The 72,089-nt window shown below is 41.0% G+C and overlaps 1 protein-coding gene across 1 annotated transcript; it reads left to right on the forward strand.

Moving 5' to 3' along the window:
- The first annotated feature begins 27,957 nt into the window (after positions 1-27,957).
- On the forward strand, positions 27,958-58,177 carry EDAR (ectodysplasin A receptor). Its single transcript, XM_063304351.1, has 11 exons — positions 27,958-28,022; positions 29,711-29,833; positions 31,419-31,600; positions 32,937-33,022; positions 47,893-47,979; positions 50,720-50,845; positions 51,126-51,200; positions 51,486-51,558; positions 52,297-52,456; positions 55,624-55,684; positions 57,461-58,177. Exons 1-11 carry the CDS (start codon positions 27,972-27,974, stop codon positions 57,778-57,780), a joined length of 1,344 nt encoding a protein of 447 aa, XP_063160421.1. The 5' UTR covers positions 27,958-27,971; the 3' UTR covers positions 57,781-58,177.
- The last annotated feature ends 13,912 nt before the right edge of the window (positions 58,178-72,089 follow it).

The raw sequence follows: 72,089 nt of genomic DNA on the forward strand, positions 1-72,089 counted from the left end.
AGAGGATGAAAGGGCAAGGGTGGGGGGTATTCATTTAGGCTAATAATGAGGGTGAAGCTCACAGGCATAGTAATTTGGCAGCTGTTCTGCTTCCTGTAACAGTTCAACTTCATCTCTCTCTCACACACTCTTTTTAATCCAGGGGCTTCTCAAGGAAAACGCTTCTTGTTGTTAAACTGCTGGTGGTTCATTTTATGTAGGAACCATGCAATTAATCTTGTTTGTATTTAAAAAGACAGGTTGCCTCAATAAGGTTTCTTGACCTATAATTAAGGAGTATCAAAACTGTTTCAAAGATGTAGTGTTGAATGTTGTAGGACAGGTGAGCTACTTTTTCAACGATCACCAAGGAAAAAGGATTTCACTTATGCTTCACTTGAGAAAATGCCTTATATTCTTTGCTACATTGTTCTCTTTGTTTAAAGGATAGATGTGTCTAAAGCTCTAGCCTTTGTTACACATTCTGGTATTTTATATTAATTCTCTGGGGCCAGTTTTTGTACCATTTTTTATTTCTTCTCAGTTTACTCATGGCTGCCATTTTAAAGTGCAACTTCATGTTTGCTTGGAATGCTTCATCACACACTGACACATTTGAATCATATGTGAATGTTGAATAACTCAATGGAAAAATTAAACATATCCCAATTTTGAATATGCTAAACAAAAGTCTCATATACATCCAAAACTCAATATGTGAGTCTTAAGGCTGAGTTTCAGGGAAAGTAACCCTATCAACTTTCTGACAAGTGTTTGAATATAAGAGATATGGGCAGACATCTCTGAATGGTCTTGCCTTAGTTCAGTAATGAAAACATTTTTCAACAGCCCCTTATTCTTAGTTTCCTCTATTTTCCAGGAAAAGTTATTCTGATATATTTTCATATTTGGTAAGGAAATATGCAGAGAAATAAACCTCATCAGTGCTGAAGAGGAGAACCTGCAATCAGGGCAAAGAGAAATTAAGATTAAAACATATTTTAGCAGGACTTATTCTTTACTCCAAGGTGTTGTCAACACAACTTCCTTGGGTATTTTGACCATAACATCTGAAGGATAGAAATGGACAAGTTACTTTGCTATCTCAAAGTTTCTTTCTGAATAGGGAAGAAGGAAAGACTATCTTATTTCTCTTTCCAATGGATGGTTTTCGAAGTCCTAACTCTGTTCACTTTAAGTATCTTCTGTGACTTCTCTATGGATTCTGACCTATAGTTCAAAATCCAAAGCTTTACATAAACACAACTTTCATAGGAAGCCTTCAGTTATTTTATTTCCATTTAAATGAACACCTATTTTTCACTATTGTAGTTTAAAGGATTAGTATTTACAAGGCAGTAGGGTAACTGATCTGTTTAAAAAGAAACTGAAAGTACTCATCATTGTACCCATAAAGAGGTTTCAAACAAATGTATCCATTGTTCTAAACTGAGTATCAAATTTATTTATTTATCAAATTTCTCTGCCGCCCATCTCGTACACAACGACTCCATGAGTTATAATTCCATGAGTTCATATACACATTATTTTTAAACCCAAATGCTTTTTACCACTTGATAGAGCAAATTCTCCTTTCTTTTGCTGCTTCATGAAGTTATTAAGTTGGTATTATTAATATCATGCTTGTGTCATGTTCCCGTTTCGATGTTTATGGTTCCTCGTAATGGTTCACATGTCATAGCTGCAGTTGCGTGCCTGCCTGGCCACGCTGGTGAATTTCCGTTGTGCTGACTTGTGATCTTCTGGAATGTATGTTTGGGTTATCTCTGCTGTTTCAAGGTTACTTTCTCAGGCCGATTCTAACGGTTGCTAGCATCGGGTGGGTGGTTGCTATGCTAGCCTGAGGGGAGGGTTCGCAACGGGAGCAAGGCTTTTTAAGTTTGTATTTGGCGCGCTTTTGCTCATTCTCAGCTTTCTTCGTACTTTGCATACTATTCATTCAATAAATTGGTTTTCTCTAGTAATTACTGATGAGACTCATTTTATTGGAATAGGCAATCATTACAGCTTGATTATAAGTAACAGTAGATGAAAAATGATTCTGTAACCACAAACCATAACACAGCTTCCGCTGGCAGTATCAGTCCAAGTTTTAAAAAAATCTCAAAAACATCAGTAACCTCATGGTGGATGTGAAATGAATAATCTGAGGTGATTTGATTGATAATATTTGTCAGTTCAAAGAACTGCAGAAAGATGTTGATTCTTCTGTAAATCATTGGAGTCAGCACTGAGCCAGCTGCTTCTGAATTCAGAATATATCAGTGCTTTGGAAATGTAAGAGATCCAGAACATGTTTTAATTCCTTTGTATCATGGGCTAGAGCTGGGGGGATAAAATGATTTCCTTTACCCTTTAGATTTTGCACTTCGGGTACAAGTCACAGAACAAGTCATTCTGATGTATTTCAACAGATTTCAGTGAGGTTATTCAGCTCTTACTGCTATTCATTGGGTTGATCCATGAAGTTGCTTTGTTTTCATTTGTTCAAATCCTAGCTTGTTTTGCCATTTTTAAGCAACATGTTGTATTTTTCTTGTTCTCTGTGAGAGAGCTTGTTGATACTGAATGTTGGGACTAGGGATAGACTGAAGATTCTCTTACTATGTCACTCTTCTGTCAGATTGTAGATAACAAAGCTAGTCTCAGAGCTGGTGTTGTAGTCTTCTAGATAACATGGCAGAGGACCTGGTTATCCCTCAGGACTTGGGCTAGAAAGGGCGGCACATTTTTTTGGGATGGTTGATTTATCAGAATGTGTTCCCCCCCAAAAAAATTCCTTTTGTATTTTTTGCATTGTATTATATCATTTTATATTTGTTTATATTGTACCCTGTCCAGAGTCGTGGTGGACTTGGTCAGCCTATAAATTGAATAAATGAATAAATAAATATTTGGGGCTGGATGACTTCAGAATCCAATTTGAGGCAGATTTGTTTCGAGTAGCTCAAGAATTTATACCAGCCATGAGAACTATGGGTCTATCCCAATTAGTTTCAGTTCCAGAAAATGATGCAGATAATATACTCAATTTGATCTATTGTTATCAACTATTCTGTGATAAGGATGTCCCAGGTTTCCTCACTCTCACAGATTGACTACAGTTAATCAGAGTAGTGGCCACATCTTATGTCTTTAGTGGTGGTGGACCTATTACAATGGCCCTCCCCAAAAAAGTATGGATCCTCTTGGAAGGGTTTGAAATAAGGAAATTTCTAGGGCAGTCAACACATTCACTTCTAAGCACCTCTATGATCTGCTTGAAAGACTTGATCTCCTAGTATAGGGGCAGAAATGGATGAACATATTAACACAGCATTTGGAGATACAACTTGTTCAAAAGGAATGGAAGCAATAGAAAAAGAAAAGTTAATGTACCCCCATCTGCACATGTAACAAATTTGGTGGCATAGCTGAGAACACCTGGGTTAAATTAAGTAAAAAAAGGAACAAAAGCAGGACTGTTATTTGGTATACATTATGGACCACCCAACCAAATAGAAAGTGTGGGTGATGCTTTCTAAAATTTCATTTAAGATCTTTCAAGGTGACCTGAAATAGGGGACTTTTATTATCACAACATCTGTTGGCAGACAGGCTATGCAAAACATGGCCCTTCCATGAAATTCTTGATGGCTCTTGTTGAGAATGTTCTCCTTCATTAGATGGAAGGAGATCAATTATCCTTGACTTTTGATTGATTGATTGATTGATTGATTGATTATGTGCCATCAGGTGGGTGTCAACTCCTAGCAACCGCATAGATTTTCTCCATGGCAATATTCTTGACTTAATATCAAACAGTAAGAGAGTGCATGAACTTTGGGAAAAGGGACTATGATTTTAAGACAAACTAGAGGGGAGTGCATACCATGGAGTTAAAAACAGCAGATGGCAATAAACTCAGGACAATGATAAGTAGATTTCCATTATAGAGGACACTAATCGGAAAAGGTGCCCAACATGGGTGAAATGTCCTTAGAAAGGAGTTACTAAAAGCACAATTGCAATTGCAAACAATTTTAATGAGGAAAGAAAATGGTGGAAAGCCCAACAAGCCAAGGTAGCCCAGAACTGTGCAGAGGTGTTAGGAAAATTAAAGTAAGGTTGAATTGTGGAGCCAATTAGCCAAAAGCAGACAGGATGTTTAAAAGAAATATTTAAAATATAAAGAGAAAAGAAATAGTATACCAGCTGCTCAGCAAAAATCCCAAAATGGAAATAAATAATACAGAAAAGGTAGAACTATTCAAAATCTATTTTGGCTCTGTCTTTTTTGGGAAAATATATGTATTCAGCTGGGTAATTATAAAGAGGCGTTTAAGAAGCAGACTTCCAGCTTCTGCTTGATAGATATTCAGGGCCTTTCCATGTAACCTCTGGGTCTGATCCTCAAATCCATGGTGGCAGTTTTAAACCACCATACAAATGTGCCAGCTGCTGTTGTCTGGATGGAGATAGAGTCACCCAGTGCTTCCTCCAGCGGGTGTCCTGCCTCCTCCCTTCCGTCAGCATGAGACACAGAAAGAGAAAAATAATGAAATTCTAAAGTAGGAATAGCAAACCCAGTCCATACCTAATGAGAAGGCACTTGATCTGCAACTGCAAAAAGAATGCTGAAAAAAAAACACCCTTGTTTTTTTCTTTTTCTCTGATGTGAAAGAAAGCCAATAGCTTTCCAGGCCTTGCTTGTCGAAGGACTGGAAGGCAGATGCACCAGGAAGATCTACAAATGGTTGGAAAATTATACTCAAAGAATTCTGAATGATTCCTCATCAAAATGTAGAGTGGTGTCAAATATGGTGCCATAGGATTTGGTTTGGGGACCAGTGTCCTTCAATATTTTTATTAATGATTTGATTAATACTGGAAGGAATGCTTATCAAATTTACAAATTTCCCACACAAAAGTGTGTGGGAAAGCGAATACTCTACAAGACAGAAACAATTCTCAGAATGAACTTGATAGCTTGGAGAAGTGGGATGTAAATGTTCGCTTTCTTATTAAAATTATTTATATCCCACCTTTCAGGGCAATAGTCTTCTCAAAGTGGCTTACAAGCAATAGAAAATTACTTTTAAAAACCACAATAAAAATTACTTAAAACAACTAGGCTCTGTTTTACAGGGCAGTTGATGGTAATCACCTGTAAGGAAAGAAGGGAGTTCAGTGGAACAGGTATTTGTGGTGGTTGTATCATTATTTCCCCTTCCCATTTTATTTTCTAAAACAACATCATGAAATCAATAAAGGCAAATGCCAAGTGTTTCACCTCAGTGTTTCTTCACTCTTTCATCTGCACAAGGCACCTAAACCAAGGTGGGGTGCAAATGCATGATCATGATCACTGTGGTGACTTTTTTGACCCACCCCTCCCATGGCCACCCCTGGTACTTGTGCAAAAGATTTAGCATTGGAATTGGTGATAAGCTGAACACAGGTCAGCAGTGCAGTGTGGTTGTCCAGAAAGGTTGTAATTTTAGACTGCATCAATAGAAGTTTTCAAGTCATGGAAATTCATAGTTCCACTATATTGTCCACTGAGCATGTCCCACAATGACTACATCTCCATTTCTGAGCACCACATTTTAAAGACATTGCAGACAAACTGAGACAGATGCAATGGAAGGCAATGAGACTAAGCAAAGAACTGGAAAAAATGTCCTCTGAGGAGAGATTGAAGGAACTGGCTTCCACATGGAAGAAGGCCGTGGCTTCTTTTTTATCATCTCAGAATGCAGGATAGTAATTAAGTTACGCAAACAAAGATTCTAGATGAACATTAGGAAAGAAGAATTCATTAATGGAATCAGTTTCTGAGCTCCCTTTTGCGTTCCTTATCTAGGCCTGGGGGGAATTTTGCTCAGAAAAAAGCTGCCGAGGATGCTTTTATTTGGGTTCCTACAATGACCAGGGTGTTGGACTTCATGACCTACAGTAAATGGCCCTTTCCAACTTCCTGATCTTATGACTTCCTGCAGTATCCCTAACTCAGCAACTCTGCTGGCATTGTGGGAAGCTGTAACAGAAGAAGGAACACTACAGTCTATTTCATCAAGTGTTCCTTTCAGCCTGAAGCCAGCCTTGGCATTAATGTTGTCCTGAATCAACTAAGTTATATAAGCAGTTAAAATCAACATCAAACTCATCCATACAATATACCTCCCTATGTAACAGGAAGTAAGGAAATGAGTACTTCTATATTAGCTAAAGTTTAATTGAAACAGACAAATACTGGTCTCAGCAGTTTTCCAAAAGATGTTACATATGGAAAAAATTATATTGGAATCTGTAAGATGTGAACCCATAATATTTATGAAGCCATATTTATTTTTAAAAGAAAAAGAAAAATGAATACATCAGCCTTTGCCATTCCATACAGTTTTATGTGTTTCCATTACTTTGAACTTGTTTTAGAATGATTACTTCCTATAAAATATCAAATCAGCAGACAACCAGCATGTTCCTTGCTAATGCACTTTTCAAATACTATGCATTACTTATCTCAGTTTTTGTTTTTTTTGTTTTTTACAAAAGAAGGCATTCATAGATGGAAAGTTTGGAACTGATTGGCAAACTTTGTTTTGATTATGAGACAATGCAAATTTCATATTTTAACATTGTGGTAAGCTCTGTTTTTGAGAAATGCTAGAATTCTAGCCAAAGTTTGAGATCCAAATGACAGAGAAATTTACACTTAGGGCAAATTCAGTCATATAATAAGGCAATTATCTGAGAGTGTTTTATACATTATTGGGTTGTATGGTAAATAAAGACGTATGATTCTCTAAACTTGGAACTGGCACAGGGTGTTCTTTTTTCCCAAGTGTTGCTTCCTACAAATATTGTTTCATAAAAAATGAAAGTGTGATTTACAGGTAGCCTCATTTAGTAGCCACAATTGGGACCAGCAACTTGGTTGTTAAGCAAAGCAGTCGCTAAGTGAAACCACAACTGTGCTTGTGATCTTACTTCAGCTTTCCTTTGCTTTACAGACCTGCTAAGGTTGTAAATGCGAGGATTGGTAGCAAAGTTACTTTTTTATCACTGTTGTAACTGTGAACAGTTGCTAAATGAGGCAGTTGCTAAATGAGGACTGCCTATATTTATATTTCCTATGATATCCAGGAGCATATAATATTACCTTGTATAGACTGGGTGGTCAAATAGAAGCTAAGCCATAGTTTGTTGATCAAGCCACAGTTACTTGGGTTTACATTACATATTAAGCTAGGGGTGGGCAGTTTGCAGACTCAATTTTGTAACCTCCTCCTTCCCCAAATTTTCCTGGATTACATAGCTAAAAGATGGTGATTGAAAAATGGCAGCTAAAATTTGGTGGATACCTTTGTTAATGGGATTTTTCATCTTTTGTTCATGAAGTAAAGCCTAAAAAGGTGTGCTAAGCATCTGCAAAATTTAATGTACTTTTTCTGTGTGATCTTCCAGCCTTCCAAAAAAAAAAAAGGCTAAAAATGTTAACCCTTCCTACTCTGCTCATGGCCACATTCCTTGTGATTCTTGGAAGCCAAACGGCAAAACACAAGTGCAGCCCATAATTGAAAAAAGTTGTTTATTCTTGTGTTAACCATAAATCATAGGTAGAATGAGTAGAAGCTACAGTAGCTGTGTTTACACCACATACTAAGCCAAAACCAACTAGACCATAGTGTGAGAATGCAGCTTGAATAATCAATCAAACCATTGGTCAAGGTAAAACAAATCTGACTGGGATTTACACCACACACTAAACCAAAATGTGGCCTGCTTAGTGGGTTGTGTGAACCCACTAACATTGTTTATAAACCATGATCTGTGGTTTAGTATGTAGAATTCTTCCATAAAGTTAAGTTTTCTTGAGACTTAGCATCAAAATCCAGTCTGTGTTCCAGTAGGGTCTAAATATATCTAGCTGCTTGCAAGTCAGGAAATGAAAAACTCTTTTTACTCTTTGATGATCAAAGTAAGTGCCAAGATCTTAATGGAAATAAATAATAGCTTGCCAATAAAGCCCATAAAGGTTGATATAAAGTTAAATTCTCATTCCACATACATATAGATGATGAAATAAAGGCCAAATGATATTTTTGAAAGTCTGGTAAATTAAAATCTCCTTTGTTAAAAGATAATCTCATTTTAGCCAATGAACTTCTTGGTGGTCTATCTTCCCATTTACATTTCCTCAGTAGTCTATTGCTCTCAATAAAATAACTATTTTGAACTAACATTAGAATGCTTCTTAAAATATAAATCAATTGGGGATAATATTCATTTTAATAACAATACCACCAACTTAATGGAATTTTAATCCATCTATTAATATCCATTACAATCTTATCTGAGAGAGGTTAATTTCCACATTTTTCAGATGCTTTTGTTCTATATAATCCTAAATATTCAATATCCTGTACAAATCCCAACATCTTACATTGATCTATTGATTGATCAGATCCCAAAGGAAGTAAATTAGATTTTTCCCAATTAATCTTATAACCTGAATATTTACTAAATTGTTAAACAACCCATATTATGTTATGCAAAGAAACAGAATAATTATCTAATATTGCCAAAATATCATTCATCTATAATTTATACTCAGAATACAGCAGGATAATACAAATAATATCACAAGATTGCCTAGCACTAAAAATCATCTACCACAGATGAGCAACCAAAACTGGATCCAAACATTCAGGGCAGGTTTTATAGACCATTAATACAGTTCAAGGCAAGGATGGCAACATGGTGCCGCAGGAGTCAGGATGCTGAGAAGGTTCCTCCACCCCTACCCCAAGGGGCACCTTGCTCCCAATCATTGCAAGCAGAGCCGCAACTAGGGTCTGTGTCACCCGGGGCAAACATGGATTCTGCACCCATTTTGGCACCCCCCCCAGCACTCATTTTGGCGTCTCCCCAGCGTGGCGCCCGGGGCACATGCCCCGCTTGCCCCCCCCCCCCCCGGTTGAGGCCCTGATTGCAAGTTCAGCATCTGAATGGTTTTGAATTTCAGGGTCTTGTGCAAGATTTCACAAGATTTTTAGCGATCATGCAAGTGTTTGGTAAACTGAAGTGAGATCTCACCAGATCTCACTGAAATCCCTTTTGGAATTTAGGAAGACCAGCTCCAAGAATTTTCCAGAGATTGGAGTGAGATGGCCCCCTTACTGGTAGTACTTGCTTATGTGTGAGATTGTTGTTGTAGTACATGAAGCTGTTCATTCTTAAGAGTTACTGTACATTGTTTTAACCTTTGCTAGGAAGCAGAGTGTTTGCTGCTTAGATTTAGTAGTGATTGAAGAGGCCCATGAGTAAATACATAGATACATACATACATACATACTTGCAAGATTTTGCTTCTTCTTTTTTTCCAGATGAGTGTCTGGGATGTTTCAGTTCTGGAAGTTCAACATGAACATGTTTGTATAAGGTTTAAGATTGTGGCCACAGCAATTGTTTACATCATATGGAGGGATATGTTTATTTATTTGTATAATTTGCATATTTTTAGTTTGCCACTTAAACATCTGGTGAAGACCGAGGCATGTTATATTGAGCACATATCAAAAAATAAACATGCTACAATAATGTCAGAATCCTTGGGAACTGCACACAAAACTGATTCTGGAGAAGGGATGTTTGTTGGCACCTCTTATCCTTTCTAGGTTAAGGATTCTTTTCTTTTAAGGTTAAGGAATAAAGTCCTAGTCAGGTGATAAAAGCTCCTGTTCCATGTTTCCTAAGCGTACTCAAAAGCCACCTGATTTCAGTGAGAACCTGTTAATGTGAAACAGGTGGGTAATAAATCCTAGAAGAACCAAACATTTGAACAGGTGATAAAAAAGATAAAGGTTCAAAAGATAAAGATCTAAGGACCAAACAAAAGACAGAACTACTCAGCTGCCCCTTTTCCATTGTTTAACCAAACATACAATGCAGATCTCAAACATTTTATGGTACACACTCATTCATTTGCTCCAAGCATCAACAAATGAGTCTGAGGTTGCACAAATAATATTTGTAGTGGTTTCCCATATAAATCAACTCCAAAGTAAGTCCTATTGAATCCCCTGGGACCTACTTCTTGGTAAGCGTGCATAGTATTGCAACCTTTGACAATTCTAGGTTGGAGTTTTGAAGGCATTCCATTTTCGTGATATTTTATCTCTTTGCCAAAAAAGAAAGTTGTTCACTTTGATTTTGACTCTTGTGTCAATAGAGCCATTTTTTTTTCTTCTGTCACACATTTGCCTTATTCAACACAGAGTGGAACGATATTTGTATTATCACAGTTAATGGGCCACTGTTAAGAAAGGAATTATTCTTTCTGCTTTCTGCACTTGATTTCTGTGTGATCTCACTGTTTGTAATTATCCTTCCAATGTGAATGTATTCTGGAAATCCATACTTCATGAAAAATACTTAATGGATCTGATAAAATGGATTCTAGTCCACAAAAACTGATACTATAGCTTATTGGCGTTTAGGTAACACAAAACCCTTTGTTGTTTTCCTTCTGATAGTGAATTAAAATGTCTTTATTTTTTACTATCTACATTTTTTAGACCCCATGCCCACCCCAATCCATGCCACTCATTTGATCTTTATCAAAAAATAAGCTTCAGATGCATATTTATGACAGAAAGAGGCTAGCCCCAAACTATCAGTAATTACTGTAAGAAATTCAAGAGAAAGGAAAGCAGTTACAGTGGAATATACTAAATGCCCCATTGATACAATGATGTAAAAGCATTCCAACATTCTAGTTTGAGCTCAGCACATGTACATATAGAGTACAATGTCAAAGCATAAAAGCAAAGTTCAGGTTTCATGATGCAGATATTTTTAATAGTGCTTTGGGTATGAAAATAGAGTTATGTTGCCTTTCAGTGCAGAGAACTCTGTCCATAGGTCTGAGAGGAAGCTCGAACTGGATTTTATGACTCTATCAACTTTCCTGGCATATTCAAGCAATGTCTTCTTCAGATGCCCATTTTTCCTTCTTATTTCATATACAGTTTTTGAGGAAACCCATAATTTTGATATTTCTTAGGAGTGGCATTTTATTTATTCCACATTTAGTGACAATTTTTTTTAAAGAATACTGCATTTCAAAAAAAAAATACTGTGCTTCTCAATTGAAAGAAGATACTCAGTTGTGGAGGAAGTCAAATGTAGAAGCCAAAAAAAATTCACTTTTCATTCAATGAAGGAATCAAAAATGGACTGGATAATTATTCTCCTCTCCCCTAAAACGTGGAAGGTGCTGGGAAAATGTTTTGTCATGCAGTTATGCTACTTAAATCCAGTGGAAGCTGATTGCTTATTTGCAATATTAACTACTGATATTTTTTTAATGTATATATCATCTTATGTGCAAAATAGAATTCTCAGCAGATAACAACAAAATAACAACATGTAATATTGGAAAATGTATCACATCAATCCTTTAAAAACTACAAAAACAACTGTTCACAATAGTAATGTAATAACCCCAGAAGAACAACATCCAGGAACTTTTTAAAGCAGGCACAATGGGTATAATTACCCCAGCCCCACACAAAGCAAAATGTGGTATTTGAAATAAGATGGATCAATATTTTTTTATTCCAACTAGCAACATTAATAATTTAAAATATAATGGCAAGGGTTATTTCAATATTTCAGTTTCCATATGCTCCCGATTACTAGACTACTGACTTCAATCGACAAAAAATAATGGAGACAAAAATTTATTCGCTGTAGCATGGAGCAAGAAGACAGGGTAGAAAGTGTGCAAATGAAGTTTATGCCTGATGAACCTCTTGGAGTCTTAAAAAGGCCCTGGTAACACTTAAAAACAACAGATAAACGATGTTAATATAATAAAACCAAAGGAAGAAAAACTGTACAAGATTGTAATCTCACTGTACAGGATTGTAGCATCAATAGCTTTTAAAAGATTTATTCAACAGAGCTCGTCAACAGATTTATTCTAGAACTGAGCCGGATATGATTTAATGGGAGTTACCTGTGTAGAATCGCAGTACGATCCCCTACAGGAGAATAAATAATAACAAATTTCCTTTTTGTCCAAAGGTAGGTTATATACCACCCCGCAGGGAGAAACAAACAATGGTTTTAAGACTTTTCCTAGACGCTATAACATTACTGTATGCTAATTACAGATCCTGCAGACTTTTAAAAAAAGGTGTATTTTTTTCTCAGATATTGGTCCCCACAGCCACAGTATTCAGCAAGTTGGTAGAAATTCTGTAGCTGAACAAATTTCTCATTCAGGATCTATATGTAGGCTTCCTTGCAGATTGTGTTGCCTGAAGTAGGTACTACAGTAGTGTAAAGTTCCTAAGTTGTTGAGATGCATGTTAAGGGTCCTGCTTTGGAGCAATGCTGAAAATTATTCCGATAGCCACTGTCAAACTGCTCCTTCTATAGAGGAATCAGATCTTCCTCTGGTAAATATTCCTACATTTTTATTTGTGTAAAAGAAGCATCACACACTTTCAAAGACTCAAGTTTGAACCAGGAGAGGAAGAATACTTAATGGAGGATTGGGTTTAAGATACCTGAATTTTAGCCATTTCAGGTCCTCGGAGCTGTTATGGGACAGTCCATGAAGAGTGGGAAGAGACAGAGACCCAGAATTAGAGAGATTCTGCAAAAATTCTGGATCAGATTCCATTTTATCTTAATTATACAACATAAGGGTGATTGCCTTTTAAAAAACAAACAAACTGTAATATAAGCATTTGGGATCTGAAATCGTCCTTCACACACATAACACACATTGATAGTTTTCCAAAATTATGTCCTTCCCCATTCCATGAGTGGATTAGAAATAGAAAACAAGCTCCATTGGGATCCGTTGATGGACAGATGTGCTGAAACGGGGAATGTGGGGAAGGAAGTGGCTGTGCTGGGGCAATATTATTTGGAGGCAGGCAAGCATTATTTCATTGTTAGCATGGAATTGGACTCTGACTGTGTTAATAACCAGGAAGAAAATGTGGAGAACTAAAGTAGCAATAGCATGCTTTTTCCCAGCCCAGAATGCCCAGCAAACATCTGGTACCCGCCCTAGTGGCAGATGCTAAGGCGCCAAACAAGTTCAAAGACTCATTCCCCTATCTGAGAGTCATTGATTATTGGTTTTATTTCATCTACTCCCCCATTTTGTTGACTGAAAACCCCTGTTTAAAACTCTTCATCTCACACGTTTCATTCTTAAAGTCAATGAAACAATGTTTGTTTGCATGCTGCTCCCTCCCTTAATGCCTTGCAACAGCTGAGCCATTAAAGCAAGAGCCATTAAAGCAAGAGAAATACAATTAAAAGGAACCATAAAGCATAATTAAAACAATCCATTTTGAAGCAATGAAAACAGTAAAAATTATTATTGGAAGGCCTAGTTAAGCTTTGATCCTTCTCCTGAGGTAATAAGGAGCGACGTTGCTTGACATCACCAGTGACCATTTCTTCCACAACGTGGAGCTTGCAGAGTTACTTGCAAATGTCAAATGTATCTATGGTGGGACCCACAAACGTTACTTCATTGATCATCTGAGAAGGCAGGGGAGGATGAACAAGAGTAAATAACTTGGTTGCCTTTTCCTTTCCTCCTTTAGCTGAAATGCATACAAATTCTTGGCCAGCTATTTATTATTAGCCTATGGGATTCCTATCAGGGAAGGCATGTCCCCATAATATTCCAATAATTGCAATTTTATCTTTATTCATAGAAATGAATGGCAATTATTCCATTACGTGGGAGCAAAATAATTAAACAAAAACTGTGGTTCACTATCCCAAACATGAACATGTTCAGCGTTCAATTTCAGGGGTGTCCATGGAGTATGATTTTTTTTTAAAAAGGCAATATGGTGACTATGATGGTCCAATTGAAACTTCACCTGTTTTTTTGCATGTCAATTCCACCATTGTGGCTGCCATCTTGACTTTTTTTTTGCTATAACCGGAAGACAGCCCAGATTCACATTTAGTTCTCTGATGAGCAGTATTCCAAATCTGTTTACAACTTTCTTCACTTGGTTCTGTCCAGATGGTTGAACTGCAACTTCTGCAATTCTTACCCATTGTGGGCCCCAAATGGCAATTATAAAAGTTGTAATCTCTAGTTGGCATTGAGTTTGGAAAGCTACATTATATACAGAACTGCACTCCAAGATGGAGTGAGTCCATGCATCTGATGAAATGTGCAGTAACTCACAAAGGCACATGCCTTTTAATAAAATTTAATAGATGGATAAAGTGCTACCAGACTTCTTCTGATTTCTGATGATGTACTGTTATTTCTAACAATTGTTCCATACTTAATACCTCATTGCTGAATGCTTGGACTGAATCCATATAAAACACTGCATTTGTGGTGATACAAAAGTCCCATCCATGATGCTGGATATGCGATGGCTTCTTATCCTCCAGTTCAAGACATCACTTGATCCTGAAACTATCAAGAGATTTAACCTGCATGCAAAAACCAGCCCTATCATTATTTCTTCCCACTCTGTAAAGCAGATTATTTTTAAACTTGCCAAGAAATCTCCCTCCTTACACAGGGAAGAAGGCTAACAGTTAAACACCCAAGGACAAACATTAATTTGTTCTACCAATTCTTCCAGAGTTCTTTACAGTATATTAATGCTGTCACTGAAACTTGCTTGCTTTAAAATAATGCTCATTACTTTAAAAATATCCATATCATGGCCTTTAGCTGCATTTGTAATGTTCAGGGTAACTTGCAACAGTTTAAAAATCAATACAATCAGTAAAATAAAATCAATAGCAACAAGTGAACATGAGTAAAGGGAAAGACAGCTTCAGCAGATGAAAGAAATCTAAAAACAAAGAGACAAAGATTGGCCATGAAAGGCATGTTCACCAAGATTACAAGCGAGGGTTTCAATGATAGCAAGAGATTTTCTACTGGCTTGATAATCTGATCCCTTTTGGAGCTTCTTGTTTCCATACTTCAAGCTGTAAGGATTTTTTAAAATGATGATGATGATTTGTCCGATCAACCCTACTTCAATTATTCATGTAATGAGAATATTTCCCAATGGAAGTAAAGCCTTCACTGCCATGTGTAACAATTGCCCTGTAGAATGGGACAATTTACCATTGTTTGCCTGTAAGAAGGGCCTTTTTGGACTGACTGATAAATAGGATACATGCAATGATAAATCATAATATTTTAGGATTTTAGCTTACCAGGAATAGGAATCCTGGTTGATCCGATTTAATTTTTGCCAGTAGGAGAGGTAACCAAAGCAGGTTACTTAGTTAATGGTTTGTTTCAAGTTATATGCGAACTGCATTTCCTAACTTGCTTCTTTTCTAACAAACCAGAATCATAAGCCAAGAAGAAAAGCTGGTTTGTTAAGAGAAGAACATGCCAAAGCTTTCTTGATGCATCATTATTCTAAATAATTCTGCTTATCGCAGTGAGATGAATGTCAGCTTAGCAGTTGCTTTTAGTCAGTTTTATTTTTCCTTGTTCCTGTCTTGCTTTCAAATATGTTGGACAGAGCAGTATGTACATCTGTTTTCAGGATTTAAATAATTAATATACTAACTGGAATGAAATTATCTTTTTATTTTCGCACTTCATGAACTGCAATTCCCTGATTTAAAATATGCAGGTATTTCTGTAAATTGCATACAAAATACATACACTGCATATAATGATGCATGTGTCTTAGGGAAATTTGCTGTAAAACAGGTTAGAAGAATATATTTTAGAAAAAAAAAAAGTTGTAGAAATCAAATTAGGCAGATCCATCCATTTTTTAATAGTGTCCGTGGTATCTCTGGAACCTCATGAGGAGGATTTGGTCTGGTCCAGGACGATGTGCAAGGACTAACAGTTATGTGACGTTGTTCCACTGGCCCAGTAACATTGCAAAGCAAGCTGCTATGCTAAAAAGAATGACTTCATGAATGGTGTGCACCTGAGCAGCAACAGAGCTGGCTACATCCCATTCATTGGAAGCACCACCTAAAGGCTGGCCAATTACATTTCAGAGGAATACACATTCTTCAGTGGCCTGAGGAAGAATTTTTACAGTGTCAGGGTTGCAACAGAGAAGATGGCCTGAGGCACTGCAGAACATGAGGGGACTGGCTATATGGCTGATTGACCAGAAGAGACCTTTCTTGGAGATCTTACTGGAAGCGAACACCAGTGCACATTCCACCGTGTGATTTTATTCACATTTTGTAACATCTCCAGCAAAATAGGGGGGGTTGGATCCGGAGGGTCGAAATTTACCTTGTACCACCCCTTTTTCCATTAGTATAAAAGAGAAGGGGAAGAATAGAATGCTGTTTTTAGGGAGTGGTATTAAGACCCGAAACACCAGAAATATTCCTCCAATGCAATTTAAATGTACAAGTTTTTAATTCTTGTTTTACTAGACATCTTGGCAGCATCTTTCCAAAATTCCTGAAATATTATTCTGGAAGTACTTTGAATCAATTAATACCTTTCTGTCTTTTCACAGACTCAGTCTGATGGCTGTAAAAAAAAAAATCGACAACACATTTCTATCTTAAATTTCAAAAGCAATTTCAACTTTTGAAATTAAGACATTAATAAAAGGATTAACTTTGAATCCCAATAATTCTCACATGTTCTTTTCCTAGCCCCTGTTGTTTTCTAAACAGCAAATGAAAGCTCTGGCAACCTATATTAGTTGCACAATAAAAGTTTCCGGTCCTAATTATTCTGCACAAACTCCTCATGTCTTTTTGTATTTTCCAGGGGGTTAGGGGAGAAAATAACTGATAACACCATTCCTCTGCCTCACCCCACCCTGCCCCTGCAGAACCACTTGCACAAGAAATAACATTTGACAGGAAAAAAAATCCAGATTTATGCCTTTCTTCATTCATGTTGGACTGGAATTTTTAGCACAGTTTCTTTAAGGAAGGACATCACATGGTTATATATAACTTCTGAACATCTCAGTCACCTCCATGATCAAATACCATCTGTGACTAAGTCAGTTCGGTGTCTGTGCATGCAGAAAAGAGAAGTTTCCTTAATCCTCTGGGTGGAAAAAGACAGCTTCAAAATTAATTTATGAACTAGATTTACAGTTTCCTACTCCTTTAGAAGAATAAAAATCCCTCAGATTCTCATGCTCTGTTTTAAACACAGAGGAAACCAGTCCATCTGTCCATCATCACAATAATTCCATTATTAGTTTATCACCCAAACTTTCAATCTGCCTGGATTAATTCTGTAAATTATTCTCCTATTAATCTTCATAGCAATGCAATCTAATGTATTTCTTTGTCTCTCTTTTCCTCCAGTTATCAGTTATTTAGACATCCTCAGTGATGTGCTGCAACACAATTTTCCCTAGCCATCTCTGTTTGGCTTTCTCTATCTTTTGAACTTTCTCTATCAGACAGTGCAAAATTGAAACTATATATAAGTCCCTTAGTACTTAAAGACTAAATTTTAATTTTAAGCCCAGTCTTAGTATCTGTGCTGGAGTAACAGTCCAATAGCAAGTGAAATGCAGGGGATTTGGAGTCAGGACAAAAAGCAAGTCCTTTTTGAAGTATTTTAAAATCTGGGGGCCAGATTACCATTGTCAGTAGCAAATATTCTGGATGCTAGAATGTGTTTCAGATGGAGAACTATTTGCCCAAAGCAGCATCCAGCAGTGCCTGCAGGAGGAAGAACGATAAAAGCAGCATCATGCAGTCATGACACAAGTCTCACACTTACAAACGGTTGTAAAAAGAGAGTCAGGTTAGTCTATGGCAGTGTTTCTCAACCTTGGCAACTTTAAGATATGTGGACTTCAGTCCCCAGAATTCCCTAGCTAGCCATACTGGCTGGGGAATTCTAGGAGTTGAAGTCCACATAACTTAAAGTTTCTGCGGTTGAGAAACACTGGTCTATGGTGTTAAAAAATCAGAAGCAATCTGGTTTAGCAGTCTGAATTTTTCAGCATGTTTTCCATCTAAATTTTATTAAAAGGCATAAGCTTTAGTGAGATGCCATGAGTTTATGACTTTAATAAAATTTGTTAGACAAAAAAATCCTTCTGATTTTTTTTTACATAGAAAAGGTGTGGACCTTATGGTGCAACAGCATGCTGCTGCTTTCATCATTTTGACCAAAACACTGGATTCTATAGATGTCCAGGGCAACATCCCTACCTAGAGACTCCAGTCACAAAACTCCTGATATTTCCCCTACTCTTGGTGCTTTGATTTTCATTGCCAAAATATATCACTCAGAATAGTGGCATATACAGCCTGCAGATGGTAGCCCTGGTGCATGAAAGTGGTCTTGTGAACTTGCAGCAGCAACCCAGCTTGCTCCAGTGGGATTCAGAAGCATGATTCAGCAACTGTAAAGCTAAATTAGAGGAGAAAATGATACGTAATAGCTCATTAATAGACTTGCATCATGAATGATGCAGCCATAGTATGAAACATTTTTCATGGGAGTATCATAGAACAGGACAGATTTAGGATTAATAAATGTAGGGTCCTGAAACAGTAATTTCCCTGTTCAGATGCCCACCAAACCAGATGCAAGTAAGCAGAACAGATGGGACCCTTCTTGCCTGATTGGCCTCTCTCAGTTACTGTTGTTGCTTTGAGCCAGCCAGCACCACATCTACCTGGCCAGCTCCAAAATTAAACAACAAAGCAACCCTTTACAGGTAGTCCTCATTCAGTGACCATTTGTTCAACAACCATTCAAAGTTATCACGGTGCTGAACAAGGAGACTTATGACCATCCCTCGTAGTTGTGGCCATTGAAGCATTGCAGTCATGTGATCGTGATTTGGACGCTTGGCACCCAGCTCACAATTACAATGGTTGCATAATCACCATTTGCGACCTTCACAGCCAGCTTCCGACAAGCAAAGTCAATGGGGAAGCCGGCAGGAGGTTGCAATTGGCAGCCATGTGACCTCAGGATGCTGTGACCACGCGGGATTTGCCTAACGACGGAACTGGGACTGCCACAACTGCCGTCACAATTCGGCATGGTCACGTGATGTCGTGCTTTATGACAGATTGAAATAAATCCAAGTAGAGAAGAAAAATCCCTTTAGAGACCAAGATTCAGGCAGAAGAATATGGATTCTGCTGCTGCTTTCTTCAACCTGTATAACCAGAATGAGACAGGCCTGTGACCGTGTTTCTTTGCAATTAAAGGATGGCAAACCGAGAATAAATGGTCACCCCTGCAGCAGTTTTCCTTCATGTTCATGTAGACTGAGCACAGCATTCTCATTAAAAAGCCCTGTTCTTGCCATTTACATTGCCCTAAATTAATTCATCTGCTGTAGATTAACTATGATCAACCGCAGCACGTAAAGCATTTTAATATCTAGTAAGGGGGCAGGGTCGAATTTTTAAAATTTATACCTGATATTTCAGCAACATTTTATGTTCCCCACTTTTTATCTGGTTCTACATAATATTTGATTGATATACGCTCTTAGTTTACAGACCCCCCCACCCCCAAATTGCCACACTGAAATACCTTCAAGCAACAACCACCCATGTTGGCAATCATTAAACTGCTATAAAAATCTTGACAACCCTCCAGATGAACATCAGATCTTTCCAGAGTTCCTCCAGGGCTGGGGAGAGATTAACCCTTTCAAAATTAATATTAAGAAAAAAAAATCCAAAAAACCCACCCTGAATACCTCATTACTCCCTGCAGCTTTGCAATTAATTTAGAATCTCTACAACCTTGTGCCAATACAGCAGCTCTACTTAGCAGGGATCTTTTTGTTATCAAATTAATATCTTCTTTGACTTGCAGCCATACACCCTATGAACACTGGCCCAGGGGATTGTTTTGTGTATCTTTAGGAATCTGTCTTACATGATGCTAGAGATGTCCTTCAAGATCAGTGGGGAAGGGGAAAGTTGGATTAGGAGTATTATAATCTCTTTGTTAATTTACAGCCCCCAGTAGAAACAAGCTAGTAGAGCAATTTTGTTCTAGAGGTTGAAAGGCAGGTGGCTCCTCTGTAACACTGTCCCTGCAGCTAATGTCCCTCACCCCACCCCCACCCCCAAGAATTAGAATCTAATCATCTGGGCAGGATGCATTAAGTAGCTTCTGAGTTCATACTGAAGAATTATGTCCATAAAGCTGGCATTGTAGAGATCAGGTGATGTGTGGTTATGTGTCAGTGAGAATTTAAGGCTGTACAAGGGTCCAGGTGTGCTTGCTCCCTACATTTCTTCTTTACTAAATCAGATTGATTTTCCCCCTCCTGGTCTCTATCTCCAGTGTTTGCCAACTCTGATTTACAACCTCCTCGACAGCCAGCTTGCATGAAGTGACTTTTGCAATTAGCTGGGCACGTGATCAAGCTCAGCGCAGGGAACTGTTTCCAATGCTCCCCACATGTATGAATTCTGCCTGCAGCTTGTGTGGCTTCGGATTCCTAGAGATCCTGCTCGGGCCTGTGAGTTGGCACAGGAGCAGGATCACATGCTACAGTCCTTCCAAAGGCTGCTGCTCCTTCCCTTAACAGCGCACACCCAGCTTTTCTGCTGATTTCACAACATAACCAAAAGCAAATCTGACTTACCATCCTTGCCCTCTCCCCTTTTGGACTGCCACATGGTGCATGTTATGCGCAATTACTAGATGCCAAAGAACACCAGAAAATCTTCACAGAGAAATGGATAGTATGAATCACTACCTTTTGTAGTTGCAATATGAATTTATTAAAAGCATGAAGCATTTAGAATGACACTGAAATACCAGCCTAAAGGATTTTAAATGTCGTTATTTCCTGTAATTACCATGACAGCACATCCTTTACTCTGAAGAACATTATATGTTTGCGAGGGCACCCGCTCAGTCTTCTTACAAAGCGTCATAAGGAAAGGATGAAAGCAGTAGCGTCCGTGTGCGTGTCATCAAGATGACAGCCACAATCATGGTCAAAGTCCTGCCCCTTTCAAATGCACACAACTATAGCCACAATTTTTTTTTTGCCATCACTTTTTTATTCAGGAGGAAGAGGGATGAAACAATCAAATAATAATACTGCATAAGAAATTATACCAGTAATGGGACCCATGTTTTCCTGCAGTCCTCTTAATAACATATTTGTAGTGAAGGAAGTATCTTTAATACTGCAAGTTTTACGCTGGGGAGCATGAGTGGGAGAGTGCCTCCTGGTGGATTTGTGAAGGCCATCTGTTTGCAAAACCAGATGCAAATGTTTGATATAGCAATCTTTTTTCTTAAAATCTAAATACAAAAGGCATCCCTGAATCAGAAAGTGGTGTGCTTCAGCAGAAGCCAGCCTGCATCCCACTATATGGCACTATGCAGGGAATTCAAACAAGTTGTGTCACATAAGCATGTTTCTAACATACTGCAAGCTTAGATCTCCAAAATAGACAGCATGGCTAGATGTAATGGTACATGGGAATGACCTTGAGAGTCAGGAGGAAGAGCCGCGGCCTCGACAACAGTCTGATAAACGAAATTTCAGTCCAAAGGAGGAGGGGTGGAGAAACCGTCTCAGACAGGACACTTCCTAGTTTTCGCGAGAGTAAAAGTGAAGGAAGGGAGGGGCACTTTCAGACTTGCAAGATTGATGTGAGGTATGTGCCTTGTGAGGTAGTCTAGACAAGAAACACACCCAGGAGTACTAGCCCTAACTTTATTGTAAGGTTACATTAACAGGATCTTGCAAGTCTGAAAGTGCCCCTCCCTTCCTTCACTTTTACTCTCCCCAAAACTAGGGAGGGTCCCGTCTGAGACGGTTTCTCCACCCCTCCTCCTTTGGACTGAAATTTGTCTAAGAATCTGTTAAGTTAAAAAAACAACAACGGTACAGTATAGTGATAAACACGGATTGTGACAATCATTTTGTCATGCTTGCTTCTCATTCTGAAATCACCCAGTTTGCACTGGAAGTAGAATATCAGTTGGAGGGAAATCTGATCAGATTCAGAACTGATGCATTGATGGTTCAAGCCAATAAGGAAAATGGATCCACCGTGTGTTGTGAATTCCAACACTTTTTATAAAGCACGTGTACCTTAATGTCCCTTGTTAATACTTAACCATAGATTAAATAGCTCAGAACTATGGAGTCTTGACAACTTGTCTCAGGCTGCTGTAAATCAAATATCCTTTTCCATTTTGTAAAAAAGACAACTCTGCACTTCTATAGAAAATGGCACTCTCAACTAAGCATCTAAGTTGTAATCTCATGTATGATGAGTATTCACTGTGTTTCTGGGATCTGATAATGGCTCGACGTAGAAACTCTTGGCAATCACTTATAATACTTCCAGATAGATTTTTTTCTTGTTTACATATCTATATCTTATTTAACTATGGCCTTTCTAATTTAGCTCATCTTATCAGAAAGGTTAAGAATCTAGCTTCTAGCTATAGAGCAGATTAATACACAGGAATAGTTATCCTCAGGCTTTTTTCAAGAAGGGTCAAAAATGCAGATTAGACTGCAGTTGTAATTTGCACGCACAATATACAAAATTACAATACAACTACCCACTTTTCTTGCACTTTGTTTCTAATATATTCCAAGTTGGAAATACCATACAGGAGTCTTAAAGAATATCTTATGACCACAGAATCATAGAGATTTAACCTGTCATGTCTAAACCTCTGTTCAGTGCAGGAATCCCAATGGAGGTGATTCTCTACTAAGGATCCATCCAATGAAAAGGATGCCAAATCCCCAACTCTGGATAATTGATTCTGTTTTTGGAATCTGGGTGAGACCCTTTCAGGAATTCGAAGGAAGTCTTTGAGTATTGCCCTCTCAGTTGTCTCTTCTGAAGGCTAAATATACCCAGCTCCTTCTGCATAGAGCTTAGTTTATCTTTTTCATCTTTGTTTTATTTCCTTGAGCCTGTTCCAGTTTCTGGAAATGATCTACTGTAAAGCTACAGACTTTCCTTCATCAGACTACGCAGACTATGTGAAGTATCTTTCCTAATGGAATGGGAAAATAAATAAATAAATCTACAGTTGAGCTTGGAGCTCCCTTTACTGTAACATTGTCTGTCACTACAGCTAGTCAAGGATGAGATTTACCAAAATGGATAAAAAGTTAGTTATCTGATTGCTGTGTGCATATTTACATACATCTTCATCTTCTCCAGCCCTTAATAAATTAAGGTGCCACAATAAATTTCAACTACCACCATTCCATTTATCTTTTTTTTTAAAAAAGCACCAGGAAATTAGATGACAACAGTAGACAGTTTTTGAAAGATTATCACATATCATTCTAACTCTTCCACACTTCTTTCCCCCAAATAACCGGAGTTTCTCAACTATTACCCTTCTTTTCCTAGTAATGATAGCATTTAGGTACATGTATTGGGAGGATAATTTTTTAAAGTTTAGAAATTCCCCAAAATTACACATTAAAAAAGTAAGTACTGAGAAGAATCAAAACTTTGCTGTTGCTCCTACCTTTGATTTGGGAGTGGTGGTGGTATACTGTACATGTAATGGCCCACATGTGAATTTCTGAACTGCTTTCCATGGAGTAGCAATTGCCTGCCACCAAGGATGGTTTAAAACAGTTCTTGTGTCTCATATATATACATACATACATACATACATACACACACACACAGACATACACATACATACAGTGTGTATATACAGAGAGAGAGAGAGAGAGAGAACCAGGAACTTTCTTCTTCAATCAATCATTGTTATGTTCCTTCATTAGCTGAAAATGCTGAAAGATAGGACCGTTTTCATACAATACGTATACAGTGCTGAGAATACCAATTGCACATTTTGCCTTCTACCGCAGTTTCTAAGCTCTTCTTCCTTTCTTTTTAATGAAAAGTGAGAATCTGAAATTACAGCTCATGCAGGGGCAGTTCTTTCCTCCTTCTTTCCAGGGGGCTACGATAATAAGTCTGGAGAATGATATGAGGGAATAGAATTAGTCTGATCCTGTACTGAAGCAGTGCAAGGTATCTCTAGAAGTGCTAGCCCTGTGAGGTAGTCAAGACAAGAAGCACAACCAGGAGTACTAGTTCTATCTTTATTACTATATGTTAAACCTTTACTGTATGTTTAAAGATTACATAAACAGAATCTTGCAAGACTGAAAGTATTTCTCCCCTCCTTTGCTTTTACTCTTCAGAAAACTAGGAAAGGTCCCTTCTGAAACGTTTCCCATGCCATCCCCCCTTCTGTGGGCTGAGACATCATTTACATGCTGGGTGTCCAATCTGCGGCTCTCTCTCCTGTCTCCCAAGGTCATTCCCACATGCCATTACAAGAAGAGAGCCTTGAAGCCCCCAAAGTAGGGCCCAATGAAGGAAAGAACTGCATGGGCTTCCTAAATTGCTGGAATGAATTCAGGAATGAAACGAAATGAAGGTGACAGTGCCAAGATGAAGAGTAGGACAATGACATTGATAAAATAGGAAAGTGTGAAATGATTTGGCACTTGGGGTTTCTCTTTTGAAAAGAGCAATGCTTTCGTCTCCACGTCACTTTTCTAACAGAGCAACATCAAAATCCCTTGGGTTGTAAATGGAGTTTCATCTGAAAATGTTCTTCAGTACCATTTTTCTCAAAGTTTACATTAAAGCTTGAATGATTCCACAAATTCTGAGACTAAGATTAAATAGGTACAATGGGCTCATGTCAGTATGGGGGCTTCCATCTGTAAAGAAGACATGGAGCATGTACACTCTGCAACAAAGGTGTGGTAAACTCATGGCAAAAAGGCACTCTCACTAGAGACTCACTAAGACAGTCATTTGGAACTTGTACAAAACTTGCTGTGTCAAAGTTGGACCCTGATGCTGGTTAAGTTCTCATTTCACACCATGCCAAACAGGCTCAGTGCCCCAGGAAGAAAAGCAAAAAGTAATACTATTAGCTCCATTCATTCTGCTTGCCAAATTAACCCTGTTACTGGTTTTACACTATTTATTTATCTGTATTTATAACTTCACTTTATAAAGCCACCGACTCAGCACTGACTCTGGGTGGTGTACTTATTGTACTGATCTAAAATATCTAAAAACAAAACGAAGTAACATCAAAGTAAATATAACAGGAGGGAACAGTCGTACCTTAACCAAAACAGACACTGCATCCCAACCTATCCCAGAACTTGGGGGGGGGGGGGGATTTTCAGCAATTGTTTAAAGGGTTGCAGGGTTACAGCAGTCTGAACTTTGGATGTGAGGGAAATACTATTCCAAAGGAACCACAACAGAGAAGATGTACTTCCTAGGTCCTTCAGATGAGATTGCTTAATGGATGGGACAGGAAGACCTGTTGGATCTTACAGGGAAGGCAGAAAGGAAGGGAGAGAGGCAATCTGTCAGCTAGCCAGTCTCTATGCCATGGAGGGCTTTATAGGTAATAGCCAGCACCTTGAATTGGACCCAGAAGCTCACTGATAAGTCACTGATGAATCAAACTTTCAAAAGAGGCTGAGTTTACAGAATACACTAAGCCAGAAAAAAAATCCAATCAAGGATGACACAAAACTACCTTAAGGCAGCTGCTGGGTCTTGATTTGACTTGATTGATTGATTGCTCACATTTACGTATATGGTCGCCCATCTCACACAAGGCATATATCTTAGTTAATCAGATTCTGTGAACATGGCTAGAAAGATGTGGTAAAGGTATTTAAGAAAACATATATACCTTCTCTTTGACTGCTTGGGCCATATTAATGGTAGGAACGATGAACACATGGGTGCCTGTTTCTCTCTTATTGACAATACAGGAGGAGTGTGGTAGGATGAGACCTGAGTTGTTACTCAAGCAACATCTTGCTGCTAGAAGGAAGCTTGGAACAATCTAGCCTAAGTTATAATTAACACTGTGGTGTAGTCTTCATCAGGTCTTGCTTATCTCTGAGATAAACCAGTGGTATTGAAGTTAATAACAGTTAATTTCAGTCAGACAACTATATCTTTTATGAATGAATCCAATGGTCTGCAGAGGCAGTGTAGAATCAATCTTCATAACAATGTTTATGTACCAGCTGTCCACACCTGTGCTATAGCTAAGGAACAGATAAATGTACCCTTGTTGGGAGTGGTCTCTTGGAATGTGTCTGGTGGACTGATGCATGGTGGTTGGAATGTCAGCCAACTTCAACACTGAGCAAGCTATATAGTCATGCAGGAGACCTTTTCCCTTTCATTGTTATGAACACGTGATTCTATTCTCAAGAGAGCGAGGGGTTAGGAAAAGATGTGATCATGAAATGGTATTCCTAATACCTGTATTTAGATGATCTAAGTTTTTCTGCTCTGACTTTTGCTAGAGCAATTCTTAGAGGCACTATCTAATCAATGTTGTGAACTTTGAACTACATCAGCTTCAAGTGAAAATGTAACATGTGCTTCATTCACTTCTGGAGAAATCAGTAAGACTTTTTTTTAAAGCCTGACATTGGTTGTATTGTGTTCCAAAGAAATTATGTATAGAAAGTTCAGGTTCTTTGCCTTCCTCTCCCCATCCATACGGTAACTTGTCTGAGCTAGTCTACTTGCTAGAATGAACATATGCAGGGAGTTACTACTCAGTAGTTCAGTAGTATAATTATGACATAAACTGTATTAGTTCTAAAACTAACACCTGTCTGTGTGCGAGAGAGAGTGCCATGATTTAACTGGACACTGCATAATGTAAATCAAACTACTCTACCTTGCCTTGAGATTCAGAAAAAAAGTCTTAGACATTTGCATTCAAAATGGATTTATATGCTTTCTGCAAAGACCACACTGTTACAGCCACACCTCAAATATCAGAGATATTTAATTTGCTAAAACCCTGAAGCATGTACCTTTTATAGCATAAGCTTGTTCTTTTTTTCTCATCATGCTGAAGGGTAGGATTTTTACTCTCTTTTCCTGAACAAATTCACTGGAGAAAAAAGAACAATTAATGAATCCAATCAGTTGTCTGTCATGCTTTTGGTAAAAACAGGGTGTATTTTTGTATTTTAAATCTGGGAGTTCTTTTTGTTTAATTTGGCAGTACTTTCATACCAGAGTCTGTCTGTCTGTCTGTCTTATTTATTTAGCAATTCATACTTTGATTGAGCAGCCCATCAGAACTCCAGAAAACTCCCCTTGACCCTCTGAAGACCCATGGGATCCACTAGGTGCATGGGACAGGCCTCTCTAATAGGTCCTTCCCCCACCCCCCGCAGAAAGGGATGGTGCTTCAATCAAGCATGGTCTATCCATGACAAGGGCAGAAATTCAGTCTCCCCCTGTTGTATCTGCCCCAAAACAAAAATCAGAACTAGTGTGTGCCCTCAGGAAACTGGGTCAGAAATTTGCCACCATCCCAGCATTAATGTTAAGCAATGTACCGCAATGTACAGTAACAGGAGGATCAGTCCACAAGCAGCAAACCCATTTGACCCTTTGGGCCAGGAAGCACAAGCAACATCAGGCTCTTGATGCAAGCAGATTTTCATGGATGACAACACCTGCCCCCCTCCCCTCCCCCTGGGATTGTGGCTGGTGCCAAACCCAAAGTCTGGGTGGGCAGATCTCCAAAAGAGGAACTTTCCTCTTCCACCCAGGTTGTGGTAATGCAAGCCAGGCCTGCCATCTCAGGATAAGATGTTAAATTGGGACCCTGCTTCTCAGGATAAGGAGAGAGACTTCCCAATGCTATTGTGCTTTTAATTAAAAGTTTCCTCCTCTGGAAATAATTACTTCCTTTGTCTCTAATTGCTTCTTGTTCAGAACAATTTGGCATTAACTAATGAATTGCTTTAACTATTCTTTTCCTATAAAAATAAGGAGTTTTTATGCCAGTTTCTCACTGTGCAGTGACAATTATTTCAGAGTAATATACATAAGAAAGCATTCTAAATGTGACTTTTTCCTGGCAATAGCAGTTAATCTTCCTTTCTTTTTTTCAGATAAATTATCAAGATAATATGGTGTATCTGGGAGAATGCAGATGGACTCATATGTTCCCTTTTCTCATAGTAGGTTTTTTTTTTTAATACATAAGCTGCAGGTCTAGACATTAACTGTAGCAAATTGACAGTTAAGAAGTGTTCATTAGTGCTTTATTAATCAGAATCAAAATTATCCATGTAGCTACTTCAGAGCAATTCATTCTAAAAATACTTTTTTTATTTAAAAAAAGATCAAACGCATAAATGTCATTAATATTGTTGAATCTCAAGGGGTTAGGTTGATCTGATTGACAAAGCACATGTAATGTTTATTATTTTCACAAGATTCAAGGTTTATGTTGGATAGAGATGGAGAAAGAAGAGAGCAGAATTACCTGGTAGCTCATGTAGTTTTCATTCTTCCAGTCTGCGAAATAGGACTGGACAGGGATGGAAGAGATCTAGTTTCTGGGACCATGGTTTGTATTACTGGATAATAGACTGCTGGGACAAGATGGATTGCCTCTCACAAAGACTGCAAAAAATGTTTTTGGCAGAAGCTTGTCAAACTGGCAGGAGGGGGTATGGGAGTAGCAATACAGGAGCTAATTAAACAGCTCAATTAAACACCAAGAAGAACATAAAGTTCATGGCCTTCACTGTCTATATAAATCAAAGTTCAGAGCTTGGAAAATAAACAAGGGGCGAGCTTGAACTCATTACAGGAAAGCAAATGTAAATTAACAGACAAGATTCTCATGACTACAACACAGTGCTTGAAAGAGTCCATTTGGTCCAAAAGAACAGAAGCAATGAAAGGAACGAGGAGTTCCATGTTAAAAATATGCATATTTGCTCAGAAATTCAAGTGGATGACCTTGGTTTACTGTAGAAAACATCTGGATTAAATTAACTGGGAAAACAAGCAAAAGCAATAGTGTTATTGGTTTACTGACTACTCTCCACCCAAGGATAGGTAACCTTTTTGGACCAGCCTGGCAAATTTGAAATGCTGAGAGCATGAAGTGGGTGCTCTCTCAAAATGATTACAGTGAAGAGGCTTGCTTATGCACAGAATCACTGCCATAATATCTGACCATCCTCTCATGGATGATTGCCTTTAGTGAAGCTGAAAATATTAATAAGGCAGTAAGAATAAAGCAGTCTTAGATTTCACTAAAGAACTGATGACTGTACAAAAAACGGATGCCATGGTGATGACCCTAACTTCTGACCTGAATGCACAGAGGACTTATAAACAACCTCCCCAAGTAATGCATGGGGAATTTGGAACTGGACGCTGTAAACACTCTTATAAAACTGATTCCTTGGTAAACCACATAAAACAATTCTGCAATCGTATATATTACATTTAAAAGTCATGCCCTTTTTGCCTCTTTAACATTTTATTATGCCAAACAGATAACAAAATGTGATGGATGGCTGTGAAAGGAAATGCCTATCCTGCAGAGCAGATGCTGGTCATTTTTGCACCTAAGTCTTACAGCATCTTCAGAGCATCACCCAGCCATTGTTGAAGTGATATAAATCTTATATGCATTATTATCATTATCATCATTTTGGCACAATAATGGATGGATGCCTTTTACAAGACACTATAAGCCATTAATGTGGAAATAACCTTAGGCATTTTTTTTCAAGCAATATTGCCCTTTATATCTCATTTACAGTGATTCAGCCATCCATCACATCTGCTTTTAGGTAAATATGACAACCTGGCAATGGAAGTAACCAAGATTTATTTTCTGATACAGGTATCACTTGTGTATTCTGTTAGTGCTGAATATTCTAGTTGTGGTGAAAATGAGTATTACAATCAGACAACTGGAATGTGCCATGAGTGTCCACAGTGTGAGCCAGGAGAAGAACCTTATATGGTGAGTTTTCCACATCATTGTCATCTTCTTGAGATCCTTTCTTCTAAAGGTGCCAATATGAAAAGTGGCATCACACAAGATAACAATATTATTAAGAAATGTCTTCAAAATACTGTAAAATTGTATTTTTAAAAGCATTGCTCCTCCTGCCCTCATATAGCTACAATCAATGTATCTTCCATACAAAGCAGAAACTAAAAGCAGCAAAGAGAAATGTTCCATAAGGAGAAAGACTTGCTTGAGTATATACCTCTTTATGCAGAGATCCCAGATTCAAGTCAAGTATCTCCAGCTAAAAATGTCAGATAGGTTACTGTATGTGGGGTAAGGAATCCTCCCTCCTAGCCAGAGTAGTAAACAATATCAGACTAGGTAAGTCTGGCCTTGTATAAGGCAATTTCTGATGTTCCTATTTGTCCAAATAAAATTTCTATCTGTACTGAATCATATTCATAGGCCCAACAAAAATACATTTTTTTTTACTTGTTCAACAATGGCAGTGAACAATGTCACTTTTCATGTTGTGCAGGGTATCATTATTCTAAATTTCCTCACTGTCAGGAAAATAGCCTCCACATGACTTCTATGCAATAAGAAAATAGCTGTTGTGTAGGATTTCAGGCAAGGTTGGTGGGCCCAGCAAAGCAGGAACAGTTTTTTCCAATGCAATTTCACATAATTACTTTGCCTTCGAAATATAATTATCCTGGACAGCACTTCTTTTAATGGGCACCATATTTAGACTGGGAGAGAATGGAAGTTTGTCCTACGTAAACCTAGTGGTAGGTAAGAGGTTCTTAGAACCCATTTTTCAGAGTGAACAGCAGTAACAGAGGCTTTGCCTTTTTATTTCCTTTTTTTTAAATCTCTTGTATCTCACTGCCTTTCAGTTCTTGAATGCAACTAAGCAGGACAGATGCACAATGAAAGGGCTTTGACAGAGTGTCTTGCTGTTCACATTGAAGACTATGAGGTTTAAAGTGCCGCTTGCCTGAGCTTAGGTAGCTGTGGTGCTGAATTATTAGTGAATTTCTATGCCAGTAATGACAAGAAACCCTAAGAGTTAAAGAATATTTTTAAGGACAAAAGATAATCAACATTATAATTAAAATAAGATTAACTGTGTCTCATAAAAGCTTAGTGAAAAAGAGCAAATGTTACTATCTACCAGAAACAAGAAAGAGAACAGGCCACAAACATCTTCTGGGGGTGAGGGGCAGAGAGGAGTTCCAAAGACCATGTGCCACCACAGAGAAGGGCTGGTCTCAGGTCCTTTTCCTATAAGAAGTAGTCACAGACAAGGAAAGGCATGCCAGGTCATCCTTCAGCTGATTGAGCTCATGCTTCATATCTCCTTCAAAAGTGAATTTGGAGAACAACACAGTGAAAAGATCTGGGTCTTTCCACTCTGTTCCAGTTTGCAGTTCTTATTTAATCTTATCAGGAAGACAAAGAGGAGACCAAATTAATTTTCAATCAATCTGCCAAGGAGAGCAATGGGGGAAGGGAGGAAGCACCATCAATTCCCTCTGTTTGTAAAAGTCATTGAAAAATTGGATTCTTTGAAACACTCTTATTCTCACAGACATGTGGGTATGGCACTAGAGATGAAGACTATGGCTGCATCCCATGCCCATCAGAAAAATTTTCTAAAGGTGGATATCATATATGCCGGAGGCACAAAGATTGTGAAGGGTTCTTTCGGGCTACAGTGATGACACCTGGAGATCAAGAAAATGATGCTGAATGTGGGCCTTGTCTCCCTGGGTAAGGATTTAATTGAAGCCCTAAAAAAAATAGCAAGGGTGAATGACGTAAATGTATCTGTTTCATTCATTCTGTGCACACTCCATTTTTCTGCATTTAATTAAATGCATGATAGTTACCTGTATGTAAATAATAAAGATGGTCCCAAAGATATGTGTTAAATCAAAGAAAGTAACAAGGCTATTAAAGCAAGTGAAATATCAACCCAAATGTATACCTGCTTGTTTCTTAAAACTAGGAACCACTATTGATTTTAGGGTCTGAAACCTTTACTTCCACATGGCAAGCAATGTGAAAAGGTAGTCATGGCTTAAATCTTGTTGATTTTAAACCTAATTTACATAGCAAACTGAAGTGGGGCTTCCAAAGCCAGGCACATTTTTTGCAGGTACGAGGGTGGTCCTTGCAGTATATATGACCCACTCCTGCCAATAAAGCTCTTTTCCACCCAGTAGAAGCAGACCTGCCATAAATCCAGATGACCATTAGATGACAAAAGATAGCGTTTTCTATATCCTTTGGCTGCCTTCTCATGGCTATCCAGAGTTTTGCAGCCGTAAGTACTTTCCCGTTTCCTAATTGACCTTCTCTAACTCTGGATCCAACCCAAAATAATTAGTAGAGTAGCAATATTTCCTTTTTTCTCATTACAAACAAATGAGTTGGTGCTTAGCATTCATCATAATGTGATACAGGTTTTACTTCCTAAAAGTGATAGACCAACTGTTGAAACTAGATGGAAGGCATTGTAAAGACACACAGAACTTGTTCCCCAGTCCACATGAATGCATCGAGGTCTTGCCTTGATATAATTCCCACTAGCAAAAGAATGGAGATACAGGATAAATCTTAAATTTCTTACCACCTTAATCTTCCAGAAAATCCAAACTAGGGATTGGCAAATATATTTCTATATGTCCAGCTGTACAAAGGATATTGCCAAAGCACCTATAAACTTGTCGGTTGTTTATTTTAACTAGCGTGTTTGTCCTACCCATGTTAGACCTTTGATTTTCCTGTACCTAGGATCTGCAAGAAGTTTCTAGTGCAGAAAATCTAATTTTAGATTGAACTTTACTGCAAACGTAGTCCACAGATGTATGTTGTATTAGACTGTGATATCAGTCTTGTCATGCATCTTTCAAGCTTGATTTAACTAATCTTATGAGGCAGTGGAGAAGAGACCTTTTCTAGTCAAGCAAGGAAAATAGATAAAACTGAAACATTTATAGAGTAATTAATTACTTCAACCATAGTTAATATCAATAAACCGGTATACTGAATGCTGAACAAACCCAGTTTTATTAGTTTTGCCTTGTCTTGCCCTTTTTTGCAGTTATTACATGTTAGAAAACAGGCCTCGGAATATTTATGGGATGGTTTGTTACTCATGTACACTGGCACCTCCAAACACAAAAGAATGTAAGTTGGTTTCCATTTTATTTTATTTTTCATTAAATTTAATCTAAATTTTAGACATTTTAAAATGTTCTGATGTCATACATAGGGTTCTGTTGACTGGGTAGCTTTTCAGGTTTTTCACAATCCTCTTTCATAGGAATGCAGTTTTACATTTCCTGTTACAAAAATCAAAAGCTGCAGTGCAGAAAACATCAGGTATAACACAAAACTGCCTGCCTGCCTGCATATACACACACACATGCACACACAAACGCACACACGTCAAATCACATTCACAGCTTTAAACTGTATTTCTTTTTCCATAACTGAATTAACAAACTTGTGGACATTAAATCCATAATCATATGCGTTAGGGTCCCCTCCCTCATTTTACAGTTCCTGCAATATGAAGTAGATAGCACGCAGTCCAGAGGTAAAAGCCTGAAAAGCTGGAGTCATGTTGTGAATCCAGGATGGCGGCCGCTGCGAGAAAGACGCTGACCCCCGTTTTCTAGTCTTCGCGAGCCTCTGCAAGTCCTGCCTCTGGCTTGGCTCTCAGGTCAGCTGAGGTGGCTGTGGGGTGGATTGGTCGGTCCCCTGGCTTAATTGGGGTGGACCTGGAGACAATTGGATTCCTCCCCCCGAATGAAGCGGCGAATGGCGGGCAGCAGAGGTTTTTGGCGGCGGCGGCGGCGGCAGCATACCTGGGAGGGTGCGAACAGCCCTCCCGTGGACCCTGGAGGACCCTGGCGGAATCCTGGTGGTCCCCTGTGTTCCCCCGGTGGCCTGGAGATGAGTGGAGCCCCCCCCCGAATGAAGCGGCGTGTGGTGGGCAGCAGAGGTTTCTGGCAGCGGTGGTGGCAGCATACCTGGGTGTGGACCCTGGAGGACCCCGGCGGAATCCTGGTAGCACCCTGTGCTCCCTCGGTGGCCCCTGGACACATCTCAATGGGCCAGACGGCGCCCCACAACGGCAGCTTCGCAACAGACTGAACCTGTTGGGGCAACAGACTTGGGGGGGAAATGGGAAGGATTGGGTGGTGAAGTGGCTTTGGGAGAAATCCCTGGCTTTTAAAATCTTAGGAGATCCCGGAGTGGAGGAGGGGAAGGGAGACTGGCCATTCCCATTATATTAGGCGGCAGAGGGCTGGGGTCCCTTGGTGTGAGTGTGAGTGTGCCACTCCTCCTGTGGGTGAGAGGCTCAGGAGGAGGTTAGGATTGGTTTGATGTGGAAATCTACCCGCCCTTGAGTGAGAGTCAGGGGTGGTTAGGAGTGGCTGGTGTGTCCCACCTCTTCTAGTGAGAGAGGTTGAGGTGGGGCACTGTAAGGGTATGGATGGCAGCGGTGACCCACCAGCGCCGAGAGCAGAAGCTGTGCGCTGGGGGGGATTGCCACTGCCTAAGGTGGATGGTGTGGGAGAAGATGGATGTGTGGGAAGAGGGACCCCTGGTTAAGCCCAGGAGTTCTGGAGGTCTGGGAGTGGAGGCTACCGGATTAGGAAACTCTGGGGGCTGTGGGGCAGGCTATTCCATCGAGGTGGTGATGGGCCGGGGACATTATGATGGGACCTGGAGGGCAGGCCATCTTCGGGGAAGACGCCCCTGGTGTTTATTACCGGAGGCATGTTCCGGCCCTCCAGGGTCATACCCAGGCCCTGGACGACAGACCCTCGCAGGCCCTGGTCTTTGGCTGCTGCTCCTCAACGCCAGGTCAGTGAACAAGGCCCCCCTCATATGTGATTTAATCACAGAGGAGGGGGGAGACCTGGCGTGTATCACCGAGACCTGGCTGGGCTCGGAAGGGGGTGTAGCCCTCTCCGAGATGTGCCCATATGGGTTTCAAGTGTGGCACCAGCCGAGACACCAGGGCAGGGGAGGTGGGGTGGCAGTTGTCATCAGAGAATCTCTAGTGGCCTTCAGGGGCCCTGCCCCGCAAGTGGCCGGTTGTGAGACCCTGTTTTTCAAGCTGGGATCCCGAGAACAGTTGGGGGTTTGCTGCTGTACCAGCCTCCTTGCTGCGTAGCAACCTCCCTACCCAAGCTGCTGGAGGCCATCTCAGGGTTGGCAGTGGAGTTCCCCAGGCTTATGGTTCTGGGGGACTTCAATCTGCCATCCCTGGGACATGCCTCAGAGACAGCCCAGGAGTTCACGGCTACCATGGCAGCCATGGGCTTATCCCAGATTATCCGGAACCCGACTCGAGACAGTGGTCACACCCCAGACTTAGTTTTCTTGTTGGAGCAGTGGCAATGTGATTTGAGGGGAGAGTTAGATCTGTCCCCATTGTAATGGTCAGACCACACCCTGGTGACCCTGAGATTTTATTGTGCCACCCCATTCCACAGGGAGGCTGGACCCATTCGATTAGTCCGCCCCCAGCAACTGATGGACCCGGTAGGATTTCAGAGGGAGCTGGGGGTTATTCCCGAGGGCCTGCTGCACTGTCCAGCAGAGGTCCTGGCCACGGCCTGGAATGGGGCCGGGGCCTTGGACAGGATCGCGCCTGTGCATCCTCTCTTGCCTCACTCGACCCGTCACTCCCCATGGTTTACGGAGGAGTTGAGGGTTTTGAAGAAGGTTAAGAGACGTCTGGAGCGTCGCTGGAGGAAGACGAAGACTGAATCTGACCGAACACAAGCTAGAGCCGCTATTAAGGCCTACCCTATGGCGGTAAGAGCGGTGAAACATGAATATTTCTCCGCTCTTATTGCATCTGCAGAATGCCGTCTGACGGCCTTGTTTAAGATCACTCGATCTCTTCTGGGTCAGGTAGATCCAGGGACCCACCTACAAAGCCATTCGGAAGAGTTTTCACAGCATCTGCAGGATAAAATCACTCAGATTCATTCTAAGTCGGACTCTAAGTGTGAAGCGGAGTCTGGGGAGATGCCAGGGGAATGTACTTACCCTGTTATCTGGGAACGGTTTGATCCTGTTAGGCCTGAGGAAGTGGACAGGATTCTCCGGACTGTGAATGCAACCACATGTCAGCTTGACCCATGCCCTTCCTGGCTGATAAAATCAGCCCGGGAAGTGACTTGTGGTTGGGTCCAGGCGATGGTTAATGCATCCTTGAGGGAGGGGGTGTTTCTGACTGCTTTTAAGGAGGTGCTGGTATACCCCCTCCTCAAGAAGCCATCCTTGGACCCTACTATACTGGGCAATTTTCGCCCTGTCTCCCACCTTCCCTTTTTGGGAAAGGTGGTTGAGAAAGTGGTTGCGTTGCAGCTCCAGAGAATTTTGGAGGAAACGGATTATCTGGACCCCTTTCAGTCAGGTTTCAGGCCAGGATATGGGACGGAGACTGCATTGGTCGCACTTATGGATGATCTCTGGCGGGAGCGGGATGGAGGGAGTGCCTCCATCCTGGCTCTCTTGGACCTCTCAGTGGCTTTCGATACCGTCGACCATGGTATCCTTCTGGGGCGGCTCAGGGGGTTGGGGGTGGGCGGGGTAGTTTTGCGCTGGTTCACCTCCTTCCTCCAGGGCCATTCCCAATCAGTGGTGATAGGAGAGGAGAGATCTGGCCCTCGACCCCTCCTTTGTGGGGTGCCACAGGGTTTGGTACTCTCTCCTCTCCTATTTAACATCTACATGAAACCGCTGGGTGAGATCATCCGTCACCATGGGATGAGGTATCATCAATATGCTGATGATACCCAGTTATACATCTCCATCCCGGGTGAAGTAAGTGATGCGGTCTCCACCCTTTCCAGGTGCCTGGGGGCTGTGGGGGCCTGGATGGGGAACAACAGGCTTCAACTGAACCCTGGTAAGACAGAGTGGCTGTGGATTGATGGCTCCTCGGGTTCCAGGAAGTTGTCATCTTTGGTTCTGGATGGGGTGGCACTGCCCCATTCGGAACCAGTGCGGAACCTGGGGGTCCTCCTGGACTTGCGACTCCTGCTCAAAGAGCAGGTGGCAGTCGCAGCCAGGAGGGCCTTTGCACATCTTTGGGTGGTGCGCCAGCTACGCCAATTCCTGGACCGAGACGCCCTCTGAACAGTCACTCATGCCCTTGTCATCTCCCATATAGACTACTGCAATGCACTCTACATGGGGCTACCCTTGAAAGGTATTCGGAAGCTTCAGCTGGTCCAGAATGCGGCTGCGCGGACAGTTATTGGGGCTGTAAAATCAGCCCATGTGACACCACTCTTTTGCGAGCTGCATTGGGTACCAGTTTGCTTCCGGGTCCAATTCAAGGTGTTGGTTATCACCTTTAAAGCCCTACATGGCAAGGGACCAGGGTACCTGAGGGACCATCTTGTCCCCATAACATCGACCCGTCCCACCCGGTCAGGCAGGGAGGGCATGCTACGGACCCCATCAGCAAAGGAATTTCATCTAGCGGGGTCCAGGAGGCGAGCCTTCTCTGCAGTTTCGCCCGCCCTTTGGAACATCTTGCCCCCGAGTTGAGACAGATTTCCTCACTCTCGGACTTCCGGAAGAAACTTAAGACCTGGTTCTGCCGCCTTGCTTGGGAGGGGAGAGAGATAGCTCCACCTGGGGATGGCTGGCGCCATAGTACCCCTTAGTGATCCATCTCCACTTGGATGTCATGTTTGCTTTTATGTATATTTTAATGTAATTTTTATCTGGCTATGTTTTAATGCTATTTATTGTAAACCGACCAGAGTCCCCCATTGGGGGAGATGGGTGGTGATATAAATTTAATAAATAAATAAATAAATAGCCATCCTTTTGGGGGGTGGGTGGGTATATTAATCTCATTTTAAGAAAAAAAAAGAATCATACCTAATTTTTTAAAGTGTACCTTAATCATTGTTCTATTAAAATAAGGTATGCCAATGATACATTTGAAAGTTCTTGCATCTAATAATGTTCACTTTAATAATATTCTTTAATGGCCTATAAAAATGCTGTTGATTTGGAATGCCCAAAATCCATCTCAAAGCTGAGAGTAATTCAGGAGGAATTAGTCTTGTCTGCCTACCTGCAGCTGCATCTCACTGTTAACTCAAGCTCAGTGGTAACCAATTACCACTGAGTCCCAATACCTTTTTTCACTAGAGAATGGCCAAATACTTTTGCTCTTCCAACACTTTATGTACAGATTGGTTATTTTGATCTAACACAGAAAAATAAACTGGTATGGGATGTCATCTGGCTTGCCAGGAGTACAAGGGTAAGAATATAGTAATACGTAAGCAAATAAACAGACTGAAGGTATCTAACCTGCAATGGAACGTAGTAAAACTTTTTATTTTATGGATCTTCATTAATCCGACTTTGGATGCAATGGACAAAACCTGAATTCAAATCAGTCCAAACAATGTTCGCATTTTTTACATCGCTTATATAAATTTCTGTAATTTATGCTACAATTATGTAAATTATGTAAAATAATGCAGTGAATGATGGAAAACTGACAGACATTATGTGCACTTGGATAGAATGGGACCAAGTTTTATTGTATATAAAAAGGATTGCAAGCAGTATATCAGTTAACTATTCTCACCAGACAGGGAGGATAAGGATTTAATGACTAAAAATGTCCTGAAATAACTTGTAACAAAAGGAAAAAAAAAATTAAGTGTGTGTGGGGGAGAGAAATATATTAACTTTGTCTGAGAGAGACTAAGTAAAAACTGTCATGGAACCAGCTCCAGATTCACTGGATCATCAATTTAATTCGCCACAGTAAATGTCAGCACAAAGTCACGTTATAGATAGTGAATCCAGGCACTGCTGAAACAAGCCAGCTAAATAAAACCAGTCTATTAACATTGCATGAACACTATTTGTATTTCAAATGAGCATCCTTAAAAATTAAAGGTATACTATATTTCACAGTTAGTACTGCTTGGAAGATACTTCCTACTGTTCTAGGAAAAACTCATTCAAAATCATGGGTACTCTGTTGGGCAAATTAAAATGGATGTCATTTTCTAAAATATTCTACATAGTACAGTGTATAAAATTTTATTTAATACTACATTTTATTTAAAGCATGTACCTTACTTCGCCTCTTAAGCTGTGAGACATTTATCTCCTTCTATTAGAGAACTAAATTTCCTGTTCAATTAGTCTGGTGTGTCTGGGCTAAGAAAAATGTCATTTTCCAGAACTGCATAATAGTGGTAATTTTTTTCACTGTGGAATGGTTTGATCCATATTAATTCTTCAGTCCATATGTCCCTATGCTAACTTTTTCTTTCGTAAAGAATTGAAGCTCAATAAAATAAATAAATAATTTATATACTACTACAACAATACACTTTTTTTTTTGCTTGGCTGTGATGCAACTCAAATATTTCCATACTATTTCTCACTCCAGCACTGATATATGCTTACCAATATATATGATACGACAACAGCCAGGTTGATGTAGTAGTTAAAGCCCCAGGCTAGAAACTGGGAGGCCATGAGTTCTAGTCCCACCTTAAGCACAAAGCCAGCTGGGTGAACTTGGACCAGTCTCCCTCTCTCAGCCCTAGGAAGGAGGCAATGGCAAACCACTTCCAAAAAACATTGCCAGGAAAACTGCTGGGACTTGTCCAGGCAGTTGCCAAGAATCAGACACAACTGAATGGCAGAAAAAAAAAGATATATGAAAAGCTGCAGCTCATTGTGACTTCGTTCTCCCCACGGTGCATGTACATGTGCATATACACTATTTGAAAAACCCATGCATATGTTATAAAGTTGAGTGCATACAAAATTAAGTTACCCCATAAATAATAATAATAATAATAATAATAATAATAATAATAATAATACAACATTTAGGCACCATAAAACTCCAGGCTTGTAAGTTGCGAATCACGAGGAGTCCTGCACAAGCTTACCTCCTCAGCTTACCCACAGCAGTGAGGGCCGCTTGGTGCTGCTGCAGCATGGACTGAGTGGGAGGCCCTGGGGAGGTGCCTTTTGCACAGGAGAGCAGGCAGATGGGCCTTTCCTGGCCTTGCAGTTGCAGCCAACCTGCTCTGGATCAGGCCCAGCCAGAGACACGCCAGGTGCAACCCCAGAGCCTCCTGTGCATGAAGAAGTGCCTCCCTCCAAAAAAGATTTAATTAATACCTGCTGCGTTTTGGGCCACACACACTCCATGTTTTTCAATTAATAATAATTCAAGTTTCAGGAAGTTCAGAATACATCCAGAGAAGGAAAAAAGTGTGTGGGGGGTGAATGAAAGAGAGGGGGTTATATAAGTGCTTTTTATATAAAACTTTCCTTTTTTTCCCTTAATTTTTATTTCATTACAATATCAAATTCCACAAAAAAAGAAAAGAAACCATTTTAAATGCTCACAAAATATTGATCACAATTATCAGTGACTAGCAAGTTTACATTATAATCTGTAAGGATGTATAAATAAAGCCAACGTGGTGTAGTGGTTAAGATATCAGGCTAGAATTCAGGAGATTGTGTGTATATGATATTATTGTTCAAAGGAAGCAAATTATATCGAATTGGTCCCTTTCTCCTCTGGTCTCCCCCTTGCACTTTTTCCCAGATCCCTGTGCCTGTTTTGTTAGGGAAAAGTACCTTCATTTGTAGAAATATTCTAAAAAGACAAATTAAATATGGAGGTTTTAAATGTTTTTACAGTATTTCTCCTTAAGATCACAGAGGTATTCATTTTCCAAAGTTTCAGTTCTTGGTTACTAATTTATTTTTCTAATTTATATAGCCCATCTCACTTTTACAAGCAATTCTGGGCAGCATACAACAAATTAAAACAGCAATAAATACCTAAAAACACTATAATTGTTAACAATTAAAACATCAAAAACTATTTTAAAAAACCAAGCTAAAACAAAAAGTAGGCAAAGGGCTGTTAATAATAACAGAGCCACCTCACTAGCTCACCCGTCCCGCCGGGGTCCCCACGCCTGCTGACACAACCAAGTCTTGAGGGACTTTCAGAAGCTCAGAAGCAATGAGGCCAACCTCACCTCTGGGGGAAGAAGATTCCACAATGTGGGCAGCACCGCAGAAAAGGCCCGCAGGGTAGGGCCCACTAAATGTAGCTCCCTAGACAAAACTTACTTTTGGTTTTGTCCTTAGTTATTTTTTTTTATTTTTAAAAATCTTTCTTTCTTTCTGGTCTTGTTGCTTTGGTTCTCCAACAACCACATTACAAAATTAAAAAACAAATCCAAATTTTATTATAGCAAAAGCTTTTATAGACCAACTCTATGTCATGATCACTGTTGTGATGCTTGTGACATTGCAACGGCTCGCATGACAATGCAGGGAAATGGGTCCCAGGCAGATTAAGGGAAAAGGCAACTAGGTAACAAAAGAGAGCAACAGGTGCTGGCAACAAAGTATCAACTCTAGCTGGAGGCAGGAAGAGAAAGATACAATGTTGCAAAGAAAGACCAGACCACGAGGCGCGCCTGAGCTGTCAAAGAGATTACGAACCTGATCGCCCAGCAATGAACCGTCACCGGCCAGGGAAGCAATCAAGGAAACGCCCGGAGCACAGGAGGGGCTCCATGACCCCTCACCTACCGAAGATGGAACCGACGGGGCTCGGGGGTGCACTCAGAGTAAGAAGGGGTGGAGCGCTGACCAGCGTGGGCTATTTAAATCCTGTTCCGGCGCGCTCCACTCACTCTCAGCTTTCTTAAAGGGCACGCATACTGTTACTCAAATAAAACCAGAACCTAAGCCTACACTAGCATCTGTGTTTTTACTGGGTAGCAGGCAGAGCCTGACATAAAGCTGAGAGTCACCAAACCAAAGTCGCCAAGCTCCACCAGACGAAAATTTTCCGCTGGAGAGATCAATTGGCGAAAACGGAACTGGGGACAGCAATGGAGCCAGCACTTCGCACCAGAGGCGTGAAGGACGGCCCACAAGAGGCAGAGGCGACCTGACAGCTGCTGGAGGCAGCGCACCCGAAATGGGACACGGACTCCCTCCCTGCCCACACTGCACCCCAGTTCCAGACCTGGAGCTCCAACCCAGACGGGAGAGCCCCGACGGAAGACAAAGTCGGGGACCAACAACTCCTCACATGGGCCGGTGGAGCAGGACCCTGGATGGGAACACCCTACTCCACCTGGAGGCTCCGCTACCCCCAAACGCCCAAGCAGGAAGGCGCAAGACTACAGACCGAACAGCATCCGGCAGCACTGACGTCGGACGACCAGGGCACACCAGACAGGGTCACGGCCCTGGAAGCCAGGGTACGAGACCTGGAACACCTGCTCCAGTCCCCGACATCGGCAGACCAGGGCACGCCAGACAAGGTCACGGCCCTGGAAGCCAAGGTACGAGACCTCGAACACATGCTCCAGTCCCTGGCAATGATCGTAGGCGAGCGCTCCAAGACTGAGGCAGCACAGGGGGCAAGAGGGGATCAGGGCACCCTACCCACCCCGCCAACAACCCCGAGCGGAAGGGGCCAAACACGAGACTCTGTCGCAGGGCTTCGTGGCCCCAGGCCAGTGGGAGCCATCCCTCACCACCCACAGGTATGGGTCCCACAAATTGGGGGGTTCGCCAAAGACTTCTCCGTACAATTTGACGGGGACCCTATGAAACTCTCCTTCCTTCTCACAAATGCGAGGGACTACATGGCCCAATATGGCCATTACTTCAGCACAGAAGCAGCCAAAATCTCTGCAGTGGCCACCAAGCTCCAAGGCAGGGCTGCGGACTGGTACGTGCAGATGTCCGAGTCCAGAGCCCCAGCCTTGGCCAACTTCCACGACTTCCTAGCCGAGCTGAAGCATTACTTTGAGGACCCCCTGGCGAAAAAAAGGGCCAAGTGCACACTTCAAGCGCTGCATCAAGGAAGAAAAACGGTGGCCGACTACACACTCGAGTTCAAGGTCCTCGCAGGCAAAATCACGGAATGGTCTGAGGCCACCCTGATTGACATGTTCAAGCGTGGCCTCAACAGGGAGGTACTACAATGGGCACTCTACAGGGACGACCCAGCCTCCCTTCACGGGTGGATCTGCCTAGCTGGAAAAGCGGAGCATGCTCAGCGCACGTTCCTGCTCGCAACCGCAGATGACAAAGTCCCTCCCAGCACAAGAGGACCAGTCCCACAGTCGGGCCCAACCTGGCACGCAGACCAACAACAGAGGCTTGCCCGCGGGCAATGTACCAGGTGTGGGAAGACGGGCCACCGAGCGGCGGACTGTTTCAAGAACAGGACAATAGATCGCCTGCCCAGACCAACACCAAAGACGTCGCACAAGCCATCCAACCCCCCCCAGACGTCTGACAGGAGCGCTAGCAACCCCGGACGAGGACGCGGATGCCTACCTCGCAGGGGACGCGATCGACGCCCAAGAATAGCTGGCGGAAAACGCCCCCCCACCTGCTCTAAGCAGCGCCGCTGGGCAGGTGGTGAAGAAGGGGCGCAACAACCCCAGGGTGAGTGACGATTGCTCCATCCTGGCAGGGACAATTGAACTCTCGTACGGCCCTAGAGCCATTGCGGTCGAGGCTCTGGTGGACTCTGGATGCTCCAGAAATCTGATCCACCCAGACATTGTTGCCGCATTAAAACTGCCCTGCTCCCCCCTCCCTAAACCGCTGGCGTTCCAACAACTCGACGGCTCTACAGCAGGGGGGGGAGGGACCGGCCAACCAGAGGACCGGAAAGGTCACCCTGACAATGGGCACCCACAAGGAATCCATAGACTTTGTCGTAACCCAGGTGGGGAAACCCATAGTAGTACTGGGGATCCCCTGGCTAGCACGCCACAACCCACACATAGATTGGAGGACACGCTCCATCAAGTTCAAAGACGGGGTCTACCAGGCACCGACACCAGACAAACCATCTGCTCTGATGGTGGGGAGGGCAGAGGTCGTCGACCAAACCCATGAACCCCCCCCCCCCAGAAGGACTGCCGGAGCAATACGTGAACTTTGCAGATGTCTTCGGAGAAGAGGCGGACCAATTACCCCCCCACCGCAAGACGGACTGCACAATTGAACTGCTCCCAGATGTCCCATTACCCAAGCCCAAGATCTACCCCATGACCCAGAGAGAATTAGCGGCGCTGCGGGAATTCTTGGACAAAAACCTCTCCAGAGGCTTCATAGAACCAGCGAACCCGCCGGTTGGAGCACCCGTCCTATTTCGTGAAAAGAAGGACGGCACCCTGAGACTATGCACCGATTACCGCGGATTAAATTCCGCTTCCCTATCCAACAAATACCCCCTACCCCTCGTAAAGGACATGCTGGCACACTTGTCAAAGGGAAGGGTGTTTTCCAAACTCGACCTCCGCGAGGCGTATTACAGAATCCGCATCAGGGAGGGAGACGAGTGGAAAACGGCGTTCAACTGCCCCTTGGGCTCCTTCCAATACAAGGTACTGCCATTTGGTCTTGCGGGGGCCCCGGGGGTCTTCATGCAACTCATCAACGAGGTGCTGCATGAACATCTATTCAAGGGCGTACTGGTTTACCTGGATGATGTCCTCATCTACACGAGGGCGCAGAGGGAACATGAGAGGTTAGTGAGGCAAGTTCTCACTAAGCTCCGGAAAGCCAAACTCTACACTAAGCTGTCCAAGTGTGAATTCCACAAGTCGCGCTTGGACTACTTAGGGTACAGAGTCTCTGACAAAGGCGTAGAGATGGACCCCATGAAGGTTCAGGCAGTTTTGAGCTGGGAACGCCCACGCACCAGGCGCCAGTTTCAAAGCTTCCTTGGGTTCACGAACTTCTATAGGTCCTTCGCGAGGGGGTTCGCGGAAATTGCCCTGCCCTTAACCGATTTGCTCAAGACCAAAGGCGTTGGGGAGACGTGCAAGGTCAAAAACCCAGGGGCTGTACTTAATTGGACTCCTGCCTGTCAAACCGCGTTTGACAGGCTAAAAGCGCTGTTCACAGCAGAGCCCATTCTAGCTCACCCGGACCCCGAACGGCCTTTTGTGGTGCAGGTGGACGCCTCTGACTTCTCAATAGGTGCCATCCTGCTGCAAAAGGATTCCGCTGGAATCCTGAAGCCATGCGCCTATCTCTCGAAATTCTCAGAGACAGAGAGGCACTGGCACGTGTGGGAAAAGGAAGCATTTGCGGTTAAAGCAGCACTGGAGGCTTGGCGTCACCTTTTGGAAGGGACGACTTGCCCATTTGAGGTCTGGACAGACCACCGCAACCTCGAGGCGCTCCGTACGCCCCAGTGCCTCAGCCCCAAACAGATATGCTGGGCTCAGTTCTTCAGCCGGTTCAACTTCCAGCTGAAGTTCATACCAGGAAAAAAGAATTTCCTAGCAGACGCACTCTCCCGACTGCCCCAGGATGCGGAGCCTATCTCCGACATCGTAGGGACGGTGCTCTCCGATTCCCAACTGGGTATGGCAGCTGTCACCCGGGGACGCGCTCGGGGACAACCTGCCCCCCCTCGCAAACAACTACTGCGCAACCCACTCCTAGACGCAGGCAACCTCAAATGCCAGGTGGGTTACGGGCAGATTTTACAATGGCGTTAAAATCTGACCCCTGGCTCCTCGCCAACCCCAACAAGGTCACTATGGCACAGGACCTCGCATGGGCGGAGGGAAGGTTATATGTACCCGACTCACAACGGCAGGCGATCCTCAACAGATCGCATGACAGCAAACAGGCTGGTCACTTCGGGTTTTTGAAAACCCTACACCTAACTCGGAGACAGTTTTGGTGGCCCTCACTGAGGAAGGACGTCAAGACGTATGTGGCGTCCTGCCCAGTGTGCGCTATGGCAAAGCGACCGGCTGGCAAACCCCAGGGGTTGCTGCAACCCGTGGCTGAACCCTCCCGCCCTTGGGATGAAATATCAATGGATTTCATAGTAGACTTACCGCCCAACCAAAAGAAAACAGTCATTTGGGTTGTAAAAGACTACTTTTCAAAACAAGCCCATTTCATCCCCTGCGCCTCGATCCCATCAGCCCAACAGCTGGCAAAACTGTTCCTAGTCCACGTGTACTGCCTACAGGGCTGCCCCTCCCGCTTGGTGACCGATAGGGGCGCACAATTTACCTCGAGGTTTTGGCGGGCTTTTTTGAAGCTGTTAGGTACCCAGCAAGCCCTGTCAACCTCCTGGCATCCCCAGACGGATGGATCCACAGAGATCCTTAATGCCACACTGAAGCAATTCCTCCGCTCCTACATAAACTACCACCAGGACGACTGGGTGGACCTCCTCCCGTTTGCAGAGGTCGCATACAACAACGCGATACACCAAAGCACGGGAAAAAAACCCTTTGGGGTGGTGTCGGGTCGGGAGTTCGTCCTCATCCCTGAACTACCTCAGCCTCCGTCTCCAGCAGGAGCCGCCTGTGATTGGGGTGAGAAACTCGCAGATTCCTGGCCGGTCATCAAGGACGTGCTGAAAGACGCACAAACCGCGTACAATTTGCAAGCGGACAAACACCGGCGCCAGCAACCAACGTTTCAGGTGGGGGACATGGTCTCTCTATCCACCAGATTCATAAAATCGCCACAACCATCAAAGAAGCTGGCCCCCAAGTTTATTGGACCATTCCAGGTGACACAAATCGTGAACCCAGTCACGGTGCGCTTGGACCTGCCCCATAATTTAAAGAGACTGCACCCGGTATTTCACTGCAGCTTACTCAAGCCAGCAAGTGATCCCTCCCGGTGGCACCCATGCACGCCCCCGCCCCCCAGTGATGATAGACGGGCAACAACATTTTGAAGTGAAGGAGGTACTTGACTCCCGCAAGCGGCGGGGCTACCTCCAATACCTAGTAAAGTGGAAACACTTTCCACACCCTGAGTGGATTGCTGCCCGTGACGTCCAGGCCCCCGACCTGATCCGCACCTTCCATACCGCCTATCCCTCCAAACCCGCGGCTTAACCTTCTCAAAGGGGGGCAATATGTCATGATCACCGTTGCAATGCTTGTGACATCGCAACAGCTCGCATGACAATGCAGGGAAATGGGTCCCGGGTGGATTAAGGGAAAAGGCAACTAGGTAACAAAAGAGAGCAACAGGTGCTGGCAACAAAGTATCAACTCTAGCTGGAGGCAGGAAGAGAAAGATACAATGTTGCAAAGAAAGACCAGACCACGAGGCGCGCCCGAGCTGTCAAAGAGATTACGAACCTGATCGCCCAGCAATGAACTGTCACCAGCCAGGGAAGCAATCAAGGAAACGCCTGGAGCACAGGAGGGGCTCCATGACCCCTCACCTACCGAAGATGGAACCGACGGGGCTCGGGGGTGCACTCAGAGTAAGAAGGGGTGGAGCGCTGACCAGCACGGGCTATTTAAATCCCGTTCCGGCACGCTCCACTCACTCTCAGCTTTCTTAAAGGGCACGCATACTGTTACTCAAATAAAACCAGAACCTAAGCCTACACTACCGAGAGGAAGCTCTGGCGTGGGCTGGTCCATGAAGTCACGAAGAGTCAGAAGCGACTAAACGAATAAACACACACAAGCCTACACTAGCGTCTGTGTTTTTACTGGGTAGCAGGCAGAGCCTGACACTCTACTTCATTCAATGCATAGAGGATATTGCTGAAAATACCCCTCTTTCGGCATACAGCTGTTGTAATAGATGATAGTCTAAGAAAATGTATATTATATTTTCTTGAAAAATGTATATTATGTTTTCTTAGTCCTCTAGGTGGCATGTCTCCTTTAATACGGTCAATAACTAACTTCTGAAAAAATATTTGGGATCATAAATCTGCCTCTCTGCTTCAGATAAAAATGGGTAAATCTCTACATTCAGACACAAAAATGTGCCAAGTCCCTATTTCACACCTCAACAGGATAAATCTGCTCCTATGAAGTCATCTTTTAAATGAACAGGACATTCAAATAATTGGTCTCTGTTCACCAAAAAAAAAAAAAAAAAAGGCAGTTTGAAGTTGAGATTTTGCAAGTAATCAGCAAAACGTGTGGCAAATTTGTTTCTTACTACAGGCGCAGGCGTTACTTCTGGTGTGTCAGCCAGTTTCCCAAGTACTTCTGGCACAAGTACTCACTCTCCTTTTCAGCATGTGCACAAAGGTAAGAGAAGCAGCTCCTGATTTAATTTTTCCTTGTAGCTAATAGCAGGGTTCAGACCCATAGGAGACTTTGTAATGGTGGTTGAGGGAAATTTGGCAAATGCAATGACTCAACTAGGAAAGGCTGAGTGATGATTAGGGCCCATTACCCATCCAGACCTCTCTCTTGATCAACAGCCTGTAATTGCAAAAAGACAGACTCTAAAAGGACTGTAATCGACAGACAGTCCTTCACAATGACTTCTTTTCTCAGGTATGAGGAATCTTCAAAATTATTCTTCAGCAATCAGTTTATTTCAGTAAAGATGAATTTTATTTATTTATTTATTTAATCAATTTTTTATCACCACCCATCTCCCCCCACAATTTAGTTGCTTTATCTCCTCAGGTGTAACTGACTTGGAAAGCAGAAATGTACAGTAATGGAATGTAGTCAAATGAACAACCTTTTGGCTGCTAACCTGCCAGATCTCTGCTTAGGAAACATATATGTGGAAATTATATCCAGCCCAGTAATTGGGGTGTGTGGGTTATTAAGTCACCTTTTTGTTCTGATCCCAACAGTAATTATCACTATAATGTGCGAAGAATGCCCAATGATTTCATTAGTTAATTGCAAAGAGAGGGAACGTGCTGCACTTGCATGGAAGTAATTTACCAGGCATTAATCAGCCTTCTACGGCCTCTTACACATGAACGGGGAATATCCTCTTTCAATAAGTCTCAGTTTACATATATAGAAATTGGGAATCTTCCTAAATTGTGGCAACTGTACCTTCTTTGGCAGTGTTAAGCTTTATCCAGAAATGTTTGGTGTCAGCAACGTGTTTCAAACTAGCACAAAACGAAAACCAACAAGTTGTGGAAAAATAGATTGAGATGCCTGCATGGCCCAGCAGGGTTATTCAAAGATAACTTGTGAAAGCTCAGATAAGAATCAAAATAATCCATTCAGAAGAATCAAGGAACCGAATGGCAGTTCCATTTCTATTGAAAGTGCAAATCTTACCTTTAGGTGAGAATTGTAAATAAAAATAGAGGCTAGCTGAAGAAGAATTTTAACTCCAGCTTCCACTTAGTTTTGATATTTTCATGACTAACACTCAAAAGGCTGAATAGGCAAACCTGAATAGTCAATGGGCTGTTATAAAATGTCCACATTTTACAGTGAATGTCATGTTCTGAGATGGGTATTGACTACTGAGGATAGAACATCCAAGACTACATTTTCTTTTATTGTTAAGGGATTATTTTCTGAATGAGCAATTCGCTTGCAGAGAACAATGCTCTGTGGTGAAGGGACAGTGAGTGAATGATTGAGAGAGTCAACTTACAGTAGATTGCAATCTGAAATGTAGAGGTTTATAAAGACCACTCCTTTATTCTGCTGCAAGCAAAGAACAATTCAGGTGAATTAAAATACAGCATTGCAACAAAATCCTAGGTATAGTTACTGTATATTATTGAAATGACATCAGCTCTACATGCTAGAAATGGAATGTAAAAGACTGACCACTAGAAGGGAGGGGGTTGACCCAGAGCCTGTTCTCTCAACTCTACAGTAGTCACTAGCATTTAGCTGTCAGAGTGCTTATGCAGAAACAAAACTGGTTCTTCACACAGGTTTAGTTCTTCATCTTTACTGTAGACCAGTGTTTCTCAACCTTGGCAACACTAAGCTTTGACGGCTGGGGAATTCTGGGAATTGAAGTCCATATACCTTAAAGTTGCCAAAGTTGAGAACACTGCTGTAGACACTTACTTGGCTGGATTTAGTGGAACTTATTTTCATATTGCACTGCCTTTACATTTAGTGTTGATTGCATTCCATAAAGACATGAAATGATTCCAGTGAAGCTCTTCAATTAAAGGAGCTGCTTTCCTCAAAGCTGAGAAGGGATGTTTATCTTCTCCATGGACATCTTTAGAATCTGCTCTGGCAGTTTGGGAGCCTTCTTAAATCAATTTTAGGAAGCTGGAGGGGAGGGTGGAGAATTACACTTCTCTTCATTTCCGTTACGGAAGTGTACCTTTTTATTGTATTTAATTTGATTATATCACTCTTAATTAGTAGGTTAAGAGTACAATCATAGAAATGTACAGTACATTCAGACAAATCCTCTGAATTCACTTTCATTTATTCTCAAGGAATTGTAAATTTTAGAGATGGGCAATCTACCACCTCTAAGGTGTGTTCAGCCTTTGATTCCATTTTTTATGCTCCCATTTTTGGCACATACAAAATTAAGACTTTTTACATAAATCTAAAGAAAATAATCCCCCAGTATCTCATACCCTTCCACTAGAGTGATATCACTATGCTACTGCTGTGTGCACTACAGTCCTTAATTAAGCGAAATAATATTAATTTTTAAAGCACCATTACCAATAGGTTGCCAATTCTTTGATATAGGACTGCAATTTTAGCAGATTAAGAAGTAACCTCCATTGAACTGGTTAGCAGATTTATTTTTTAAATTATTGTTGCTTATTACTCAACCGCAGCTGGCAAAGCACCATCAAAAACAATTCTGCACTTTCTTCTAGCATACAGAATGGCACCCTGATTTAAAATGGTACTGGTTTAACCTGTATGACAACAACAAAACAGTGGAAGGATGTTACCTGCTTTAGAAAAATTGGGTTGATCCTATATACATTTAATCAATAATAGTTGATGGTTAATCCTGAAAATGTCTTTAAATAGGTTTTCTCTCTCTCTCTCTCTCTGGTTCCAGGAGACCTTTCTGGACAAGGGCATCTGGCTACTGCTCTTATCATTGCCATGTCAACAATTTTCATAATGGCTATTGCGATTGTCCTGATCATCATGTTTTACATTGTGAAAACTAAAACTTCAGCTCAAGGTAACTGCCAATTAATCAAAAGGAATCTAGTTTTGAAATCAGCTGGGTCTACAGGAGGAACAAAAAGGGTGAGCTGACAGTTGCGGTAGCATGACCGGAGCCCCACCTCTTTTGCATGTGCAATTTAATGAAGTTCGAAAGGGACGGGGCTTTGATCGCACTGCTGTGTCTGCCATCTTGCCATGGTTTGACCTCATGTGCTGATGCCGCTGCTCAAAATGCTTGGCATAGATAACTACTGTTGGTTAATCTTAACAAGAGATGTATTCTGACCTTGCAGCCTGCTGCAGCAGCCATTCAGTGAAGACAGTAGAAGCCCAGGCCAATATGCAGGAAGAAAAAACGGAAGCCCAAGGTTGGGACTGTTTTGTAATTTCTGCTGTTTATACATCAATGCCCATGGGGCTTAAATTGCCTCAGTGCAACTGTGTGAGCTCCAATTGTTAGCAGAAGAATAATTGGAAAGGCATCTAAAAGTAATGAAAATTCAGCTCTGCATTTGGTGATTTATGCATTTATACCTAGTTGGAGAAGCTCCAAGGGAATTGTATTCACAATTCAAATGCTGGATGGCTGTGTGTGTCTGGTTGTTGTTGTTGTTTTGCCACTTCATTCTTTTCAAATACTTTTTCCATTGCAGAAAATGTGGTGATTTTCTCAGAGAAGGATGAATTTGGAAAATTGACAGCAACTCCCGCTAAGGTTGTCAAGAGGTATGTGATATCTAAACAGCATGCTGATAGTGGGGATGTAACATAACAACCATTGCAAACTATTGGGAAAAAGTTGTTTGTTCCTAAATTACTCAGAAATAAGCCCCATGGAATTCAGCAGGTTTCCCTCCTTACTAAGCACTTTTACAATGGCAACATCATGGCTGGTATAATGAGAAAATAAGATGAAATAAATTAGTAATGGCAAAATAATGAAGGCTCAAACATTATTTAAGAGGTAACGATTTTCTGTTACTTGAACTCTTTAAAATTAAAACTATAAGCAAGTAGTGGTGCTCACATGCATATATGGATCAATCCCCATTAAATTAAATGCGAGCGGTTTGTACAGAGAATTCATTCATGGATATTCAGTGGAATGTTCACCAGGACTGGACTTGGGCATATGGCTGTTACAAGTCCTTTTGGAACTGGAAATGCACAGAACACTGCAGTCCTGCACTGCCAAAGAAAATCAGGATTACTTCTGAATAAATAGACATTAATTGGCTAGACATTAATTAGTTTGCAGATACAAGTGAAGAGTGTTAATGCTTTGGCCTTTTTTTTGCAGTATTTACTTACACTCAGTCTAGTATCTGTCATCTATATCAAATAAACATTTAACAAGTATGCAGTTTAAATCCAAAAGGGCATTTCTGGAATTCTGCACATTGCTGTTTTAGAAAAGCGATCCTGATTAGCATATTTATTATTTGTTTGTTTGTTGCTTTCCAGTGAAAATGATGCTTCTTCAGAGAACGAGAGGCTTTTAAGTCGCAGCATGGACAGTGATGAAGAAGCTGCTATTGATAAGCAAGGAACTCCAGAGTTGTGTTTGTTGTCTCTAGTACATTTGGCTCGAGATAAATCTTCAACAAACAACAAATCCACCGGGGTAAGTTAATTATAAACTGTGTTGAATCAGTGACCTTTTTGGTGATGTGTTACAGTGATTAGTGGCACTTTTAATGGACAGTTTTCAAAAGAAGAATGTATGAAACAGTCTTTGTGATGAGCTAATGAGAAAAAGGCTGAAAAGGGGGTGGGATTAAGCTATTTCTATCAAGCTGCTAAAGGCTACTCACAAGCCAAAAAGGCACCATTTACGCTAGTCCGTGTGCTTTTCCTTTGCTTTCCCAAATGTTTGCACCCTAGGTGACTTCACACACCCTTTTCCAGACTATCTCCTTCGGTATTAACACAGACATTTTCTTTTTTATTTTATTCCCCTATGATGCCACAATTAACATAGCAATAGGGAACAGGTGGTTCTTTCACTCCTACTTTCCTCTATAGGTCCATGAAAACTTTACAGCAAGGAAAAATTGATAGGTCAGCTTTAAGTTGCAACACAGGAACGTGACTCCTTCGTTTCTCTAGTCACGTTCCTGTGTTGCAACTTAAAGTTGTTTAAAAAATAAAGGAAAGGGAAGTTTTGCATTAATGTGGGCACGGGGTGGGGAAGCTAAGGGAGCATCCAGCCTGAACAGAAACTGAAGGGGCACCCATTGGGGGATGTAAAGGTTGAATAGAACGTGAGCTTCTAAAGGGAGAAGATCATTGGCTCAGCAGGGCATTGTTGGGTCGACTGCAAGATTATAAAAAAATGCGGAGAATGTAGCAGCCTAGTATGTTTTAGTGGGTGCAAAGATTAAAAATTAAATATAAACGTTGCTCAGAAATCATATATTCTCATACGGATCCTAGGTCACCAAGTGCTAGTGGAGAGAAGGATTGCAGAAGTAGAAAAAACTTTAGGGGAAAAGAACACTAAAGGTGGGGAAACTAAGTTTTGAGAGAGAAAACTGGGGCAGGGAAGGGGGATGGGAGGAATAAAGTGTCTGAAATCCTATGGCCATCTATTCCTCCGTTAGAAAAAGTAAACTTTAGAACACATTGAGCCCAATAATGAAACCAATGAGAGAAGAGTTCTCAGCTGAGGGTGACATTTCTCCCATCATGCCTTAGCCAACCACCCTCTTCCCCCCACGTTTGGGATGCCTTAGTTTTCTTTCTGGCAGAAGCTCTGGAACTTCATGAGATGATGATCTGACATATGTGCAACTTCAGCCTGATATTGCTGGGAAACCTACATTGGATAAAGACCTCCTGCCATAAATTGTTAAAGGCACGTGCTTTTCAGGAGTTGCCAGGTGCCACCTGTCTACTGTAGATGTGTGCGGCCTCATGTTACATGTTGCAGGACCTTTATGAGAAAAGCTACAGATTAAAGTTTAGGCTAAAGATGTTGTCCTTCAGCTTTCTCTAAATGAAAGTTAGATTTTCTTCTAACAACATATTTCATGGCAAAGCAGGTTCTACATGACGTCAGTAACTCTCAGATAATAACCCCCTTTTAGAAGGTATAGGCAGAATTGCTTAATTCAGCCCAGCTGTTTCAGCCCTCCAAAGCAGACAGATTTTCTGTTTTGGCTGTACAAGACTTAGGTTTGCTGTATTCTTCCTGCCAACTCAGGACAGTATCTGTTCAAACAACAATGAGACATTGAATAATATAAGCAGAAATGTCATTGATCCAAGGCAGACAATGTGAACACCTCCTAAAAGGGATAATAGGCACATCCCCATTCTGTTTCATTTTTTGGAACGTTGAACTCTTCTATGGACTTGGTAGTATACAATATCCTTATAGTTTGATATAGGTGCTTTAGCATCAAATTTCTACAAGTATAGCTGCTTTATAGGCAAAGTTGTTAGTGGCAAAGGATACAACTGAGAAACAAACTGCAGTTTTTATTATTGCCTTTTTAGCCAACCCTATCTTCCTATTTTTTTTTAATCTGTTCAGTCATGCCAGATTCTCAGAGACTACCTAGACAAGTCCCTGCAGTTTTCTTGTCAAGGCTTTTCAGGAGTGGTTTGCCATTGCCTCCTTTCTAGGGCTGACAGAGAGTGACTGGCCCAGAGTCACCCAGCTGGCTTTGTGCCTAAGGCGGGACTAGAACTCACGGTGTCCTGGGTTCTAGCCTGATGCCTTAAGCACTACACCAAACTGGCTCTCATCTTCCTATTAGAAGCATACAAATCTTGCAAGAGTCATTACTGCATGTTTGTAGGGAGGGAGCCTGGTGGCTTCTCAGGGAAATCAGTGATGCACATAGGTCTGGGCAGACAGACGTAGGTCCAGGGCCTCTGAGAGGATCGCAACAGTTGTTGCAGCATCATTATTTCCTTTACAACTTCTCAGAAGAAAGGATGTGCTAACATGGAATGAAGGCCACCACCTACATTCCCAGTCTGTTGGAGTGCAGTATGCAACTGCCTACTCAGTAAGAAAGAGAGAAGGGAGGGAGGGAGGGAGGGGTGACGTCTCTGCAGCTTCACAAACCGCAGGCAGAGACACAGATTATGATGCCAGGTAAGGTATCCCCCGGAAGATAGGTGATAAGTGTAGGAACTACCAAGTCACTCACCCAAAGGAGGAGAGGAGCAGGGTGTGAATCCCTAAAAGGCTTCTGGGAGAAAAGGTTTGAGACCACTAGCCTCCCACCCTGTGGGCTCAACCATTCCACTACTGAAGGCTTCAAAAAACATGTGTTCATTATGAAATAGTGCACAAGAAGGACTAAAAGAGGTATCTTTTTATTTCTTCTTAAATAGGAATCATAAACAGGGCTGCATACTCCTCTCAGTGCCAATAATAATCCTGATATTTCCTCCCCGTTCTGCCCTGGATTCAGGATTAAGAGTTGAACAGTTTGTCCAATCCATATATATCTCCTGGGAAATAAGAGGGCCAAACTACAGGAATCTAAGCTAGAGCAGTGTATGCTCTGAACTAAAATAAATACTGTAGATTTCACTTAAAACACAAACAACATAGGCACAATTCTTTCTTCCCAGCTGGGTGTGCACAAATACGTGTTGTTTTTTTTAAAAAAAATTCCAGCCAAGATTCATAGGCAACTATGTTCTACCAGAACTACTCTCTACTTCATACCGAATGCATAAGGAATGCCATCCTTGTTTCTGTCTTTTCACAATCCTGAACCAATTATTTAGTCTTGAAAGATAAGTGTTTTTGTCTTTTATTTTCCTTAGATACAAAGCCGGAGAAAAAAGATACTCGACCTATATGCTAATGTATGCAGTGTGGCAGAAGGTGAGTGAAAAGAAAGAATATACAGAAACCAAAAACATTTATGAACAGCTTTCTTAAGTGCAAGCCTTCATGTAGCTTCAAAACTGCCGAGGGGTCACAAATTCTAGATACAGATTAATCCCATTCCAAGGAGATTTTTTTCTTAAAGTTTATTTTAGAAGCAGTAAAGCTGAATATTCTAATACCAGGATCAGGTTGGTGTTTAATATATTTGGAAGTTCAACAGGGAAAACTTCTTTTGTAACCAATATCCGTGAAAAACTCCAGTAATAGGATTTGTAGTCCCATAGGCATTCTGCCTTTATCTGTGATGTTTAGGAATTAATTCAGTAGTGATTCTAGAAGGCAGATGGTACAAGATGGAAAGTGTTAAAATATATTTCAATTGTAGGGTTCTTTATGCTGATTGATTGATTATATTTATACATTGCTAGACTCAGAAAATAACTCTCTGTGGTTTACATTATTAAAAAAAACATAAAATGGACAAAGCATATATACCTTATATACCTGTAACTTACCACAGCTTATACCTGTGTGGATATAAGCTGTGCACTTTTGTTTTGTTTGCTTTATCTCAGAAGGAGCTTTTGGAAAAACAAACTTTTGGAGCTTGATTTGTTGTAAACTGTAACAAGATGTGGGAAGTTAACTAATACAGAGTGTGCACTGCTCCCAAGATGAGATTTTTTAAAAACACCCCCACACAAAAATGGTTGCAGGAAGGTTCTTTTGAGTTTCTCATAAAGAGGTGTTGAACATAAGACCTCTCAGATATTACTGAACTAACACTTCCACCATCCTTTATGAATAGTTCTGTGGGTTGAAACAGTTCAGACATGTGGTTCAGGGAGACCCCAAATTCCCAATTCTGGTATAAATGGATTATTTCTCCTGCCTTTCTTGAGGCTGGAGGCCCACACCTCTTTCCTTTAATTAAATTTTGTTGTTGCTTCATGTGAAGGTTGGCAGAAGGTTATGTTGGTAAGCATCTAATGATAAAAAGGTGTGTGTGGGGGGAATCATAAGGGATAGAGAAGCACTGGATTAATAACTATTTCAGGAAAAGGATAAAAGAAGGAATACTTTGAAACAGAAAGGAACACCCAACAATCGCTGCTGCTGCTGCTTCTACAAGATGAAATCAAAAGAGAATAGAATGAACTGAGCTGAAAAATTATCAGTACTGGGAAAAAGTACCGTGAAGTAGAAATGGGGACGATCCCACAGATAATGTCAGCTCTGTAATTGCATAATGGGAATACTCGTAGTACCTGCTCAACAACCGTTCATTTAGTTATGGTTTGGACTTATGATGGTGCTAGAAAAACCGACTTATGACTGGTCCTCAGACTTATGACCATTGCAGCATCCCCATGGCCACGTTATCATGGTTTGGGTGCTTGGCAACTGGATTGCATTTATGACCATTGCAGTGTCCCATGGTCATGTGATCGCCATTTTCAACTTTCCCGGCTTGTTTCTGGCAAGCAAAATCAATGGGGAACTGCATGATTTGTTTAATGACCACATGGTTTGCTTAACGGCTGCAGTGATTCGCTTAACAACCACCACAAAAAAGGTTGTAAAATTGGGTTGGATTCACTTAATGACCGCTTTGCTTAGCAATCAAAATTCTCGTCCCAGTTGTGGTCGTTAAGTGAGGACTACCTGTATATCTTTTCATTTGTAATATGCAATGTAATATTATCCCAAGAGACAGGCGTGTGAAATAACAAGGCAGATCCAATAATCTGACTGTGAACTTCCTTCCAGGCCTCAGTCCCACAGAGCTGCCCTTTGATTGCCTGGAAAAGACCAGCAGGATGCTCAGTTCCACTTACAACACTGAGAAAGCCATTGTGAAGACCTGGCGCCATCTTGCTGAGAGCTTTGGACTGAAGCGGGATGAAATTGGTGGCATGACAGATGGCATGCAACTCTTTGACCGCATCAGCACAGCTGGGTATAGTATCCCAGAACTGCTAACAAAACTGGTTCAGATTGAGCGATTGGATGCTGTGGAGTCTCTCTGTGCAGACATCTTAGAGTGGGCCCAAGTGATGCCCAAGCCTGATCCAGCTGTGACCTCCTGACTTGCATTTTTGTGGTCTTCATTTCCAAAGGACTGATGGGATGATTCAGATAACAAAGGGACTCAGAAGGAGATATAAACTTTCGAAAGCCTCCATAGCTTTTGTTTCAGTATCGTTTTTGCTATTGAAACAATAAAAGGAACCAAGGTTTGTCCTTGGTTTTCAGAACCAAATACAAAGAGCAAAAGCCGAAGACTTTTTCAACAAGACTTGTTTATGTCCCCAAAGGATAGTATGATTTATTTACAGTGCCATTTACAAGCATGAGTACAGCTCTTAGTGTATCATTGCTTGCTTTGAAGAAATATGGCTTAATTTTGCTTTAGTCCTGAATAATGAGGGGGTCACATCAAAAATAGTGTTGGTAGATACATATATGAAGATCAGTGCTGCTACACCTAGTATTTTATGAATTATCATTTTCCTCTCGTATATCATGGATTTTTGAGAGGAAAAGATCCATGTCTGTAGAAGTTAGCTGAATTGTAATTGTTGCAAATCTATTGCATTATTCCAAGTTATTCAAATTTTGGGAAATAAGATTTTGTATATGTATTCCACACAGAGATTTCAGCAATATTTTCATAGATAGTAGTGGAAACATATACTACTTATAAAATAAGCAGAATTTATTTATTAATATAAAATTACATTTCATAAACATCTCATTGTGGCCACCTTTTATGCACTAGAACAAACAAATGGGAACATTTGCTAACTCTTGAAAAGAGATCATTAATGAGGCAGAAGCTTATAATGCATCTATCAAATTGATCAGCTTTAGACGCAAATGAAAGTAATTGCAGTTGCAACTCTTTTATGGAAACCATTTAAAAATATTACAGGTTTCTTGACTAGAGTTGCTGCAGTCACCAACAGAAATGGATGTGGTATGTTCAGTTTTCCTCCTGTGCTTTACTTTACCCAAAATCATTTTTTCTGGACAACTGCAATATGAGTACTAAGCAATAGTAGTTAATGAGGAAACAGAAAATACCTAATTTTGATATGAGCACAGCTCCCTCTTACATTTGAATGTGGTAAACTATAGTTCTTATGATCTTGGTTTTTTAATAAATCTGGCTTATTATGTCTGAGGAAACAAGCACACTACTACCAATTTTTCAGTTTGTGAACTTCCAGGGAGTTTGGGCATGTTTGGGGCTGCATTTGATTTGATTCATCTTTTACCCTGGCGGTTCTCCATCTGGCAGAAGGACCTGTGTCCCATGAGAATTAAATACATCATAATAATCAGGGCTTCTACTGCAGATGCAGATTCCTCAGAAGTCATCAGTGGAGATTTTCTTTCCTAACAATAGGATATTGGACTAAGTACTGACCAATAAAACTTTATTGCTCTAAGTTATTTTATTTAATGTAAAGGTCCTGACTTTTCCAATATTCTTTAAAGTAACTCTCTAACAAGTTTGAATATGAAGCCCTTGAAAACACTGATTGTAGGAATACCATAGGAACACCTAATGTTGCCTGTGATGATCTATAGTTGCACAGGCATATAGTAGTGCCCATAACTGGGGCATATTACCCCAGAGAATCCCTTTAGGGCCCTCATCCTTCCATCAGTGCTTGAGGAATTTGCATTTGGACCAGTTCCTATGACCCATCCTGCTAACCTGCTTTGTGCAAGAAAGAGGGAATAGTATCTGTTGAGCTTTATCCCAGTCTCTCCCTAATGTGAACACTGTGCCCTTGGATAGAATGGGCTGTGATCTTTATTTGTAGATTTAAAAGGAATAGTCCCTATTTTTATTGGCAGGAATCATAATTACAGAGCTCAAGAGTTGGTAGAAATTTAATTAGCAAGTTTGTTAATATACCTATCAGAAATTGCTATGTTGACAGATTTCAGTAAGTTATTATTATTAAAAGAAACAATGTGCCTTTAAAACATTTTTAATTACAAGAAGCATGACTGAATGAAAATGCTATAAAACTATAACTCATGTTCAGAAAAATAATAACTAGGCCAACCCCCTAGTGCCTTCATTCCAAATAAAAAAATCAGATTCTAGTCTAATGGGGTCACTGAGATGAATATTTAATATTGTTGTGTCTCCATGGCAGCATCCAGTTCGTTAGCCTATGAGTTCTTGCATTAAAGTATATTTTACCATCTCAGATGTGTCCTTTCCCCTCTGAATAATGATAAAATTATCTCCTGTAATTAATTTGCAAAAGCAATATTGGTTGAGCTCTTTTTTTCAAGTGCAGCTTGAAGCCATCTTTAAATCTATTCTCATAGATACAAATAGATAGGAGTCCCAGATTAGCACCTTGAAAAAGGGGAGGCCATGGCTTTGGCTTTTGTCCTGAGAGCCTATGGCCTGTACTCTAGTGCACAACTTGAATATACAGATAGATGCTCAGAGCAAACCCAAGCAATCCCTGTAGTGAAAGGGGACAGCTTCTCCTCCTGTGGCATTAACGTTTGCAAATACCACATCATCAACCACTACATCATGAGATGTTGGATGGCGGAAGACCATCCACTGTTGTTATGCTCAACATCTGCCCTATTACAGTTATCCAGAGGTAGGAGGCAATTTTCATAGCAAGTGGCAGGATCTAGCCAAGCTTGGCTGATCTTGAAAAATCTAAGCAGAGTTGGGCCTACCAGATCATCATCATCATCATCCCAGAATAAGACTTTGGCAAACTGATTGTGTACCGTTGCCAAGAAAACAAGATGGATATATCGAGTAATCATGAGTTGAGATGGACCCAAGGGAGACATTACCTTTTGGGTTTTTTTTTTAAGATGGTGACACAATAAAGTTACCCCATAGGTACATTGCTGGGAACTGGATTTGGTTCTTTATTCCAGCTCTGTAGTATTAGTTTTGGTGGAATCCACAAGCACTGATTTTCTTAAAAAATGCTTTGGGGTCATAATTTTGGGATTATAACATGCAAGAATTTCAGTTCCTTATTCTGCAGCTCCACATAATTGCAGCTCCCAGCCATAAATAATAATTCAGATCCCCACTTCCTACTGACAATGTTATCTTGGAGAACTAAAGAAATGTCACTAGATTGGTTCTGGTAATTGTTTAAAAATACATATTTTATGTCTGGGGAACATCAAGGCTTTGAAATCAACAGTACCAGTGTGAACAGAGGAATATTTAATATTATTTTAATACAGAGAGAAGCTTTTTACTGTAATTTAAAAAGCGGCAAAAGGCAAGATTAGTTCTGCATTTCTTGATAATTATTGTAACAATTTTGTGTAATTTTGTATATATAACTTATTGTTGTACATTATGACAAATAAGATAAAAAGATAAAGAAATACAACACATGTATTCTGATAATTTTAGGTTGCACCATTTTCTTTATATACATACAGTATATAACATTTTACTATCTCCTGTTACCAGAAGCCAGTTCCTTTCTTTTTAATACAACATACAAGTTTCTGACTTGCCAAAAGTTAGCACAAGTCTGGTTACATTTTTTTAAACATTTTATTGTATTAATTTAAATTTATTGTATTAATTTAAAGTCTAAATGATAAAACAGCAGTTCTAGATGAAGCTCTCAGACATGTCTCATGTTTACTGTGCATAGCGTAGCATGCAAATCCTTCAGCAAAGGACTCTAGCTATATGGTTAAGTTATGAACCATTTTTATTCTGAGTTAAATCATTGGCCTATCAAGTTTGGTGCTGTCCCTGCACCAAACCAGGGTGGATTTTCTAGTACAGGCAGAGACTTTTTCCAATTTAAAGCTCCATGGACCAAATTGGAGGTCTTCTAATGAGGCAATATACCACTTGTGAATTAACCTTCTCTAGGGACCCTGATCATTTTTTCCCATAATTTTACTTGACTCACTGCCAGTTTTTTCCACAAGTTCCCCACATTTCTCTTGTGCCTTCAAGACAGCTGTATTCCTTCAGATGTATTTAAATTAAAGATATTAAGTGGACCACATGGCACTTTTACTGTACTATTGAGGCAGAACATTTTTGAGAGAATTGAGTATCACAGTTAAGCTTCCTAAAAAGTGGGTCTCAGATGTTTCTTTAAAGCAGTGAATATATGCATCAAACTATATACTACATTTTCCACCAACCTCTGCAGCTTCTCTTCAATTACTTATTGTTGTTAAGATTCTCCTTGTCTGCTGTTAATTTTTCAGGTATTCCAATCTGAGATGTCTTTGTTAGCTTCATGATGGTCCCACTGATATATAGAAGGAGAAAATAATACTCAAGTACAGTACTTGCTTCATTTATTTCATACATGAAGTAATTCAGAATGTAAAGTCCCAGTGTGAACATTAATACCCACCCCAATTCAATAAATTAAATTAAAGGATTAACTATGAGCAGTTCTTTAATTACTTCATTAAACAATAAGGGCTGTTTTGGGTCACTCATGCTTTATATCAATCTTACAAAGTTTGGTTCCACTCTTCACAGTGACATTTATGCAGGACAAAATTCTAAAGACATGGCATGCCCACTCAAAAGAAATTTCTGAAGGCCTCTATTTAAAAAACAAAAACAAAAAACATTAATAGCTATCAGTCTGCAAAAGATTACAGCACAATTTCTGAAGCTCTCGGCTTCCCCAATTCACGGTCACACACATACTCTTGAAATTGAGACCATTTGGGATAATACTGAGTCTTCCCTGGCATGTTTATCCTCCCAAAATCATTATAAGAATTCAGCATAAAATGGCCCAGGACAATATCCATGGATCTGTAGGTCAGTCTCATCATGGCTAAAGTTCATGACTCAGTTTCAGAAAAATGTTGAGTGGAAATGGGATTTGTGGAAGAGTAACAAGGCAGATGCCACTTGTTGCTCATCAGTGTTCACACAACTTGTGTGCATGAACTCTAAACCATTTCCAACTCCTAGTTTTTCTTCTTTTTGTGTCCTCTCCACCAGAGATTGGTGACCATCAACATCATTTGTTCTTTTGATGTTACTAAACAAGGACATGTAATTTTGCCAAACAATACATGTAGATTTTTCAGCTAGGATTTATGCCATCTGCCAGTGTAAAGTTTCCTTGAATCTTTCCTAAATATTATTTATTTATTTATTTATTTATTTTTATCCCACCTTTATTATTTTTCTAAATAACTCAAGGTGGTGAACATACCTAATACTCTTTCTTCCTCCTCCTATTTTCCCCACAACAACAACCCTGTGAGGTGAGTAGGGCTGAGAGAGAGTGACTGGCCAAAGGTCACCCAGCTGGCTTTCACGCCTAAGGCGGAACTAGAACTCACAGTCTCCTGGTTTCTAGCCCAGCACCTTAACCATTTCTGATTGCTTACCCCATGTGCTTAATATTTCAGTGTCCTTTTTGTGATGGTGTTCACAATTTCCATATACAGTATTTATCTGTTCTTTGGAGGACCATCTCATTTTGTTTACATTCACACTATGATATTTTACATAAGTCTTCTATAAAATCCACATTTCAAAGGTTTCTAGTCTCTTTGTTGTCACACGAGTCATTGTCTATGCTTCTACCTTACATCTAAGAACTGGAAAAATGGCAGACACTGGCATTTTTTGCCCAAAACACTCAGTGGAATCACTTCTGTACCTCAAACACCTACAAGCAACTGTTGTAAAACATAGATGTGTAATCCAGCTGCAGCTTGTCTTGTATATACAATATATTCTATATTAAGGTAAAGGGTAAAGGTAAAGGTTTCCCTTGACGTAAAGTCCAGTCGTGTCCGACTCTAGGGGGCGGTGCTCATCTCCGTTTCAAAGCCTTGGAGCCGGCGTTGTCCATAGGACACTTCCGGGTCATGTGGCCAGCATGACTCACGGAACGCCGTTACCTTCCCGCCGAAGCGGTACCAATTAATCTACTCACATTTGCATGTTTTCGAACTGCTTGGTGTGCAGAAGCTGGGACGAGCAACGGGAGCTCACCCCGCCGCGTGGTTTCGAACCGCCGACCTTCCGATCGACAGCTCAGCGGTTTAACCCGCAGCGCCACCGCGTCCCTCTATATTCTATATTAATGAACTAAATATTTCAGTCCTTTTGGTGAAGAACAACTGAAAGTGCAGGTACATAGGCTTTGAGAAATTGTGTGGCCACCAGATCTGGGCCACAAACATCTGCATAGTTGCTAGATGGCAGCAAAGAGTTTGAGGTTTATGGGTTTCTTTGCTGCCATCTAGTGATCATTTAGATTTTTTCAGCCCAGATCTGGTAGCCCTAGACTGAAGTATCCCAGCTCCAAAACTAAGATGGGGATTTGTCACAACCTCAATCATTTTCTACTAATTTCATTCAATAGAGAAAATTGGATTCCTTGGGATGACAACAGATTTAAAATCTTGCTTTGAAAACAATACCACACAAACATCAACACTTTGTGCTACATGGGGAACTTCCCCACAGGTCTCTGCATCACAGGCATGAAGTAGCTGCATGCCTGTGCAATCTCATGTTATCACTTGTGTTTGATGAGCTGAACTGATTTTTCTTTTTGGTTCTGGCTTAGCTTGTGTCAAAAATTACAGAAGGGGTATTTTTGCCATTTGCAATGCTGAAGCTCTGGATGCCTTGTGGATAGGCCTCCTCTGCATTGGTGGGCACTCTTGCTTCACCCTAACTTCTGGCTTCTAACACCAAACAGGGATCACTCTCTCCATTCCTTGCGCCAAGCTTTAGCATCCTGTTTCTCATCTCTGTCTGGTGCTGGCAGTTTATTTTATTTCCATTCTATTTGGAAGGCAGGGGGAGGAGATATATGAAGCTCTAGGATTTTGTAGCATTAGGGTGAGCAATTGAATGGGAGGTGTTTCTGTTCTCTCCTGTTGGGGATCAGAAGGTGAATGCTGATAGACTTGTGTTACCTGTATATATTCAGCGTTTCACAACATGCAGGTGATCACAGGTTGGCTTCCAACTTCTTTGGAGAGATTGGGGAACAGAAATAATTTGAGTCAGGAGGTGCTCTTAAGTCCCCACCACCACCAACCAGCTGGGTTTCTCTTTCCTTTTTTCTGCATGCCTGAAGTATGTGTTTTTAAAAAGTCATTTCATGCAAACATAGGAACTTTGGGGCTCATGCCAAATGAAATGAAAACTTTTTAAGAGCTTTCGTACCAACTACCTCCTTACATATCATTTTTGTGAAGAAAAAGGTGCTTGCTTCTTTGCTCAACTACCATAAAAATCTGCAGCATCACAATGTTACCACCTGATGGGACCTCAGATGGGACCACCTGATGGGACACAGATTCTCGGTGGCCGCCCCAGCCCTTTGGAACAGCCTCCCACCTGAGATCTCCCTACCCTTTTAGCTTTCTGGAAGGCCTGGCTCTTCCCCCAAGCATTGGGCTAGGATGGGGTTTGAGCTGGGAGGCTGTTTGGTCTGGCACCTGGGGCGAAGGGTACCTTTGTTTTTATCTTTGCTTTTATGGATAGTTGTGAGCCACCTAGAATCTTTATGAGATAGGCAGTCATAGATGTCCTGCAAATAAATAAATAAATGACAATGACGATTACATCTCACCTTTCCTCTGGAAGCTCGGGCGGTACATGGGAGAGGGTATCTGTCTTTCTTCCATTTATCATCACAACTACTTTGTGAAGTAGATTGCAAGACAACGATCTGCCCAAAGATACCACATGGGTTGCATGGTGCAGTGGCCATTTGGAGCTTGTTTCTCCTTGGGTAGAGTCAGTACGGCAGCCCAATCTGTCTTCCAGAAGTGTTACATTTCCACTGCTATTAGCCATGCAGGCTTGAGGTTATGGAAGCTGTGGACCTGAACAATGATGGTGATAACCAAGTTAGGGAAAGACTATAATACATAAACAAAAGGAACAATCAGTCCATTAGGAACCAATTCATTTTGTTCTATTATAAATAACTTTCCAAAGCCCAACAATTTTGGAAAACAATTTATAATAGGACGAAACAAATGTTAAAGGTGAATTTCTCTTTTCACCCTGCTATTTTTAAATGAACCATTACTAACCTTATATTCCTACAAAATGTACTGAACTAGCTTTGCACATGATAACAGCTATGATTCTTTGTGCTTCTCATTGAAAATTATGAAACAATCCCTTCCATAACGGAATGGCAATTGATGTTACGGGACTATGCATCAAGATCAACATTAACCTCATATCTGAAAAACTAATCTGATTTAGAATTTAACTCAGTGTAGGAATTATTTTGAATTACATTCTTATAAATGGGTTCATACACATTCAAAGTTTGGATTTTTCCTAATGTAAGATTATAATATTTCATTATTTTATGATTTGTTAAACTTGGTAATTTTTTTTAGATTAGACAGAAATTATTATCTTGGTTTATAATTTATAACTTGAGCCATATTGGTCATAGTTGTTAATTATTGTAAAATAACCTAATTTTTATATTGACTTACTTTAGTACTGACTTAAACCTTCCTATTGATATAAGACATTTTAATATGCAGATTTCAATCGTTATTTGGAAATTTTAAGACAAATTTTATGATACGTGTAAATCCCCTTCCTATTTTTGCTTTTTTATTATTATTATTTTGCCTTTTCATTGATTGAATTTGTAACAGCAATGAAGTATAATAATGTAAAAAGAAAAAGGAACCATCTTTAGCTATTGATATATGTAATTAGTTGCCATTGTTGTAACTTTTACCCTTGTAGGTTTTTTTTAAATAAAGGAAATACTAATTAAATCAACTGTTTTCCAGTCAGTCCATTTTGCTGCGATTATATTATAAACAGAAAATGATTTCCTTATTAAAGAAATAACCTGTGGAGCTATGTCACTTTCTCTGCAGCTGCTTTTTGAGAAGTGATTCTTCTCATTATGCATTTATCTCCAATCTCTAAACTCCTGTAAAATGCAAAAGATGTTTAATTAGCTTGTATTGGCCTGAAACAAAGTTTCCTTTGAATAGATTCCATATTATGTTCTAATTCTTGTCTCAGAAACAAAATGGCTTCTCTTTCCATTCAGTTGATTTTTATCTTAGCCCACATGTACACAATGAAACATATAGTATGATACTTCTTCATTTCAAAATCTAAATTCAGACACATCTGGTCCTGCTAGATTAAATTTAGATGATTCATCACTGAAAGATGTTTTTATTTGCCCTCAGAAACACTAACAGGCTGATGTAAAGAAATAGACACATTTTAGCAGAGCAACCTAAAATGACCTTGTGTTTCCTCTCAAAACACATCAACTGACCTCTAATGTGAATCAGAGATACTTGTTCTGAATTAATCTGAAAAAGTTAATATAGTTCTAGAACACTGAACTACAGCAATTTCCGATTAACACTGATGTCTCTGAAATATCACAAGTTATAGTAACTATAGTGTAGGAAACGCTGCCTTTGAAGTCTGGAAACTGAAATTGGGTAAGGAGTGAAATGCCAAGGGCATAATATATCTGTACTCCAGTTCTGTAAAATTTGATGGTCCAAAGAGTCACTTGTAATGCTCCCCATATGAAACTGAGTTTCTGAATGCCCCCCCCCCTACAGAACTGGAGCTGGAATTCCTTTCATTATGTTCTTCTTATATGGAAAACAAAAAAGGAAAAAGAAAAAACAGAGCAGGTCAGAAACTCAGGGGAGACTTTATGGAACTCCTTATCTCAAAAGACTAACTTTTCCCCCAAAAGTGTATTTGGAGGACTTTACTTATTTATTTATGTATTTATTAACAAATGTATGCTACTCTACTCCCAATGGATCAAAATACTATGCACTGAAAAAACATTGGAAGATTTAGGCAACAAAATTCTCAACAGTATGCGTTATAACGGGACTAACCAACGTCTAACATCCCTCAAATGCTCTCTCCCAGAAGAGCCACATTTTTATTTCTTCGTAGAAATTCTTTAGGGATGAGGAATTTTTTATACTGGGTGAAAGCTCTTCCATAAGATGGGCACCACCATGGAGTAGGCCTTGCTACTTTCTCTGCGTCTTTCATGGTCTTCTTGTTGGAGATGAAATAGGTGGAAGAGCAGAATGGGATATAATCTCTCCCTATCTTAAATTGTTTTTACTGTTTTAAGATGGTTAATAATATATATGCACAGCCTTGTGTGGCGCAGAGTGGTAGGCGGCAGTATTGCAACGGAAACTCTCCCCATGACCCAAGTTCGATCCCAGTGGAAGCTGGATTCTCGGGTAGCCGGCTCAGGTCGACTCAGCCGTCCATCCTTCCGAGGTCGGTAAAATGAGCACCCAGCTTGCTGGGGAAGGACACGACTGGGGAAGGCAGCGGCAAACCACCCTGCTATAGTCTGCCAAGGAAACATCATGAAAGCGGTGTCCCCCCAAAGGGTCAGGCATGACTCAGTGCTTGCACAGGGGACCTTTCACCTTCACAATAACATATATATAATCGTTGTGACTGTATATGTCAGCCATTCCAAGAGTTCTGACCCGCTGAAGAGTGAGATAAGATGTGTGAGAAATAAATGTAATGTCTCAGGAATCATTCCTCAGATATAACCCCGGTGTGCCTTTTTGGCTAGAATGGGAAAGGATTTAACTAGGTAAACTTTAAACCACAAACCCTTGGATTATATGGCCTTTCACTTTAATGGCCAATTTACTCCTAGCCAGAAAAAGTTCCTGGACAGCTGTAATCCTGAAGGAGCAGTGCAATCCATTTCAGAATGTTTTGCCACCTCAGATGAAGCCTTTCCCACTTCGTGTTGCAAAACCACCCCGACGAGCAAACATGCTACATAAACAGCCTAGTGCATTCCCCATTGTGTGCCTGCTTACTCTCTTGTAATCGATTCCTCTCCAATCTTTCTGCTCTGCCAGGGTGGGGTGAAGAAAAAAACCAAGCAATTTTTGTAGGCAATTAAGAACTGTTCCAACCCCGCCCCCTTGCAGAGCAGAGAGATTGGAGAGGAAGGGTTTACAGGAGAGGAAGGAGGCACACAATGGGGAATAAACCGGGCTGTTTGCGTAGCGCACTCATGGCTGCCAATGCATTCCTTTCAATGTGTAAACCCGTTGTGTGCCTGCTTACTCTCTTGTAATCCCTTCCTCTCCAATGAATGTAAATACAAACATTAATTCCCTTCTTGTTAATTATCCCCATGCTGGGGTGAGCATTCCAAAGGGCGGGGAAGTGGGGAAAAGGAAAGCACAGTCATGGTCACATGATTTCCCGCTTAGTGACTGCTTTGCTTAACAACAGAGCTGCTGGTCCAGACTGTGGTCGCTGAACATGGACTACCTGTATTTCATTAGAGTACCATCTTTTGTTGCATCTCAGAGCAGCGTGCCAGCTTAGGGGCTATTGTGCAGACCACAGGGCATATTCAGCTCATATAGGGATGGATAGGCAAGTTTTCATTCAGTTTTTATTTCGTTTCTCAGTGAGTTAAACCCCAGAGAACAATGACAGGCTATATATACCTTGATGGACAGTTTTTCCCCTCAGATTGGCATAATGTGGTGCTATTCTGGGGTTTTTAATGCCTTCTGTTGTAAGCAATGGTTTAGGACTGCCTTCCCCAATACAATACCCTTCAAACTGGTTGGGACTGCAGCTCCCAGAATTCCTAGTCAAGGACCATGTGGGATTGAAATTCTGGAAGTTGTGGTCCCAGTGTAATTGGATCATGCCAAGCTGGAGTTTATCTGGAAGGGTTTGTGACTGAGAAAGCAGAGAGTAAACTGTAGAGCAAGTAACCAAGAAGATTCCAACCACATACTACCAGTCCAGTCCAGTTCAGTTAGAATTGGAAGTATGTTAACCACAGAGAAAAGGAAATAGAAGCAAAAGTTATTGATTTTGGAAAGTATTTTTAGAACATTAAAACAGTTCTTAATTATTATTAAGCACAGAACAAGACAAAATTCAAAGTAAACCCTTGCCTATCAAAGAACCATCATGTCATGTTTAATATCTTTAATTCTTCTTCCTCCTCCTCCCCAGGAAGTAAGATTTAATTTCCAAAAGACCATTAATCTTGTTTACCCAGCTGCTGATATACAGGAAACAGGTGACAGCTTTCTAACCATAATTGTTTTTCAAATGCTCTCCCTTGCTGGTTTTCTTACTAGCCCTTACCTCCAGATTACTACTCTCCCTCTAGTTTACTCCAGGTGGAATTGCTCTGGCCTGTACACAGACCTAAATGGGGAGGAGGGTATGTATCTAGGCATGCAGCAATACTATGGGCACTCTATTGCTGGCACATAATTTGTAGATACATTGATAGTTGACTTCTTGTAAGCATGTAAATGAACTGTAAGAGACTAAATTACAAAAAAAAATCATAGTTCTATTTCTTTGAAAAGTAGCAACAGACTATTAAAATTTATCTTGTTGTTGTTTATTCGTTTAGTCGCTTCCGACTCTTCATGACTTCATGGACCAGCCCACGCCAGAGCTTCCTGTCGGTCGTCAACACCCCCAGCTCCCCCAGGGACGAGTCCGTCACCTCTAGAATATAATCCATCTTGCCCTTGGTCGGCCCCTCTTCCTTTTACCCTCCACTCTCCCTTGCATCAGCATCTTCTCCAGGGTGTCCTGTCTTCTCATTATGTGGCCAAAGTATTTCAGTTTTGCCTTTAATATCATTCCCTCAAGTGAGCAGTCTGGCTTTATTTCCTGGAGGATGGACTGGTTTGATCTTCTTGCAGTCCAAGGCACTCTCAGAATTTTACTCCAACACCACAGTTCCAAAGCATCAATCTTCCTTCTCTCAGCCTTCCTTATGGTCCAGCTCTCGTAGCCATATGTTACTACGGGGAACACCATTGCTTTAACTATGCGGGCCTTTGTTGTCAGCGTGATGTCTCTGCTCTTAACTATTTTATCGAGATTTGTCATTGCTCTTCTCCCAAGGATTAAGTGTCTTCTGATTTCCTGACTGCAGTCAGCATCTGCAGTAATCTTTGCACCTAGGAATACAAAGTCTTTCACTGCTTCTACATTTTCTCCCTCTATTTGCCAGTTATCAATCAAGCTGGTTGCCATAATCTTGGTTTTTTTGAGGTTTAGCTGCAAGCCAGCTTTTGCACTTTCTTCTTTCACCTTCATCATAAGGCTCCTCAGTTCCTCTTCACTTTCAGCCATCAAAGTGGTATCATCTGCATATCTGAGATTGTTAATGTTTCTTCCAGAGATTTTAACTCCAGCCTTGGATTCCTCAAGCCCAGCTTGTCGCATGATGTGTTCTGCATACAAGTTGAATAGGTAGGGTGAGAGTATACAGCCCTGCCGTACTCCTTTCCCAATCTTAAACCAGTCCGTTGTTCTGTGGTCTGTTCTTACTGTTGCTACTTGGTCGTTATACAGATTCTTCAGGAGGCAGACAAGATGACTTGGTATCCCCATACCACTAAGAACTTGCCACAATTTGTTATGGTCTACACAGTCAAAGGCTTTAGAATAGTCAATAAAACAGAAATAGATGTTTTTCTGAAACTCCCTGGCTTTTTCCATTATCCAGCGGATATTGGCAATTTGGTCCCTAGTTCCTCTGCCTTTTCTAAACCCAGCTTGTACATCTGGCAATTCTTGCTCCATGAATTGCTGAAGTCTACCTTGCAGGATCTTGAGCATTACCTTACTGGCATGTGAAATGATTGCCACTGTTCGATAGTTTGAACATTCTTTAGTGTTTCCCTTTTTTTGGTATGGGGATATAAGTTGATTTTTTCTGATGGCCATTCTTGTGTTTTCCAAATTTGCTGGCATATAGCATACATTACCTTGACAGCATCATCTTGCAAGATTTTGAACAGTTCAGCTGGGATGCCGTCATCTCCTGCTGCCTTGTTATTAGCAATGCTTCTTAAGGCCCACTCAACCTCACTCTTCAGGATGTCTGGCTCTAGCTCACTGACCACACTGTCAAAGCTATCCCCGATATTGTTATCCTTCCTATACAGGTCTTCGGTATATTCTTGCCACCTTTTCTTGATCTCTTCTTCTTCTGTTAGGTCCTTGCCATCTTTGTTTTTGATCATACCCATTTTTGCCTGGAATTTACCTCCAATGTTTCTAATTTTCTGGAAGAGGTCTCTTGTCCTTCCTATTCTATTGTCTTCTTCCACTTCCGCGCATTGCTTGTTTAAAAATAATTCCTTATCTCTTCTGGCTAACCTCTGGAATTTTGCATTTAATTGGGCGTATCCCCCCTATCACTGTTGCCTTTTGCTTTCCTTCTTTCTTGGGCTACTTCTAGTGTCTCAGCAGATAGCCATTTTGCCTTCTTGGTTTTCTCTTTCTTTGGGATGTATTTTGTTGCCGCCTCCTGAACAATGCTGCGAA

This window comes from Candoia aspera, chromosome 5 (genome assembly GCF_035149785.1).
Source record: "Candoia aspera isolate rCanAsp1 chromosome 5, rCanAsp1.hap2, whole genome shotgun sequence".
Taxonomy (NCBI): Eukaryota; Metazoa; Chordata; class Lepidosauria; order Squamata; family Boidae; genus Candoia; species Candoia aspera.

Coding starts and splice junctions, on each gene's coding strand:
- EDAR (XM_063304351.1), top strand. CDS start 27,972: ATGGTGTATCTGGGAGAATGCAGATGGACTCATATGTTCCCTTTTCTC. Junction 50,846..51,125: donor AACTAAAACTTCAGCTCAAG/GTAACTGCCAAT, acceptor CTGACCTTGCAG/CCTGCTGCAGCAGCCATTCA. Junction 51,201..51,485: donor AGAAAAAACGGAAGCCCAAG/GTTGGGACTGTT, acceptor TTTCCATTGCAG/AAAATGTGGTGATTTTCTCA.